The following is a 69,883-nucleotide window of genomic DNA, read 5'->3' on the forward strand; positions in this document are numbered from 1 at the left end:
CCCTTCCTTCCATATTACAGTATAAAGAAATGGCATGCCTTCAATGATTGCTCCCTGATGCGCACCAACCAAAGCTATGGGAAATGACATTTTTAACTTTTTTTTCTTCTTCCCTTCAAGCTTTTCAACAATCAGTTAAAAGGTTCCCCAAGTTCTGCCCTGGTTTTACAGCCAATGCCATGGAAGTTGGTTCTAATATTGCCCATGGAAGCGTACATCATAATCTGAGCAACAGCAAAATAGTCACTCAAACATACTGAATACTCTGCAGTGGGTAAAGTTCATAGCAGCTGTTCCAGTCCCAGAAAGACATCTGAGAGAAGTGCCATAAATAACGAAATCACATGGAGCTCCCCATTGCACAACCAACACACATCTTTCCTGAGCAGGAATTTATGCTTCACACCCTATGCTGTCAGTCAAGAGCATGTTACAAACTGTGTTTTCAGGATGATCCGGAGGATATCTTGGAAAGTAATTCAGCCCTCCTGGTGGCTGAGTCTTTTCAAAATACTCCTTCAATTCCACTACAAAAACAGACCAATGTTTCTATAATCTTGCCCAAACCAGACTCTTTCTAAGGAGCAAGCCATACATCCATGCATGCCTTTTGCATAACATGGATGTTTAGAACCAGTTCCAGCAAGTCTGACAGCCTGACAGGAACTGCAGGGAACTCCTCTTTCTCAGGCTTGGGATCTATGTAGTTCTTCAGATATGCAAATGTAAGGGTATTTTTTTAGACTCCAATTTCGGCAAATCTCTCGTTTAGGCATCCCCTTCTTTAGGATCCTTAATTAATTTTACTGTTAAATTAAAATTAAACCCAGTTCTCTTAAAACATCTAATTCCCAGGGCTCTGCAAGGGGAGAAACACTTTTCAAAGCAGTGCTTAGCTATAATTGAGAAAGAAGATACATGGCTATTTTGTAAGAATGTGATTTTTCTTTTTTTTTTTCCCCTCCTCTTTTAATTTTCTGGAGTTTTGCCACAAATTGCCTTCGAGGGCTTGGTTCAGAAATTCCAAATTCAGTTTACTGTTTTTCTCATTTAGCAATTCTGTTAATCTTGGAGTTTGAGGTTATTTTTATTAAAGTAACGCCCAGAGTTTAGATATTCCATAAAAAGATCACGAATTATTTTTATTAAAGTTAACGCCCAAAGCTGAGACATGCCTTGCAAAAAATCAAGCAAAGCACCTTCATTCTTAAAAATGGTTCTTAGCCTTTTCCTTGCAAACACGTATTTCACAGAGACAAGAGCACTGGGAAGCTTTATCAGCCCTTTTCTTATTTCAATCAGAGTTGGAAAAAAACTTATAAGGCAGGAAAAATCCTGAGCCTTTTGCTCTTAACACAGTGTGTGGGTTTTTTTTACCTCCTCCCTTCTTGCCTTCTGTTACAGAAGAAGCAGCAGCACAAATTTCCACTCCCCATGTCAGGTTTCTCATGAGACATGCTGGTGGCATCTCTGTGGCGGTCAGAATCCCTGTGGTGGCTAGAATCTGTCCCTTAGGCAGCAGGGAGTCCCCCTGACCCAGGCGATACCAATTTCTGATGGAACTTGTTAGACTACAAGAAACTTGACCTTAACTCTTATGCCACAACAGAAATGGCCTCAAAGTAAAGGATCTTACCTCCATTCTGGGGGGCGGCTGAGGCACTGAAACCTTCTGCTCTTCGGTGGCAGTTGTGTCTCGAGGACGGGATCAAGTGCTGCCTTTTTGTTTGAGCAGCTACATTAATAAACTAGGTAACATCACCCAGGTTCCTCACCGTGACTAAAGCATGGTTTAAGTGTTTGGAAGGGAAAGGGAACACCTTTTGATCCCTACTTCTGATTCGGAGCGTCAGCAAGCCTCCTCCAGACGCTAATGCTCTTTAGGCATAACATGCCAAAGGCATTGCGGAGTTAATAACACGTTTCCCAGCAAGGTGGCTTCTTCCCCATTGAACAAGTCACGTAGTGACAATTGTCAATCTCTTTAATGTAGAAATTAGGGCTGGGGCAAAATCTTTTCAATTCCTCCAAAAGACAGGTTAAGTTGCAACACAGGCACCGTTCTCCCTGCAGCGTGTGTAATTTCAGCTTGCTCAATAGCAGCGGCACTCCTGAGCTCAGGAGGACTTTAAAAGGAGCGATTATGCTCACGGAAGTAAGCTAATGAGAATCAACTACACAGGCAACACAGGGAGACATTCCAGAGCCCTGTGCTGTCACCCGGCTTTTGGCCAATGCTGCCTGATCATATATGCAAAATGCAGATTACAGAAATAGTCATCATAGGTTAGAATATTCTCAATGAATAATTTTGCACTGAGCTGAAGAAGCTCCCCCGCAAACCATCCTCAGAAGAAGGCACTCGGAACTGCTCCTGGCTTTCAGGGCTTCTACTGGCATCAGCATTACCAGTGCTGCAGCAAAGGCTTCGTCTGTGGGTCTTCTCAATGGACCAGCTAGTTTTGTAAGGGAAGTTTGAGAGCACGCATCATGCTGCTGAAATTCTTAACTCTCATGGCTAGAAGGCACCACAGCAGCTGCTACAGGCTACTCTCCCATCTGGGTTCAGCCAGCACATGTCAATTCCTACTATGCAGGCATGTAACACTGGACTAAAATTCAAAATGCTCATGGCACAAGGCAAGATGTTTACACTACAAGGCCCACAAAGTTTACAACTCCTTTATCTTCAAACAGCCACATTCATAGCTTAGAAATATTGAAGACCTTCTTGATACTTGTCACAGAATTTACAAAAGCTCTATCTGAAAAGCTTTGATCTTCTGTGCAGCACTCAGTCTCAAACCTACCTCTCCACCACTTAACAGAAGGCAATAGTTTTCACCTAAGATTATAAAGTCATGGTTGTAACTCCATCCAAAGACTGCATTTACAAAGATCTGACTGTTCAGCAGCTCCTGTGGACACAACAGTGGTCAGATCCTCAAAAACATCTACGTTACAACAGAAAGCAACTTGTTAATGCTTTTTTTGCAGTGCTTTACAGAAGAGAAATTTTAACTGCTTTGGAAGTCTTCCCTAGCATGCTTTGTGTGAGCAGGCACTACTAAATCTACATATCATAATAGGTTTTATTTTAAACAGTATTGGGTAATCCAGAAAGATTTGCCTCTGTGCAGCATTCTCAAAAATAAATGCGACTGAAGATAACTTTGGCACAATTATTTTAAAGGTCACAAGCTTTCCCCATCCAAGACATCTAATAATTCACCATGAACAAAGTTCCACAAGAGTTTGAGAATCCATTCCTCTGTATGCCTACAAGCCCCACTACTATGAATGGGCATACACACCGAAAAGCCCCCCCGATCTATTATCCCTGTCTTTGCTTTCAAGAACTAAATTTTATTATTTTTCATTACCATTGCCATCCTATCTGCCTTTGCTTTTAGGCACTGGATTTTTTACTACCACTCTTTTTTTTTATTACTACTGTTACACGTTTTCTCTACATGCAATATCATGGATTAATGGATAAGAAACACTGCAGATATCCGAGGTGAAATTTCAAAAGCTGATAGCAACTTCGGGCCCAAGGCCACACTGGTACTATAGAACTGAAATAGGAAACCCCACAACAAAAGAGGCGATAGTTTTGCTGGGACAGAACTTCAATAGCTGCACTTAAGAAAACAAACCACCACAAAGCACCACCAGTGCTCTTCGCTTATGGCTCAAGCAGCATTCATCTAACGCCCTAGCAAATGCAAAAGTATGGACTCTTGTGAAACCTTTTGCTTTTGTTGCTTCTCCTTAAAAACGCTTTGTCTCCATAAATAAGTTTGCGAGATACCTGTGCCACTACCTCAGGTCCGTGAGCAAGCTGCTCAAGATTTCTAAGCGTTTCACACTGACTCCAGTTTAGCCGAGAGAAAAAGTGTAAAATTATAGGCTACAGACAGGAACTCACGGCTGGGTTTAGTAAACTGGAAAGAAGGGGTCCAGCGAACTGTAAAGGGGTACGGTCTGACACGCTGCTTTCCTGACCAACGCGTGGCCGCGCCGGGACTGGCTGCGGAGGTCAGGGTCCCGCCGAGCGCCCCCGAAGATGCGCCACTGGGAAGGTTCCTCCCCGCGCTGCCTGTGCCCCGTGTGACCGCTCGGGTGGGCAGGGCTGGCGGGAAGGCGGGCTGAGCTCTCGGACAGCCGTGAGCCCCACGCCGGCAAAACGGCGCGCTGCCCGCGGGCTGATTCAGCCGGGCACAGGAGGCGGAGAGCCCTCCCCCGGAGGATGGCGCTGCCCGCGGGCTGATTCAGCCGGGCACAGGAGGCGGAGAGCCCTCCCCCGGAGGATGGCGAGGAAAACCCATCCAGTCCTGCGGCACGCAGCCCTGCCCCCGGGCCTCAAGCGGAGCTGGAGCCGGGGCCGGCCCCGGCCGCCCCCTCCCCTCCCGCGCTTTCTCCTCGGGCGGCCCCTTCCCGCCTCACCGCGGCCTCCTCCCGGTTCCCCTCAGCGCGGACTGGCTGGGCCCCGCTGTGACCCCACTCACCGCCTGGCGGGCGCCCTCCGCGCAGCAGCGGCGGCAACAGCAGCAGCAACAGCAGCGGCACCAGCCGGCTCAGCCCGGAGGCGGAAGCGGCGGCAGGAAGTGAGGTTGGTGCGGGATGGGGGGGAAGGGGAAGGGCCCCGCTTCCGGGAGTGGATGAGGAAGCGGAGAGAGGGTCCCTGCCGGGCGGACATCCACACCCCAGGAGCTCGGCCGGAGGTGGGTGTGTTATCGCGGGGTTATGGCGATGTGGCGCCGAGCTGAGCACGCCCACGGCCGGAGTAACGTGGGGTATCAAACTGGGAGAGGTGGCTAACGTCGCGTCAGGCTGTGCTGCCGTCCAGGTAGACCTGCACCGGCTGGAGAGACTCAGCGAAATTCAGCAAGGGCAAGTGTAGGGTCCTGCGCTTGCGGAAGAACAGCCCCATAGATCTGTGCAGGTTGGGGGCTGACCTGTTGGAGAGCAGCTCTGGCAAAACGGACCGGGGAGGATATCAGGCTGACCATGAGCCAGCAATGTACCCTTACAGCCAAGGCCAGTGGTGTCCCGGGGTGCATCAAGAAGAGTGTGGCCAGCAGGTCGAAGGAGGTCGTCCTCCTTCTCTGCCCTGGTGAGGCTTCATCTGGAGTACTGCACCCAGTTCTGGGCTCCCCAGTTCAGGAGAGACAGTTACTGGAGAATCCACTGGAGAGCCACTTAAGATGACGAGGGGACTTTCCTACGTTACCAGGAAAGGCTGAGAGACCTAGGACTGTTTAGACAGGAGGAGACTGAGGGAGGATCTCATTAATGCTGATCAATATCTTAAGCGTTCTTGTCAAGAGGATGGAGCCAGGCTCATCTCAGTGATGTCCAGTGACAGGACAACGGGCAATGGACATAAACTGGAACACTGTAAGTTCCATGTAAATATAAGGAAAAAATTCTTGAGAGTGACAGAGCAGGGGAACAGGCCACCAGGAGAAGTTGTGGAGTCTTTTATCTCTGGAGGCATTCCAAAGCTGCCTGGACATGTTCCTATGTGATTTACTCTAGGTGATCCTGTTCCGCAGGGCTGTTGGACAAGGTGATCCCCCCCAGGTCACTTCCAACTCCTACCATTCTGTGAAGGCAGCGGGAGGAAGCCAGGGACCACAGTTGAGCTGCTGGCAGTCTGAGAAGATCCCATATCCTCCAGTCTTTTTCTGGGCCACCACTGCAAAGAATAGGGCTTCCACTGGCTTTCAGCTCCAGAGAGTTACACTTCTGCTGTCCTTGGTTACCTGACCCAATCGAGCCCACTTCCAGGGGTAGATGCGCTTAGCCACCTCACTAGGGCCCAGATGATGTTTTACCATCCCTGCAGACACTGAAGTACAGATTAATTAGTCTGATAAACAAGCCTTGGTGAATAAAGCGAGGTTCCCTCATACGTGATTGGAACTGCTGTGTGGTTATACTACTGCTCCAAGACTTGATGTATTTCAGCACAGAAGTGGGTGAAAAACTTTCTGGGCATCCACTGCCAGCACTCTGTGCTCTCTTAGCATTCACCACTTGGCCTTCTCAAGACATGTGATGTTAGGAATTACAGTGTGTTACATCTTTGAGTAGTTTTCAGGATTAGATGCTTTTATTAAGAAGCAATTTTTTCAGTATTTTTCAAATTTGTGATTTACCTAGGGAAAAAAAATAACTGGGGTGTGATGTTTATGCACTTTTTTACCCACAATCCCATTCTTTAAAGCATTTTGGCTAAATCAAGCTAACCACCTTTGCTATGAACATGGTATTGGCTTTAAGTGTCTTCAAGACATGCAGTTCACAGCACTGTGTACTTCTCTGTTCTGCAAGCTGATCTAGGAACTGTTCACAGTATTGTTTATGCAAGGAACAAAATAGCTTCCAGGCAGTTAAGTACCGCCCTGCTTTCTCTAGGGTGTCATTACCAGAGAAGGTAGGAGCTGATTTCCAAGATGCTGGCAGAAAAAATAAATTAAAACACTGTTTAGAGGGTATTTCTTTACCCTCAGAGGCTTCTCTGAGCAGCTGTGCCCTGTGTTTGATACTTTCATGCTGAATATTTCAGGAGGCACCCACACTTATTTCATGGGTCTCAGAGAAAAGCTGCCAAGAACAAAGATTTTAGATAAGTCCCCTTCTTTTGCCTCTTGCCTTCAGCTATGCATGGATTAAGAGGCAGTGACAATCACTCCACACTGACTCTTGCCATCAGCACTGGAAATACATCCTGAAGTCCTACAAGTGTGGGATTCACTCCACTGAGAGCTGCACACTTTCAGTCTGTTTTGGTGGTTGCTGCTGCTGCTGCTCATACTTCCTTGCTGAAGAAAACACAAACAAAAAAGCTCCAATCAGCAGCAGTTATACCATTTATAATGTACAGGTATATATAGAGTCACAGAATTGGTTTGGTTGGAGAAAACCTTTTAAGACCAATAAGTCCAACCATTATCTAACTCTACCAAGGCTGGTGCTAAACCGTATCTCTGCTTCTTTTAAACACCTCCAGAGATGGGGATTCAACCACCTGCCTTGGGAGCCTGCTCCAGTGTTTGAGAACCCTTTCAGTCAACAAGTTTCTTCTAATACCCAACCTAAACCTACCCTGGTGCAACTTGAAGTTGTTTCCTCTCAGCCTACCACTTATTACTATGGAGAAGAGACCAACGCCCACCTCACTCCAACCTCCTTTCAGGGAGCTGTAGACAGCAGTGAGGTCTTCCCTCAGCTTCCTTTTCTCCAGGCTAAACAACCTCAGCTCTGTCAGCTGCTCCTCACCAGACCTGCTGTCCAGGCCCTTCATCAGCTTTGTTGCTCTTCTCTGGACCTGCTCTAACACCTCAATGTCTTTCTTACAGTGACAGGCCCAAAACTGAAGACAGTACTCAAGGTGTGGCCTCACCAGTGCTGAATACAGGGGGACAGACTCTTCCCTGGTCCTGCTGGTCATACTATTCCTGATAGAGGCCAGGGTGCTGGTGGCCTTCTTGGCTACCTGAGCACACACAGGCTCCTCTTCAGCCATGGTCAATCAACACCTCCAGGTCTTTCTCTGCTGGGCAGCTTTCTAGCCACTCTACCCAAAGCCTGGGGTATTCATGGGATTGTTGTGATGTGAGTGCAGGACCCAACAATCGGCCTCGTTTAATCTCATCCCACTGACCTCAGCCCATTGATCCAGCTTGTCCAAGTCACATCTGTGTGTGCATGGATACACATCTATATATCTACACATATAAATATGGTAACAATCAAGAAATAAGACTTCAGATTATAGAATGTCATGTCACAGCTTAGCCACACAAAGGGGAAGCTTCTGTCATCCTGGGGAACTGGTCCTTTAGTGTATAGCCCTGGAAAGGCTGAATAGTAGGGCCATGGCAAAATGTCATTGCATTAATGGCAGAGAACTAGGATCCTATTCAGATCCTTTAATTTTGGAAAGGAAAATAAAGACAATGGCTTCAGAAGTATTATTACAGATGGCCTGAACACTGTTACACTGTTGATCTCCCCATCACTCATCTCCTCCACAATATCCAAGCCACAAGATGACAACTACACTGACTTCAAAATTAGTATGGTTAGCAAGACAAAAGGAGATCAAAGAGTTGTGTGGCGAAACAACCATCACCAACAAGTGCCAGCAGGCATGTCTCTGTTGGAAGCACATCTTTTTTTTGTCCCTACAGAACCCAACAGCCTGGTTTAAGAATCCTTACAAGAGATCTTTACATTTAAAAGGTGGTTTCAACTCATCAAGTATTTATTACCCGTATTACCTCTGCAGGCATGCATGTATGGCAGAGGTGAAGCAAGTGCAGGTGTTTCTCTGAACTGAACCTCTGTGATATCTAGGTGACCTTGCATTAGCAGGGGGTTGGACTAGATGATCTCCAGAGGTCCCTTCCAACTCCTACCATTCTGTAATTATGGACTCTCATATTGCAGAGCATGGGGTTCTTTCCTACCTACATCCTGACTGACCTAAAGCATTAAGATGGGAGAAGCAACACTTGTTGGTACAGTAAAATTCTTATTTATTTTGAAGTTATGAAGTTGAATTACTTGTGATTCCACAAATCTATCCACACTTTGACAACATTCGGACTTTCCTAGCTCCTTTTAACTTCAACACTGGACTAGTTTTGAGAGCTAGATGAGAATCCCATTGATGGTCCCTCATTCCATACCTCCTCACACCTCAATCCTGCAGAGCCTGTGCTCACATGGTGCCTGCAGGAACCGTCCCCAGGGACCCAGAGGCCTAGGGGACCACCTCTTTCCCTTGACTTACCGATGGAGTAGATCTCCAGCTGCTGCCGCAGGCCCGGGGAAGCTCCCCCTTTCCTTTCACTTACCGATGGAGTACATCTCCAGCTGCTGCCGCAGGCGGATCTTTTTCATGCTGTCATAGAAGTTGGGCTCAGGCGGCGTCTCGGCGGCCGGGGGCAGGGTGAAGATGCGCATGATCCTTCTCTTGTTCCTGCGAGGAGGGGCGAGAGGCGGTGAGAGGCCCGGGCCGGGCCGGCTACACGTGGGGCCCGCGCTGTCGCAGTCGCAGCGCGGCGGGAGCCCTCCACCCGCCCCCGCGGCCTCCCCACACGCCCCCTATAGCCTCCCCTCACCGCCGGGCGTAGACCAGGAGGGCGAGGCTGGCCAACACCACCAGCAGGTAGACGTTGGTGGCCTCGTTCCACGCCTCGTGCACCGAGTAGTCGATGGCTCCGCTGTCACCCAGCGCCGCCGAGCCGCCACCTGCCCCCGCGGCCACGGCCGCCGCCGCCATGGGGGAGAGCGGTCGGTATGGCCGGCGCACGGCGGGAAGTGACGTCAGGCGAGCCGGAGCGGGGCGCCGCCATCTCGTGGTGGCCCTGAGGGGCAGCGGGGAGGGGACTGGGGCTGCTCTGCCCACGCCCTCACGTGTATTTTCTCTCTAGCTAAGCAGTCCTTGGGGAGAGACGCGAGGAAGTGACAGCGTCTCTGCCAGGGATGTAGACACCGGGGATGGGGGCGGTACGGGTGAGATCCCGGCATCGGCTGTCTTAGAACTCAGGAACTGTGAGACAAAATTAATGAGCAGCCTTTAAAGGACTCCTGCTGGAGTTGCACGAAATCAGGTAGGGGCTTAGTCATTTGCAGGCAAGTTTTTCCACTTACAATGTTGGTAGTCGTGTTTGAATGTTTTACAAACCGGCTGCATCTGCAGGAAGGTTTTCCCATTGGCAATAAAATGTCAATAGTGATGGAGACGTGTGTTAGAACATTACACGTACACACTGCATGTTCTCGGTGCAGCCATAACATGGCATGGTAAGGTGAAGAGCAGTATGACCGTAACAAAGAACAGAACCAAACACTTAAGCAGAAGGGACCGTGTGCTTCCCTTCTTATAAACTGCCTCTCAAAGTCAGAGGATGAAAGTCATCTCAGGCCCATAGGTCTTCCAAACCCTGCTCTGCAGAACAGAAAGTCACAGAAGCACAGAGGTAAGGGTTGGAAGGGACCTATCGAGATCATCTAGTCCAACACCCCTGCCAAATCAGGGTCACTTGGAGCAGGTTACACAGGAACACATCCAGATGGATCTTGAAACTCTCCAGAGAAGGAGGCTCCACAACCTCTCTGGGCAGCCTGGTCCAGTGCTCTGTCACCTTCATAGTAAAGGATTTTTACCATGTGCTTTAGTAAACCACCCCTGTGTTCTAGTTTGTGCCCATTGCCCCTTGTTCTGTCACTGACTGCCACCAAGAAGAGCCCAATGTTGTCCTCCCTACCTTCACTGTCACATTACCCCAACATCCGCCTGTCTCAGAGTCCTAGGACTCTTGCTGGAACTGCTTTGCAAAAATTAATGCTTGCCTCTTTTCCAGTGCCCCGATAATGAACCTGACACAGGTTCAGGAAGTTATATTAATGGACAGATTTAACTTACTGAAGTGACAGATAAATCAGATTTGGGACTGTCAGTGATAAGTGCACTGACTTCAAGTAGTTGAGCTCAAGTTAATAAATCCCAAGTAACATTCAACACAGATGCAAATCTTTGCAATAGTGCTAATGTGTAACAGTAATAATAAAGCAGCAAAAGTTCAGCCCTATATTGAAGCTGCAGTTCTTACCAAAAAGGTGTCTGTGTTTTGGCTGAAGGAAGAGCATGTAGACCATCTATGTCTCACAAAATCCAGTCTTTCCCCCAAGACAGATCATCCCCTCATGGTTTACTATGCCCTAACCCCAGCTGTCACTGCCTTGTAGGCAACGTTTAGCATGATTTGGGAGGAGAGCTGAGTGACATAGGGTTAGGCTGGATCTTAGGAAGAAGCTGTTCAGTTTGAGGGTGGCGAGACACTGGAATAGGTTGCCCAGGGAGGTTGTGGATGCCTCCTCCCTGGAGATGTTCAAGGCCAGGCTGGATGAGGTCTTGAGCAACCAAGTCAAATTGAGACATGACCCTGCCCATGGCAGGGAGGTTGGAGTAGATGATTTCTAAGGTCCTCTCCAATCTAAGCCACTCTATGATTCTATAATATGTTTAGCATGTCCTCTGTTTGGCTTATTATCATACTGAGGGGTGTCAGCTTGAATACTAAAATCACAGTTAGACAAAGGTCTTCAGTCAGACACTATAGCTTTCAAAAGCTGTTTTGAAGCTGCTTGGTTTTGTTTTAGCCTTGCTTCAGCAGTTTTAATTGAAACAGGACCATCTTACCTACACAAGACCCCTTCCTTCAGCCACTTGACAGGCTAGCTTTGCAGATCTTCATTTCTAGAGGTAACAGGAATATCTCTTACTTGTAAGCATCTCAACCTTTCTTCTGAAGTGCACTCCTTTCCCATGGTAAGTTAGGCAGTTATTCCATAGGGATACACCAGCCTTCTTGCTTTCATCAGAGGTATGAATTCAGCAGCTCTGAGAAGCTGACATGGAGTCTGAAACATCTTCAGCCACCCAGGCTGGCGCTAGCTCAGTGGCAGCAGAACTGCGGGATGTAGCTCAGCAGTGAGCTGTGGCAAGAGAAAAAGAGGTTCAGCTTGTCACGAGCTTTCACTTTTCACATAGGAACTAAATTTGACAGTGTAGGTTTTCAAAATAGAAACAGCACCTTCTGAAAGAGCTTGCCTCTTTTCTTTTTTTTTTTTTTTTTTTTAACCAAAATGGAAATTGCTGCATATTCAGATGCTGGAGCACCATGGCTTACTCCTATGCTCCATATGCTCCTGATGCCAAAAATTACAATTCTAGGGTTATGCTTTGGCAGAAAAGGTGGAGCAGAGCAAGCATTTCACTTTAGAAACTTGAAAAGTTGTCCAAACTGCATCATGAGGTTTAAATTAACTAGGCAGAGGATATTCTAACACTTCTAGCATACATACTAATTCTTCTCTCTTCTCTTCTCTTCTCTTCTCTTCTCTTCTCTTCTCTTCTCTTCTCTTCTCTTCTCTTCTCTTCTCTTCTCTTCTCTTCTCTTCTCTTCTCTTCTCTTCTCTTCTCTTCTCTCTTCTCTTCTCTTCTCTTCTCTTCTCTTCTCTTCTCTTCTCTTCTCTTCTCTTCTCTTCTCTTCTCTTCTCTTCTCTTCTCTTCTCTTCTCTTCCTCTTCTCTCTTCTCCTTTTCTTTTTTCTTTTCTTTTTTCTTTCTGCCTAATGTGGCATGTTTAAGCTACATGATAGGTTAGGTGTGCTGTCTTTTATCCTCCCCTGCATCTTTCAATCCACCTCTGGTCCTGATTCTTCCTTGTACCACATCTTCCTTTAGGTACTGGAACTATTACAGTGTAGACATTATGGATACTATTCCTCTCCCTTAGATTTGCACATAGTTGGGGGATGTGCTTATGCTGCAGTTATTTGTCTTCACACTTTTGAGGGCAATAAGGGGGGGAGGGGTGTGATTTATTTAACCTATGTCAAACATTCAGAATGAATCCTCCTGTGCCCAGGAGGTGCTCTGACTCCTTACTGAGTAGAAGTTTAGACACCTTGCTTGGATGGCACTCACTGGGCAAATGTCTGACGAGCCTGGGGAAACTGTCCTTTGGGGAGCCATTTCCTCAGTGCAAGATGTGCAAAGTCATTCTCTTTCCATGCTGTGGAAAAGGATTCATTTAAAAAGGCCTCAGGTCAGGACATAAAAAAGATATAATGCAAACAGCAGTAGGAAAAAAACCCAAAATGCTAAGGCACTGCTGTCTTGAGAAAAGTTCATTGCCCCACACGGTGTGGGAAAGAAGAGCAGAACAGCAATTAGACATAATTCTAGGTCATTAAATTGGGATGGCACCCATGCACAGAACTGTGGAAACCACAAGGAGGGAAAAAAAGAGTCTGTCACTTATGCAACATGACACAAGACAGTTAATTAAGCATGGTTTCACAGGGACTTTAAACAGTTCCTCAGTCAAGTTGAGGCTTTTTGTTTGCTTTTTTAGTGTGTTGAACTTTCCTGCTAACAGGCTTGACAAGCACTATGGAAGAGAAGTGGAAAGAATAAACATAAGTAACTTGAGTGCTCTTTATATTTCACCTCTAGGCCTCAGCTGAGATCAGGCTGTCTGCTATGAATTGTAGAAAGGTTGTGTTTAAAGTGTATCTAAAGGTGCTTTTTCTATTAACCTTGCAGCTCTGCTCTGGACAGCCAAGGAGGAGGCTGGAATGCTCCAGGATTCTGCATCCCAGCTTCCCATCCAGAGAAAACCAAGGCCTGTATCCACAAAACATGACTTCAGGTCTCAGATGTTTCACTGCAGTCTCTAGCAAGCAGGAATAGACTCTGCCTTATAGCAGGTGCCTGATTTGGATTTAAGGCTCAGATAATCCATGCACCCCCAGGCTAGAAGACAAGCAGAGGGAGATTTTATTTTTTTTTTTCACAAACATAGAATCACAGAATGGTTTGGGTCATCCCCTCATGGTTTATTATGCCCTAACCCCAGCTGTCTCTGCCTTGTGAGCACCGTTTAGCATGATCTGGGAGGAGAGTTGAGTAACATGATCCAAGGGCTGCAGCACCTCTGCTATGAGGATAGGCTGAGGGAGCTGGGGTTGTTCAGCCTGGAGAAGACTCCAGGGAGACCTTATAGCTGCCTTCCAACACCTGAAGGGATGCTACAGGAAGGCTACAGAGGGACTTTTCCTAAGGGTGTCTAGTGGCAGGACAAGGGGGAATGGTTTGAAGCTGAGGAAGAGTAGGTTTAGACTGGATCTTATGCAGAAGTTCTACAGTATGAGGGTGGTGAGACTCTGGACTGGGCTGCCCAGAGAGGTTGTGGATGTCCCCTCCTTGGGGCTGTTCAAAGCCAGGCTGGATGAGGCCTTAAGAAACCTGATATAGTTGAGAAGCATCCCTGCCCATGGCAACAGCGTTGGAGTAGATGATTTCTAAGGTCCCTTTCAACCTAAGCCAGTCTATGATTCATCTCAAAATGTGAATGCTGGAATTTTAACAGTAAGCTTGCTCTTTAGAAAGTGATGATGGCCAAAGAATCTGTGTGTGCCTCTCTATATCAATATATAATGTCTAATGGAGTGTGAGTTACCCAGAGCTAAAGAGAGTCAGAAATCGCTGAGACATAAATATCACTGAAATGTAAATGTATTTACCATTTAATACTGGATTATAGAGTGCAGAACAGAGACTGACAATTATTGGCAATCATGTGGTCAGCTCAAGTATACAGTATTTCAATTAAAATCAAACCATAAAACCCTTTTTCTGTTTTAAAAAGTACTATCTACCATATAATTTCTCTGGATGAACTCTACAAATATACATATTATATCATGCTAGAGGAACTCGAGAACCACTTTTTTCTTGTTCCCAGGGTCTCCTGACTGTTGGTAAGACGTTACAGGGGTAATGATAGAATTGGTTTGCAGCTGCAAATTCTGCCAAATATCTCACAAATTATATTTGGCAAACAGCACTGCCCCTGTTTCACCAAGATAATGATCTGATGCTTTGTTTATGTGGCACCAAAGGAAAATACTGGTTATGGGCTTGTGATAGAATTTCAGAAAGTTTGCCTGGTATTTTAAACTTCTGATCCACTTAATAGTTACCACTCTATTAAACACAGAGTAAGACATACTTTAAAAGTATCCTTTCAAAAAGAAAAAAACCCAAACTCTTAATTAAATACCTTGTGTCCTTGTTTCATAGAATCATAAAATCATGGAATTGTTTTCGTTGGAAAAGACCTCTAAGATCATCGACTCCAACCATCAGCCTAACACCACCATGGCCATTAAACCATGTCCCAAAGTGCCATGTCCACACATTTCTTGGTCACCTCCAGGGATGGTGACTCCAGCACCACCCTGGGCAGCCTGTTCCAATGTGTGACTGCTCTTGCAGTAAAGAAATTTTTCCTAATCTCCAATCTAATCCTCCCCTGGCACAATTTCAGGCCATTTCCTCTCATCATATCACCTGATACTAGAGAGAAGAGACTTATCCAAACTTCACTGCAACCTCCTTTCAGGGAGTTGTAGAGAACAATGAGGTCTCCCTTCAGGCTCCTCTTCTCCAGACTAAAAAACTCCAGTTCCCCCAGCTGCTCCTCACAGGTGTGGCTATGCATACACTGCTTTTTACATCTGATGGTGTCAAACACAGAGCTGCACAGGCTGTGTGTTGCTGTACAGGCTGCTCACCTGTGCAGGATTTAGCATTAAAGGGTTGTGTTTAGGTCTGAATCCCATGGCACACAAAGGGGAAGATGCTACATCAGCTCTGAGCCTGCAGCCAGCAGGCAGCTGGGAAAGGTAAACAGCATAAGCTTGACAATGCTGTGCTCTGAATGACTCTGAGGAGAACAAGAAAGGAGCACTGAGTCTGAACTGAATCTGGGACTCTACTCTGAGACAGGCTGTTTCCAGTCTGTGTCCTGTCATACAAACCTGCCTGGTAAGGGATACACTTTATTGACTAATCCCCTGGGAATTTTGTTTTGGCAACAGCATTAGACCAAGAGTGAAGCATACCATACCAAGAGTGAGTCCAGGTGCCCTTGACACAGTTGGCTCCCACAGCCAGGCTGTCAGCAGGCTCAGCTGGCATGTCCTAGTCTCCCTGTCTCCTCCTGCTGGCACAGCAGAGTCCCAGGGGGATTCAGACTGGGAACCAGGTGCTGTTTCTTGAGTTGGGGAGATGATATGCTGCTCTGGTTCTTCACCTGGCTGGTCAGATGAAGTGGGCAGGACATGTTGTGGGACTCTGGCAGGGATGGCAGAGGAGGCATGACCCAAAAGGGAAGGGCAAGGTGGTGCAGATCACTGACCTCCACAAAACAATTATCCTGGCAAAGGTCCAGACACACGGTCTTCATCTTGGGTGATGGCAGCAAACAAAAGCCTTGGGACCTCTGAGACCATGACACTGACAACCTAGGGTGGCTTGGGGAACCTCCTCTGAAGTTTTCTGAAAATGAGCACCATTAGCAGTCCCTCTTGTGTGGCCTGCATCTTTGTGCAGCTTCTTTGGCTGCATTTTTGGAATGGAGGAACAGGGATGCAATAGGAAACCTGGCAATAATGATCCCAGGAGAAGCATCTTTTGTAAGAAAGGACAGCGAATGTGGGGCCCTATTTGAGCTTGAGGTAAGAACCAGAGGCTGTTGTTGAGAAAGCTGGGGCAGTGGTCTTGGCAGGAGAGACCCTGTCCACTGGTCTAGAGCTGGCTGGGGATGAGGAGAGAGGGGTTGCAAGCTTCCAGTTGTGAACAGGTCTCTTTCTGCCCTTCTTTGTTTGGTGTTCACCAGAAACATACAAGAGCTGCTTGTACAGAGGCAGTGAAGCCCCTGAATGTTTATCCAAGGCTGCCATTGGTGGTGGAAACTGGAATGCTCAGCAGAAAGAAGGGAGGCAACTGCATGTAGGGCTGCCCTGCTTCCTCACTTTAAGTGGAAAAAAAGTTGGAAATGGGAGAAGGAAAGGATTCATGCAAAGTGGACATTGTGGAACGGGCTAGTAGGAAAGAACAGAAAGATGGAGAGGGTACATACGCCTCTGATTTTGCTGAAAGACTGGGAGGAGGTGACACTTAACCTTGATTGAGGTTGCACCAATTTGAGATGAAAGAGACAGTGCACAATCACCCTGAGCAAGTTATAGGGGAGTGTGTCGGTGTGAGCTGAAATTCCCCCCCCCCCCACCAACAATAACCAGGCTAGCCCAGTCTGGAAGCAAATGAAAAGCTGTATTTACAAAGCAGAATCTACAATCTATGATGAAATGTAATGAGTATGTACAAATATACAAAATTCACAACGTTTACAAATATATACAATCAACAGAAAAGCACAACCGATCTCCCTTTGCTTCCCCCCAAGGGGACCCTCCCAAAGGGGCCTCTCTCTCCCAGGAGCTTCCCCCCCAGACCCCCCTGGACAGAGAAGCAGAGTTAGTTAAGCAGAAAGTTGTTAACTTAGCTGCCAAGGTCAGTACGTGTTATCTTCAGCCAGAAGAGAAGAAGAAGAAAACAGCAGCCAGACAGCCCAGCAACTGCCCCCACTGCAGAATGTGCAGAATGCCTACTTTGTTTTGGGTAATAGTTCTTAAACATTTCTATCTATCCAATGGAAGTGTTTAGAACAATCAGTATTTTGCTTTCTTACACCCAATAGTGACTTATTTACACTCTTTCTCTGTTCTGAACTTTGCAAGGAAAAATTAAAAAGACAGTTTCAAACCATCACAGGGAGGTAGCTTCTTCAGCTGGCATGTGTGACCCTTCTGATAGCCCCAGCTTCCATGTTACTACAGACTTGCTAATGCAAGCACAGAGAGATCTTAAAGGGGTTTATGGACATTCCCTAGCAAAATTCTGGCTTCAAGGCCAGATCCTGGCTATGTTTGGGCATGAGAGCCTGCAACTGCTAGTAACTAGTGCTCAGCTGTCCTTCCTGCTGTCATCTAGTGTTTCCTCGTGGACAGAAGCCCCCCCCAAGAAACAAGCTCCAAACTGATGGGCTCAGAACAAGCATCATTTATTCCTGCTGAAATACAACAGATGGACAACACACAGGCTGAAGGAGAGGGAACAGGGGAGAGACTCAGTGCTCAGGGTGAATGTTCAGAGGCACCTAACAATATTTGTAACAACATATATAACTTTTCCTAACAATATTTGTAACTATTCCACCCAGGAACAGAGAGAGACATCTCCATGGCAAGATAATCCAAGCAGAAGCTTTTCTTAACCAAGAGAGACTAGCAGGAGAAGCTTGGCAGGTTCTCGTCTGGCCTTGCTACTCACAGAAAACACATGGTATGTTTACTTCTTGGCCATCGGATGCTGATTTTTCCTTCAAGTATCTATGATGGCTAACAAGAGGCTATTGCTGGGGACAAAAGATTTGACTCATGGCTTTGAAGAGCTGTAAGAGAATGGTTTTCCGTGTGCAGCACATCCTGGATTTATGCTGGAACTGCAGAACCCTAACCCTATTAATCATAGAATCATAGAATGGTTTGGGTGGGAAGGGACGTTAAAGATCATCTAGTTCCAACCCGCCACTATGGGCAGGGACACCTGCCACTACAGCAGGTTGCTCAATGCCTCATCCAATCTGGCCTTGAACACCTCCAGGGAGGGGGCATCCACAGCCTCCCGGGGCAACATGTTCCAGTGTCTCGCCACCCTCACTAGAAAAACTTTTTTCCTAATACCCAGTCTAAATCTGCCCTCCTCCAGACATTCCCCATTAATAACTCAAGAGTTCACAGGCTGGGTGGTACAATGACAACAGAGATTGCATTCTTTCTCCCCAGGCCTCTTACGGTGTTTTAAGTCAATGTCCAAAACAGCCACATATCATTGTGCTGGAGGCCCTGGCTTTGGCACTTTGCTTCCTGACAACCTGAGCAGGAAAGCTGCCAGGAAGGACTGCACAAGTGAGAAATGGCAAAAAATAGCTAATTTAAGAAAACAGACCGCCCAGAAGGAAACGAAAGCCATAATGGGCAGCTTTTCAAGGGCTGCTGGTACTGTGTGAAATCAGGGGTAGGAACTGAGTCACTTGCAGGAAAGTTTTCCCATTTATAATGTTGGCAGCAATGTTTCAACATTATACAAACTGGCTGCATGTTCTCAGTGCAGCCATAACACAACTTGTTTGGCTGAAGGACAGTATCAGCACACCAAGGGACAGAACCAGACCCTTCAGCAGGAGGGAGTGTGTGCTTCCCTGCGTATAGACCACCTCTCAAGTCAAAACATGAAAGTTGTCTCAGGCCCTGAGGTCTGCAGAACAGAAAGTCACAGCATCGCAGAATGGTAGGGGTTAGAAAGGACCTCTGGTGATCATCTAGTCAAACCCTCCTGCTAACACAGGTTCACCTAGATCAGGTGGCACAGGATTGCAATGTCCAAGCAAGTTTTGAATGTCCCCAGAGAAGGAGACTCCACAACCTCTCTGGGCAGCCTGCTCTAGTACTTCACCACCCTCACAGGAAATACTTTTCCATATGTTAAGTGAAACCTCCTGTGTTCTAGTTTGTGCCCATTGCTGCTTGTCCTTGCACTGGCCACCACTGAGAAGAATCCAACCCCATCCTCTTGACCCTCACCCTTTAGATATTGGTCAGCATTGAGAAGATACCCTCTGTCTTCTTTTCTCCAGGATAAAGAACCCTAGGTCTCCTAGCCTCTCCTGATAAAAGAGATGCTCCAGTCCCCTCATCAGCTCTGTGGCCCTCCGTGGACTATCTCCAGCAGGTCCCAGTCTCTTGAACAGGAGAGCCCAGAACTGAACACAATACTCAGGGGTGGCCTCACCAGGGCAGAGCAGATGGGAAGAACTTCCCTTGACCTGCTAGTCACAGTTTTCTTAATGCACCCCACAATATTGTTGGCCTTCTTGGCAACATGAGCACATGGCTGGCTCATGCTGAACTTCTTGTCCACCAGAACTCCAAGGCCCCTTCTACACAGAGCTGCTTCCCAGCAGATCAACCCCAGGTGCACAGTGGTAGAGTCCATGCATCTCATTCATACTACTCCTGCAGTGGCCACATGCTTGCTGGTGTGGGCTACAGGGCTCTCAGAGCAATGGCCACATGGTTTCAGAACCAAACTCTCCCCCATCTAGGAGCCAGAGACTGGCTCTGGCATCAGGGTTCACCAAAATCTGAAGTGGACCTAGGTACTGCTTTCTGAGCAACCACTACTTTTACTGCACGGGGAAGTGAGTGAGGGCTTTGTGGATGAGATGTGGGCCAATGCCACAAGAACCACCACAAAATTTGGGGAGGGCACACCATGTTCTCTGCTCTCCAGTCCTCTGCCAATCAGTTTTAAGTTGGCTGATTTTTTTTAGCAACTCTTTTTATGTAATTTTTTGAAGAGAGTTTTGTGTAAATGTTGTAAAAATTTATTTCTGAAGGAACAAATTTTATTCTGGACTCACACAGCTTCATTTCTCTTGCTACTCCTTTTCCAATAATAGATTTTGACCAACCAATGGGAAGCTTGCAAAGCTCCAGCACTGGGCAGACATTGTTTTTTAAAATCAAAAGTTAAAATCCAAAGGTTGTTCTTCTCTTTTTTGTCTGGGGACAGAGATGTTGCCCTTTTGCAAACTAAATAAACAGGGAAGACATCAACTGCCATGTTTGTCTGATGATTCACTATAACATTTCCCTAGTGCCAGGCAGGGCTGCCTCCCGAATAAGCAGAGTCAAAACTTTCCTGTAGGTATCCAAGACCTCCTGGGCAGAAGGCCTTTCAGCTGGGTCCTTCTTCTTACATGCTGCATGGATGTCAAACAAATGCAGCCGCACAATGTCACTTCCTTCAACGTGGCCCAAGAAAAAATTGGTGACATCAGGGATTTTCCAGATGTCTGTTTTCTCATCATAGGGAGGCATGAGGTCATCCTCAAATGGCACCTCTTCTCCATAGGGCCAATGCTGCTCAGGAGCCACAAACTCACCCTGGAGCTCCCGGTGACCACACTTCACCAGACTGCCAGCACTCCTGTTCACCAGAGGCAAAGCGTCCAAATCATTCACCAGGATGTGAAAGTCACTCGTTAGGAGATACTGAGAGAGGACCTTATCCAAGTCATTTGAGTCACACATCACGAAGGTGCCCAGGGGGCTGCTGTGCAGGTACCGAATGACACTCACATAGTCCATAGCAAGCATCAGCCTGCGGTGCCAGGTGTTCATGGCCTTGTACTTGGGGATGTGGAGAGTCTCATTCAGGCCCCTCAGTGAGCCTAGAGGATGGTATTCAGTGAGGATTGTGAACTGCTGCTCACAGTAGCCAAGCAGACGGACAACATACTTGCTTTGAAGTGCTTTCAGCATCTTCAGTCCATGGAGAAAGTCCTCCTTCAGCTCTGAGTTGGTAAGCTGTGAAAGGACCACTTTGTTTTCCTTCCACTCAGAAAGGAAGACCTGAGAACACATAAGAGACACATAAGATTCATGGAGGAAGAGTCTTCTTAGGCCATCTGCTACCATCAGCTGCTGACCTCCAAGTGACTGCTTAGTCACAGCTGCAAATTACATGTACCAGGCACAGACAAACCCTTAGGTAAGCCTGGTACCTGTCACAGCAAGCTCCTACCAACCTACACGATTTGGAATGGGCAATGCCAATGAATTGAAATATTTCATGCCACCCAACCAGGCTGTCTTACTCTGGCACAACTGCACCACACCCCACAAGCACTTCACTGATCTCTGTCATTGTGCTCCTGTTGCTGGACGTTGTTCAGTGTCAGGGAGGAAGCCCAGGCCTCCAGTCACTCCCTTCCCACCTGTTCTGTGCACCTTATTAGCAGCCATATGCCCCGTGGTGTCTACAGCTGCTTCAAGGACACCATGGGCATTAACTAGCCATCAAACAGTGAGAGCTCTTTATCCACAGGAGAGGAAAAACCAGACTCACCTTTTTCACGGCACCTTCACCAACACACTTGAGTTTCCTGACTTCCCTATTTATGGCTTCACAGGAGAGCCACGGGGAACAATTCTTCACCGTTCCCAATTTGAAATACCCGAAAGGGCAGAGGCCAGGGTCTGCTTCGGCATGTCCGGATGCGATGTAAAACTTGTTGAGGTACAGGTAGAGAAAGGTATTGAGGAGGAGGAGGGCCGCAAGGAGTAAGGCTAAGGAGGTGGATGACATCTCCCTGGGAGGAAACTCCCTCCTAACGAAGGGCGGTTTCTTCTCCATGGCCGTGCCCTTTGCATTCTCCGTGAAAGACAGAGGCTAAGCAGGACCCTCTTACCAGCCCGGGGATGAGCGCCTGCGGAGCTTTTTTACTGCAGGCTACACACAGCTGTCTCGCAGCCCCTGCAGCCCTGAGCCTACAGCCTAGGAGAAAGGCCACGCGTAGCAGCAGGACATATCCCCAGCGGCTCCAAGCTCCACGCTCGCGTCGCTGGTCATCCCCCTAGTTTTCCAAACAAAAGGGCCCAGGCTGCCGGCCGCCCCGTTCGAGGACGCTTTTTCCTGCAGCACACAGCGGCGGCAGGCCCGGGAGGGCGGAGAGGGAAGGCTCGGGCGCGCTGGGCGGTGATGGCGGCGGCACCGCCCCAGGGCGGAGCGCAAGATGGCGGCGGCCGCAGCCGGGCTTGTGGCGGCCGTGGCCGTGGCGCTGGGCGGGATGCTGATGGCACCCGGCCTTACGCAGCCGCACGGGGAGGGCCTGCCGGAGGAGATTGAGCCCGAACCCCGGTCCCGAGAGGGGATAGCGGCGGAGCGGCGTCCCCCGGGGCGGATGGACCAGGCCCTGCTGCTCGTCCTCAACGAGCTGCCAGAGCAGGGCCTGCGCCTCGCCACCCTTTCCGGCTCCTGCCACCAGGTGAGCGGAGGGAGCCGCGGCGGGTTGTGCTCTGTCTGTGTCACCCACTCCCCGGCCTCCGCTTTTTGGCAGCCCTGCTTCAGCCCTTGGTAGGGCTGCTTGGCTTCTCCGGCATCTCCCCGTGCTCCATTAGGCTGCTTTGGTTTTACCGTTCAGCGACACTCCAGCCCCTGGGCATCTTCCCTTGCCTTATCCTTTGCCACCATGCAAAGGAGGAGTCCCTTTCACTGGCCCGCGGCACTGATGAGCTCCCTTTGTCCTCTTCTCCCACAGTGCTTATATCAGTTCCTGGCTTTTGTCCCGCCAAGCAACGGGAGCCTGCGAGCACCGGGCACGGTGTTGGTGGTGGTTGATACCCAGCATCCGCTCACCCTGCAGCTCAACGGCTCTGGGGGTGACACAGAGCTCTGCAAGTAGGTGGCCCAGCCCCAGGGAACACCTGGATAGCTCTACCCTATATTTTACGATTTTTTCCTCCTTGAAGTCATGCAGCTGTCTGTTGCCTGCACTTTCATCCTGACTGTTCAGACCCCGAGTTTGGCCTTCCCCTGGCTGTGGTAGCCGTGGCACACGTTGTAATTGTGCTGGAAGCAGGGGCCACAATGGGGTATGTGGAGCCAGCATGTACAAGCACCTGGTTGCTCCTTCAGAGAGCCTCTAGTTCAAGAGGACAGGGCATGTAGGAGGCAGTGCATGAGTAGTAAAGCCTCTGTGTTGGGCTAGGGGAGGGTGATGCTGGGCAAAGTCACAGCCAGGCAGCTTCTTGCTGGATGCCGCTGGTCAGCCAGGTTTTTGGCTTGCCTTTCCTACAAGCATCGAGGCTTGCAGCCCCTCAGATGTAGTTGTGGGACATGCCTGTGGCAGGGATGGCTTATAATTTCCTTTATCCTTTGCAGGCTTCAGTATCATTTTGGGGAGTTTGGCAATTATTCCCTTGTGGTAAAGACCCTAAGTACAAGCACCAAAACTGTTTCTTGTGACCTAGTCATCAATGAACGCCCTATCAACAGCTACCTCCGTATGTAATGCTCTGTTTCCCTCTCTCATTCTGCAACATGCATGTCTCCCAACAGAACCAACTTCCTAAAAAGCCCATGCAGCCACTCATGCTGTGCTGAACATGAGGTTTGCTCCTCTCTCAGCATCTTGATTCCTTGATTTATACACCTGTCTTGAGGCCCTGACCCCGATCAGACCTCTTTACATGAGATACTGTATCACCACATTTTGCCCAGAAAAAACAGTGTGTATGTGTCTGGAGGGAGATATCCTCATAGTTCCTGTTTCCTTGCATGTTTATATCTGCACCTGGAATCCTCCCTCTTCCTCCTTCTGTCTCGCTTTTCTCACAAAACGGGAAACAATTCATACAGGATCTAGATTTTTCTTTGCTGTTGCACTTTGAAACCTCACATCTTGCTTTTTTGTTCTTCTCTTTTCCAGGGCTGTTTCAAACTCTCCTCTATGTCTCTTCCATTCTTTTCTTGCTTTTTGTTTTTCTCTTTTCCAGGGCTGTTTCAAACTCTCCTCTATGTCTCTTCGATTCTTTTCTTTAAAGTTGCTTTTCAGTCCTTCCACTTTTCCAGCTGTAAAGACAAATTCTCCATGTTTGCAAATTTGGTGCATTACCCCCTCCCCTGTCTTCATGTTGAGGGTGTTTCTAAATCTCTAGTTTCTTCTCCAGAACATCTAGCACATCAACTCCTCTCACCGTTGGCTTGTGATGCAGTCTAATTTTACTTTGCCTTTTTTATGCTGAGATATGAAGTCACTGAGCTACACTTTGAAACTAGCCTGCTTTCATTTTGGGGTTTTGTTGTGGGATTTTTTTCCTCTGGGACTCAGGCTGGGGATACATGCTGCATGGAGAAGGTGGTGTGATCATGGGTGGGTTGGGCTTTTTGTCATGCTCGTGTCAAGCTTGGCTAAGCTCCCAGGCTGGTGGATGGTTTTGTTACATGGTTTATTGAGTTGTGTTCTCTTTCCTGTAGCTATTCTTTTTGCTTTCCTGGTTTACATGGGACTCTTTGCTGTCCTGATTGTCAGCCACCTTTCTATGAAGTAAGTGAACAGTGTTGTGCTAACTCCTCACACATCAAATGAGGCTGCCAGCTGAACACCATAGGTCACGGTGTGGTAGTGCTTCAGAGCCCCACTGTAGCCCTGCTGGCAGATCAGGTCCTGTTATCAGGTTGCCCTGTGCAAGATAAACTGTGTCCATATGATAAGCAATCCAGGGTGATACAATTTCATGGAATCACAGAATGTCAGGTTGGAAGAGACCCCAAGGATCATCTGGTCGAACCTTTCTAGGTAATAGGAGAGTGGAAATGAGCTGGCCCAGCACCCTGTCAAGCTGAGTCTTAAAACTGACTGATGTATGGGAATCCACTACCTGCCCTGGGAGACAATTCTGATGTCTGACTGTTCTCTTGCTGAAACATTTTCTTCTGGAGTGCAATCAGAATCTCCCCAGGATTAACATGTCCCCATCACCCCTTGTCTTTTCCATGGGACTCCTTGTGAAAAATGGAGTCTCCATCCTCTTGGGAGCCACCCTTGATGTACTAATTTCCCTTGAGGGATGTCTTGCAGCTTTTTTAGCTGGTGTGTAGAGTGGTTACTGCAGAGCAGCTGATGCCCACTGTTAGCTCACACACACCCTGCCTCACCTCCACATGACCTCTTCCTAGGTCTAGCCCCAGATCAGCAGCACCTAAGCACATGTAGCAGGTACAGCCTTCCATCCTGGGCACTGAGTGACGTGAGTCACCTCAGCCTGGAAACGACCTTGAATAAAGCCCCCAAACCTGAGCTTGTGGCAGTATAATCCCATAGCTGGGCTTCCTTGAGGGGCCAGGCACTGTCTGAGTCTCAGTATCACATATGTGAGCTGAGGAAACGGATGCCGGGGCTGTCCCAGCTTTGGATTTATGCTGCTAAATAGTTGACATTAAGATGAAATTGGTGTAATGTACTTCTGGTCTTGTTTTGTGTTTTAAACTTCATATTTTTCAGAATTAATCCAGTCAGAAACTGGGTTTACAAGACACTGAACCCCAGGGAAACTGATCGTCTGATTAATTCTGTGAGTGACCACTTTCTGTAAGCTCTTCTGTACTGTCTTCACTTCTGAAGAACACACACTATCCAAACAGTTGGGGACTCATTTATTACTGATCATCCTCCTCTTGTGCTTGTTCTCCTTGGCAAAGGGGAGGGGAGGGAAGGGAAGCCAGTTTCAAGTCTGCTTCCAGCACAGTAGAAATTCTAGCAGGACTTAAGATTTTTCTAGCAGTTCTGGAGCTGGCATTGCTGTGTGAGCCATGTTTTGTACTAGAGTACAGATAGATTATCACAGCCTGGGATTCACATCTAGGAGGTCCAAACTTGTCTAGAATTAAAAGTATGATTCTATGATTCTATTGGGAGCAGAGCTCTGCAGCAGTTCTTATAGCTGCTTATCTCCGTAGCTGTGTCTTTGTACTTCTTTATACTGTTGCTTCTTTAAACTGTTCTTTATGCTTTGTACTGTTCTATATGCTTCTTTATAGTGGTGCTGGGGCCGATCAGAGTGGTTTGGGGAATATGATTGGGAAGAAGCCACTCCTGCATTTAAAATTATTCATTTACTGCTGGTTTAGTGCTCTGAAGGGTCTGTGGTGTTAGTCAGGTGCTGATGGGATGGATCCTGTTTGAGAGCCAGCAACTGGATCTGCTCAGCTCTGTTTGAAAGCAGCACTCACAGTGATGGCAAGTCCATGGCTGACTTGGACTGGACCCAACTCTGACAAGTCTCAAACGCAGGCTCTTCTCCCTGCATTCTTGTGTCCACCCTGGAGCACCTGCAGATATCACTGCGATATAGCAGAGCCATGAGGGAGTTAGAAGTAGCAAGCGGGGAAACAAAAGGAAGAGTAAGATGGGCAGAGCAAGCACAAACACAGTGTGTGAAAGTTTGCTGCTTGCTGGCCTCTGCTCTGAGGTCAGCTGGTGCAGCTGCTGACCGTCCCTCCCGTCTCTGGTTTGTTCCCAAAGGAGCTGGGCTCCCCGAACGCAGCGGACTCCGCTAGCAGCGATCCCAGCCGGCCTGTGTGGAGCGCGGCCCCGCGCCAGCGCCTGCGCTCCCTGGACACCTTCCGAGGGTGAGCAGAAGAACCGCGCTCAAAAGCAGCACTTCCCAGGGGATCCAGGCCGTTCCAATGGCTCCTTCAGAGCATATGGAAGTATATAGCAGATGGGTGGTTTGAGGGGGGGATGTTTTACTTGGAAGATAATCAAGGCTTTAATCCTTGGATTTTTCCAAAACACTTTGCAGCTGATCCAGTCTGATATTAAAGTTGTTGCAGAGGGTGGAAAAGCATATGTTCAGTGCAGAAACACTATGTGAAGGAAGCTTACTTTGGTTCACTGCCACCCTGCTTCCTGCTTGGGAAAGCTGGAAACCTTGTACAGAATCACAGAATTTTGGGGGTTGGAAAGGACCTCCAGAAAAGATTGGGTTCAACCCCCCTGCCAAATCAGGATCACCTAGGGCAGGCCACACAGGAACGCATCCAGATTGGCTTTGAAAGCCTTCATAGAAGGGGACTCCACAGCCTCTCTGGGCAGCCTGTTCCAGTGCTCCAGCACCCTCACAGTAAAGAAGTTTTTTTCTCATGTTGAGGTGGAACTTCCTATGTTCTAATTTGTATCCATCATTCCTTGTCCTATTACTGGGTACCACTGAAAAAAGCCTGCCCCCTTCCTCTTGACACCCACCCCTCTATAGACATTGATAAGATCCCCTCTCAGCCTTCTCCACACTGAACAGTCCCAGTTCTCTCAATCTTTCTTAGTAGAGGTGTTTCAAGTCCCTTAATCATGCTCGTAGCTCTTCTTGGACTCTCTCTAGTAGATCCCTGTCTGTCTTGAATTGGGGAGCCCAGAACTGGATACAGTATTCCAGGTGTGGTCTCACCAGGACAGAGTAGAAGGGGAGGAGAACCTCCCTAGACCTGCTGGACACACTTTATATGCCAGATCTCACAGTTAGAAATGTTGTAACAGAACTGTGTGTTCATATACATGTGGTTCATTGCCATGTTATACTTTGTGTGGGTTTTTTTGTTGTTGTCTTTTTAGGCTCTCTCTTGTAATTATGGTGTTTGTTAACTATGGAGGAGGAAAATACTGGTTCTTCAAACATGAGAGCTGGAATGGTAAAGTACAATTGAGACAATTAATCTGGGTTTTAATGGCAGCAGTATCTAGATGTGCTCAGCACTGCAGCGAGCTGTTGCTCCCCTGAGGACTGGGACACTGCCAGGTAGCCTCAGCAGGGTATCTGGCCTGTTAGGTTAGTGGGCAAAGCAGTGTATAGTTCTGCTGGTCACACAGTGATGGGGTGGCTTCAGATCACAGTCTGCATTTCTGACACTGGTTCAGGACTTCTGCTTTTCAGTGGTTTTTAATGACCACAGCCAAGCTGATGGTGCTCCATGTTGCATAAACCTAACACCTTGATTGGCAAGCTGATGGGGAAGGTCATAGAGTCATAGAATGGCTTAGGTTGGAAGGGATCTTAGAGGTCATCTACTCCAGCCTCCCCACCATGGACAGGGATGCATCGTGCTGCCCTGGTGGAGATCCCATCCCTGGAGTCTTTCCTGAGACACAGCAGTGAGGCCTGCCCCTGTTTTTGCAGAATGGTGCAAGCAGTGGGGCAAGATGGTTAGCTCTTAGTTAAGTTTTGCCTACAACATGTTCTAGATTTTGGGGTAGCAAATAATTGCAGCCTGCAGTTCCTCTGGAAGCTCAAGGATGATGTTGAAACGCAGGGAGGGTTTGAGGTCAGTAATGTGTTCCTTGGTATTTCTCTGTAGGATTAACAGTGGCAGATCTGGTGTTTCCATGGTAAGTCTCACTGAATAGTTCTGTATCAACTGATTCTCTGTGTTAAGGGTTGCAAGGGGGAGATTGTGTGCACCTTTTCCTCCACGTGGAAAGGTATTTGGAGGGGTGAATTTGTGTTACACTGTCTATAGGAATGTGCCCCTCCAGATAACAGCATCATTCATATGAAGTAGTAGAAGAGCTCAGTGCTTTTGGCTGCTCCACATCCTCCTTCCTCCCCACACACAGTGCCAATGGGAGGCCCAGTGTTACACTGCCAGTGGAGGTGCAGTATCCCTGAGGAGCTCTTTGCCACTCTACCATGTTGAAGGTGGTCTGGCAGGCAAGATTCAAAGCTTGAGTGATGTGTATCTAGAGATAGCCAAGGGAATTTTGGATTAGGATAATCTCTATATAACCAGAGGAAGGTATTACGGGGAAGCAATTATCCCACCTGCCCCTAGCATGCCTCTCCAAAATGGTTGTAGCTGCCCTTGGAGATGGGAGCTGGACTTTGACTCTGAACCTGATCTAGAGGGGAGGAGGAGGTCAGTTCTGCACTTGAATTGTAGATTTGCAGTTTGTGTTTTACTGCTTCGCAGATGCTGATTTAATTTTGGGGAACGGAATTTCTCTGGTGGCATGTGTATTGCTGCCAAAAGACCAGAAAGCAATTGCTTCCCTGAACTTTACTGCCTTCATTGACCACTGAAAGAGGTGGAAGGGTCCTGTAGGACAAGCTTGGTTGTCTGGCGATTCCTGGCAATCAGAGGAAATAAAGTTGTCCAGTTTCACTCAGCAGATGCTTTTCTGTTGGGCCAGTGCAGGGTATTCTGTGAACTTGAGTGTCTGCTGTCACGCAGGTGTGTGACAAGATGTGTCAGCTCCATTTTCCATCTTCTCTGCTCTCCAGGTTTGTATTCATCATGGGGACATCAATATCATTGTCACTGAGCTCCATGCTGAGGTGGGGAAGGTCCAAGCAGAAAGTGCTTGGGAAGATCGTCTGGAGGAGTTTTCTGCTAATCCTGCTGGGAATCATAGTTGTGAATCCCAATTACTGCCTGGGACCATGTGAGTGGGCCTTGCTCTCTTGTATTTCTGCAACTGTTGCTCCTGCCTGCTTGGCTGGGCTGTTGAGAGACCAGTGTCAGCCTTACTGTACTGACCAGAGTGTGGGGGCAGTTTGATGGTGTCCTGTAGGGTGGTGGTCAGTTCTGCACTGGCCCAGTTCTCTGTTTGACCCCTGTGCTGACCAGCTTATTGTTTAAGTGGTGACTCTCCCAGGGATATGGTTTAAGGAAAATGAGGTGGCAGTGTCCCTTGTACCTGCAGGTGCAGTGGCTCTCAGCTCTCCCTGGAGAAGGGTGGCTTTTGTATTTCCAGGGGAGCCCACGTCTGTTCCTCTTCCCCATTGCTTACATATGTTCCAGTGTCCTGGGATAATCTGCGGATTCCTGGGGTGCTCCAGAGGCTGGGATTCACATACCTGGTGGTTGCTGCTCTTGAACTCCTGTTTACAAAACCTGGGGCTGAGAGTGGGACCTTGGTGAGTTATGTGGGGAGATGAGAAGTGATACTGGAATAGGCTTTGGGAACTTTGCTCTTGTTGGGGCTCAAAGAGTACGTAAGAAGCAGTGAGAAAACGTACAGGATTTTACCTGATGTGTAGTGCAGTCTGACCTGGCAAAAATCTGGGGCAGCAGGCACCCCTCCAGTGTCCCAGCCTGTGTTTTATCACAGCTAGCTTTGCTGTATTGGAGGATTTCAGCCATCTGTGGAGATGGTAATTAGAAGCAGGCATTCCCAGGCACTTTTGATGACTTTGCACCACCATGGGACCCCAGGGACAGGCATCTCAGTGCTGGGTCCTGTGGCCTGTGTTTTGTCTGGTTAATTCTGGCAGAGTTTTTTCACAGCAGGGGAAAGTAATACTGCTTCTTGGCCTTTCTGGAGTCTGTTTTCCCTAAAGGCTTTTGTTCTACTCATGAATCAAAATGCCTTTTGACATTTTCCAAAGTAAAAAGCATTGTGGGCTTTTGTTTTGTTTCTCCCCTACCCCTCACCTCCCCACCCAACCCCGTAACAAAGTGTCTGGAAACTATTTGTGAAGACGGAAGGTCTGTTGGTAGAATCCACTTTGGTAATGACAACAGCTCCCTCTTCTATCTGGGGGACTGCCTGCCAGGAAGTACAGGATGTCCCCAAGGGTATGATTTTCACTTGCCAGCTAACACCTTCCCTCCCTCCCTCCATCTCATGCAGGAGACACCTTGTCCTGCTCTGCAGGATATTCTTCCCTATTGGCCTCAGTGGATTTGCATTCTGACCTTAGAAGTGATATGGCTCTGCCTGACCTTTCTGCTACCCGTGCCAGGTTGTCCCAGGTAAGACTGTGCACTCAGTTCCTTCCTGTGGGGAATCAGATTGTTTTTCTTCTGCTGAGTAGAATACACATTTTATCAGCCACAGGGAAAGAATAAAGAAGACAGCTTTTAGGTCAGCAAGGTTATGGTAAGCATTCATCATGGGAAAAAAAAATTCTTCAGTGCTAAAGCACTAAGTATTGTAAAGTTGACACCATTGATTCTTTCTATCTGAAGAGGATTGAAGTCTCCCTGTGGTTTGTGTACAGCAATACCTGATCATTGCAATGTCACCCCTTTGCCCCTTTTGAAGGGTTAGCACATGCAGAGCAGCTGGAGCAGCCAGGGCTGAACTAAAACACTGTGTTAGGCTCCTGACACTGCCTGTCCCCTCATGACCCAGCTCATGGCATTGTGATGATCAAAAACAGGGTGGCCACCAGCCAGCTCTCTTGTAGTGCCTGCGATTCACTGTCTGCCTTTGGCCAGGGAAAACTTTTAATGTGCTGGGCCATTGGACCAGTTACCATTCAGGTGGAGCATACCAACACGTTGTGCCATAAGCTGTTGGCTTCTCTCCTAGGGGCTATCTTGGTCCTGGGGGCATTGGAGACTTTGGAAACTACCCCAACTGCACTGGGGGAGCAGCTGGTTACATTGATCGTTTGCTCCTTGGGGAAAAGCACATATACCAGCATCCCTCTGCAAGTGTAAGTAGCTGTTGGGTTGCAGTATGAGGCTGCAGGTGAGCACTGAACAGAGCTGTCAGGAGGGGCTTGGGAATGACACACAGGGCTGGCAGAGAAAGGAGACTGGATGCTCAGGTGCCCTCTAAAAACTGTTTTCTCTCTTAAGGTGATTTACCAAACAACGATGCCATATGATCCTGAAGGGATCCTGGGAACCATAAATAGCATTTTTATGGCATTTCTGGGACTGCAGGTACCTCTTTCCTTCATGGCTGTGTGCTGTAACAGGAAGATTCAAGGGAATCTTGTGAGAAGCAGCTTAGGTTTCTTTAATTAAATGGTTCAAACATAACTTTTTCTAGAAAAATGCTGTCAGACTGACTTAGCCTGAGGTGAGTGTCAGAGAAGTGGAATCTAACCTGGCAGTTGCTTGCATTAGACAAACCCAGATTTTGTCATTTCTCACAAGGGATGGACACAAGAAGTGTGCAAAATATCCACCTGGAAACTTTGTTTGTTTTAAGGTTGGGCTTAAAACATTAATGCAAGCCAACTGTATCGAGGTTCAACAAGGCCACTTGGGTCACAACAACCCCATACAATGCTTACAGGCTTGAGGCAGAGTGGTTGGAAAGCTGCCCAGGAGAGAAAGACCCAGGAGTGTTGATGAACAGCTGGGTGAAGATGAGGCATTGTGTGCCCAGGTAGCCAAGAAGGCCAACAGCATCTTGGCCTGGATCAGGAATAGTGTGGCCATCAGGACGAGGGCAGTGATTGTCCTCCTGTACTCAGCACTTGGGAGGCCACACCTTGAGTCCTGGGTTCAAGGTTTGGGGCCTTCACTACAATGAAGACATTGAGGTGTTGGAGTGGGTGCAGAGAAGGGCAGCAAGGCTGGTGAAAACTCTGGAGAACAGGTCTGGTGATGAGCAGCTGAAGGAATTTGGGTTGTTTAGTCTGGAGAAGAGGAGGCTGAGGGGAGACCTTCTTGCTTCTCATTCCCATTGTAAGCCTTTCAGCCACTTAGCTGACATAAATCCTACACATCATCTCTGTCTTAGCAGAGGTAGCTGGTGTATATATACCTGGCTTTGACATGCAGTTCCATTTACAGGCACTGATGCTTTTACTTCTATTATTCTTTTGATACTAGGCAGGAAAAATTCTCTTGTTCTACAGAGACCAGCACAAACAAATTCTGTGTCGCTTTGTCATATGGAGCATAGTGATGGTAAGTCAAGACAGTTGTGTAGCTACTTACAACACAGGGACTTCTGTGCAGTGCAAACTTCTGAAACGTGGTGTTGTGCTTGTATGAACTTCAGCAACTTCCTCTTGCAGGGAATGATTTCTGCTATCTTGACAAAATGTTCTAAAGAAGAAGGTTTTGTTCCCATAAACAAGAACTTATGGTAAGCAGAGATACAACTTCTAGTATGCCTTGTAAAGTGCTATTTTACCTTGGGGAATCATAGGATGGTTTGGGTTGGAAAGAACCTCAAAGATCATCTAGTTCTAACCTCCCTCCCATGCACAGGGCACCTTCCACTAGATCAGCTTGCTCACAGTCCTGTCCAGCCTGGTCTTGAACTCCTTCAGGGAGGGACATCCACAGCCTCCCTGGGCAACCTGTTCCAGTGTCTCACCACTCTCACTGGAAAGAATTTCTTCCTAATCTCCAGTCTAAATCTGCCCTCCTCAAGCTTCAATTCATTGCCCCTCATCCTATCAGCCCTTGTAAAAAGTCCCTCCCCAGCTTTCTTGTAGGCTCCCTTCAGGCTGCAATAAGGTCTCTCCAGAGCCTCCTTTTTCATATTGAGATCTGTCTGCACTGCATAGATCTTTACCTGATCTTTCTGATGACAATGTGTGTAGGTCAATATCCTATGTGACAACCACCAGCTGTTTTGCCTTCATCCTCTTATCACTGATGTATTACCTTGTGGATGTCAAGAGGCTGTGGTCAGGAGCTCCATTTTTCTATCCAGGTCAGTAAAATGACAGCAGGAAATTTATTCCTTCCACTTCTTTCTGCACTGAGATTATTTCTTCATGCTTTCTGTGCTTCTAAAATACTTGGGATTTAGAATGAGGTAAGATGATGGATGGCAAAATTATTCACTTGAGCTGAATCTTTGCAAAGAACCCTCAGGACACTTGAGCCCTATTTAGGAGAGAGGGACTGTCAGTTCTCTAAGTGAGGGCTGGAAGCTGCTATTGCCCAATGACCGTTCTCATTCTGGTCTCCAGTTAAGGTCACAGGGAACAGCTGCCTAGTACCAAGAGAAACACCACAGCTGGCTCATAGCTGGTTTTAGGAAGGACTGCTGAGATTTGAGTAAGCTAATGGGAAACTCAAAGGCTTGTCCACAGAATAAAACCACTTCTGAAGATGTAGAAGATGGAGTCCCCTGGGTAGCTGTGTAGGTTCTGTCTCTGTGGTTTTAGATAAGCCTGTCTCCCAAAGTATCCCACTGAGGTTTTAACCACACTGGGCTCTTGACAAACATCTAAGTATGGAATGCAAACCCACAGCAGAGGGAAGCTTTTCAGCAGCTTTGGTGTCTGGTGTCTGGACAGGAAGATGGGTAGGGTGACAGCATGCTATTGTATCTCATACCAGAAATCCCAGAGCTTTGAAGGGTGGTCAGGGTTTGTTTGTAAAGGCAATAGATCTGACCACATAGGCTGGCTCTTGGCCACCATGAAGACAATAACTGTGATTATTCTCCTTGTCAGTGAAATGGCAGGATGCTGATTAGGTTGGATTTTCAGTTGGGCACAGGGGTTGTCTGTAGTTCAATAAACATTCTGGGGGAGAGCACCCCTCAGCCTGTATGTGAGAATGTGTGTGTGTGTAGCACTTTTGAGCAGGTGACACTAACTGCTGTGATGAGCTGTTGCCACTGTTTCTCAAGCCTGGCATGCCTCTGCCTGCTCACTCTGAAACAAGCTCCTTTGGAGGCTGCCTGGGGCAGTGGTGGAATCCCCATCCCTGGAGGGCATGTGGTGCTAAGGGATATGGTTGAGTAGTGACCTGGCAGTGCTGGGTTAATTGTTGGACTCTTACGATCTTAAAGGTCTTTTCCAGCCAAAACAATGCTGTGATTCTGTGACTTGTGCTTCCTTTCAGGAATGAACTCAATCCTGGTCTACATCGGACACGAAGTGTTTGAAAACTATTTCCCTTTTAAGTGGAAGATGCAAGACACTCAATCCCACGCAGAGCATCTGACTCAAAACCTCACTGCAACAACTCTCTGGGTCATAATATCATACTTACTTTACAGGAGAAGGATATTCTGGAAGATCTAAGAGAGACAGGCAGGATGTAGAGGGCCTAGATGCTGATGGGGAAAGTTCATTAGGTGGATTAGCCTGGAATATTGCCCCTCGTGCTAGGCTGCGACTAAAAAGGGATACCAGTTCAAGTTTACAGTGCCATGGAAGTAAAGGGACAGTATTTTCTTATTTAGTAAAAAGCCTCCTACTCTGCTGCAGCTGCTGTTTTCTGAATTCTGTAAATATTTCACTGATCTCCCTCCTTCCTGTAGACAAACTGAGCATACTGGACCAGTTAGGCAGTCAAAGATGGCCTGGTGGTGCTTACAGAAGGGACTGCAAGGGACTGTTGGAGTCACACTGTGGTAACAGTGGTTGTATCTAACAAGGTGCCTCCTAACTGGGTGGCTTGGGGTCTGTATATACCCTCAGCATTTCCTGCCTGCCTGTGCCACTCTGGCCACTGGCACACATTTAACTCTGCCCTCTTCTTGACTCAGGAGCACTGGCAGCATCCTCAGCCCTGTGCTTGAGTTGGCAGTGCAGGGACTGACTGGAAGAGCTCAGGGCCACCACTGTGCTATAGTGTGCTGTGGAAAGCGGTGACTCAACTCATCATTCTTCATTGTGTTCTTCCACTTTGGTCTTGGATCAAAACCTTAGGGTTAGGATCCTGCTGCCAAAGATCTCTTCTCTTGGCTTATTAACCAGCACGTTGCTGCTAGAGGTTTAACAGCCCCTCTATGCAGGCTCTGGGCCTTTGAGTGACATTCCTCCAACACGGAGGAGGTGTGAGTTTCACTCTGCAAGTGCAGAAAGGCCAGTCCCTATTGACTTTGTGTCATCACCAAAGTTCCAGCAAAGCAATCCTCTTCAGAAATGGAGTTCAGAAATGGAGCTGAATCTGAAAACCAGCACTACAGGCAGAATTCAGACAAAAGGGAAGAGATAGCAGACCAATTCCCTGTACGATGATAGTTTCTGGAACTTGGGAAACTCACTCATGCTGCAAGTTCCAAACTAGTGCTAATAAAAAGCCTGAAGTACCCTGCTATGTTCTCTGTGTGTGTGTGTAAAGTTAGAAAGAAGTACAACAGACACCTTAGTACAATGCTATGGGGAAAAAAAACAACAACAACAACAAAGAGGATATCACAGAATCACAGAAACATTCAGGTTGGAAAAGACCCTCAGGATCACCATGTCCAACCCAACAGCCCTACTGCACAAGGTTGACCCCTAAACCATATCCCCAAGCACCACATCCAAATGACTCTTGAACACATTCAGGGTTGGTGATTCAGCCATCTCCCCGGGCACCCCACTCTTTCTCTGGAAAAGTTTTTCCTAGTGCTCAGATTAAACCTACCCCGTCACAGCTTGAGGCCATTCCCTCTTGTTCTATTACCTGTGAGATGAGACCAGCACCAGCCTCTCCACAGTGTCCTTTCAGGTAGCTGTAGACAGCAATGAGGTCTCCCCTCAGCCTCCTCTTTTTCAAACTAAACAGCCCCAGCTCCCTCAGTTGCTCTTCATAAGATTTATTCTCCAGGCCCTTCAGCAGCTTTGTTGCCTTCCTCTGCACTCACTCCAGTACCTCAACATCTCTCCTGTATTGAGGTGCCCAAAACTGGACACAATACTCAAGGTGTGGCCTTACCAGAGCTGAGTACAAGGGGACAATCACCTCCATACTCCTGCTGGACACAGCGTTTCTGATACAAGCCAGGATGCCATTGGCTTTCTTGGCCACCTGGGCACACCGCTTGCTCATGTTCAGTTGCATGTCAATTAGAACCCCCAGGTCCCTTTCTGCCAGAGAGCTTTCCAGCCACACTTCCCCAAGCCTGTAGCATTGCTTGGGGGGGTTGTGACCAAGGTGCAGGACCTGGCAGTTGGCCTTGTTGAAGCTCATCCCATTAACGTTGGCCCATTGACCCAATCTATCCAAGTCCCTCTGTAGAGCCTCCCTACCTTTATGCAGAACAACACTGCCACCTAACTTGGTGTCATCTGCAAACTTACTGATGATACACTCTATGCCTTCATCAAGATCATCAACAAAGATGTTAAACTGATGTGGTCCCAACACAGCCCTGAGGAACACCACTTGTGACAGGTTGCCAGCTGGATTTAACTCCATTGAACACCACTCTTCAGGCCTGTTGCCCAGCCAGTGCTTTATTCAGCAGAGCCTGTGATCATCCAAGCCCCGAGCAGCCAGTTTGTCCACGAGAATTCTGTGGGGAACAGTGTCAAAGGATTTTCGAAAGTCTAGGTAGACAATATGCACAGCAAGAGGACATGAGAGGAGACTTCTTAAACAAAGGTTTATTTATAAAGTTTGATCTATCCACATAAGAAAACTAAGTGGAGAACAAACACTGAGTAGTGTTTGTGTATGGCGGAGCCTGTAACTCACAGGGAACTTGGCTCTCCGGACAAGTGGTTTTTCACTGCCAGGCTGCTGTCCATACGCTCCAGAGCCTTTCCCTCTCTCTGTCATCATGATCTCCTGCACCATGATCCAGTCCATTCAAGCAAGGGTCTGAAGCAGCAGTATTTTCTCATTAATGCAGAACCTATGCAAGACCACCATGAGATTTTCCCCACAGCGCGAGACCTGGCGCTCCATGGCCAGGCGGAAATCTTCCTTCACTCCCTTCGTTATGCCCCGGGTAACTGTGTGGTGCCTTAAGCCATGAAGGAGAGACAGACAGACAAAATCAAATCATGGTTATCTGGTGCACTGCAGTCATTTTAAAGGCGCTGCATGGCACTTACTGTACAGCTACTGCCCAGACCTGAATTTATAGAAGGAGAGCCAAATAGGCTGTGCTGTGCTAACTTTTAAAATTCATGGCTTTAGTAGCTCACAAGTCCTTCACGAGTTCCATGCAAGTCTGTACTCTTGCTGCCTGGATTATGACTGTTGCACAGGGAAAAATGTTGCTGTTCTGGCTGACAGGAAAATCTTCTCTTAAACCAGCATGTAAAGAGTTCTCCTTGCTTAGGGAGAGGAATTTTTTTCTGTCTACCTTTGCTGCCCAGGCCACTTCCTCCTTGTAATCACTTTCAGAAATGGTTGGGAGAAGGGGGCAGATGGCTGCCATCATAAAGAGCAGAGAGTATCTTGTACCAGGAGGAAAGTGCAGGAAGGAGCTAGATAATCCTGTGGGCACTGATAATGCAGTGACACTTCACAGGCCACCACAAAGCCCAAGTCAAGCCAGGCTGTGAGTGTGCATCATCTGAAGCCAGCTCTGGAGGAGACAGTAGGCACCAGGCAGGGATCACATTTACCCTGAGGAGAAGTTCAGGACTTGTTCTCAAACAGAACAATTGTCCAGCTACTGAGCAAGATCAAGTGATGCTGGCTGGGGAAACTCTGGGGAGAGTGCCCTGGTTAAAAGCTATTTCTGTGAGCAGTTCTTTGTCCTCACGCTGGCCTGCAGCACTTGATACCTAACTCATGTCCTTACAACAATGCTCTGCAGCACCCAAGCACTGCACTGTACTTGGACTGGCCCAGCACTGGGTAAGTAAGATCAAGACTTTGTCACAATCTACCTACAAGCCCTGCTTGGGAAGGGAAGCATAAGATAGGCCCTGAAATGAGAGCCCTAGGACTACCAACAGAGCAGCCATATATTAAATTAGAGAGAAAACCATAGTGCTAGCTTTGAGACAAGTCCTGAGTCACAGGTAAGAAGGGAAGAGGTACACTGAAACCAGAAGGCCCACTGCAAGAAAGGAAAAAATAAAGGGTGATGGCATCTGTGCCAATCCAGAGATGCTGGAAATGAGAAGGAAAAGTCTGGGAATGACCCTTACCAACAATACCACCCCACCTTCACCTAAATCAGCATTTGAGAAGAGACTTCTCTGCCAGAACAGCAGAGACCTCTGAACGCATGGCAAAGGCAAAGAAGAGCCCAGCTTGGAGACAACAGGGCAGTTCACTAATGAGGTTGTCTGAGTGAAGCAAAACTGCACTGAAAACACTCCAGCATATTCCAAGGCTGTGGGACAAGCTCTGCTTTCCACCTTCACTGGCTTAAACACAGCTGGCAGCTGGGTGCTATGGTCAGCTACAACCTCAAGGAGAACAGGCCCCCTACAGCTACTGAGCAAGCCAGCAGTGCTTCTGAGGATGTGCAACAGCTACAAAACAGAATTCAAACAACTTAAAGGAAGAAAAGTAGCTCAAACAGAGCCAGAAACCAGTATCTTGAAAAGGAAGGGTTATACTCTTGCTCATACATGACTGACCATGGGTATCATTTGGGGGACATTTCTAGTTTTGTTTCAAGTCAACAACGATTATTAAATTGAAAGGACATGGATACTGGCAACTTATGGGCAAAAGAAAAATAGATGTTACAGCAGAACAACATGGTTTGCCAGGCAATGTAGGCACAAATGGAATAAAATAAAATAAAACAGATAAATATTGAGTAACAAATTGCTGAAAACCATGGGCAGTAAAACACGTTGACAAAACACAGCACACTATGAGCGGGGTTGTTCCACTTGGTACCTGTCAGCAGTCTGTATGCTGGGCTGTAGCACAGGTATGAATTCCTGCTGCAGCAACCCCATGGGAGGGCTAGAAGTCCTTTAAAAAACAGCAAATAGCAGCATTCAAACACCCACACACCAACTCCCCTCTCTGGTGCAAAACACCTCCAGAAAAAGGAGACACAAGGAACTTAAGGGGAGATCACACAGCAGTACGACCACCAAGCAGCCCAAGGGGTGCAGGGCCCTACCAGCATCAAACATGCAAACATCCCCAGAGTTCAGTGCAAGGCTGTTCTGCGCCTCTGGTCTTAAAATACACACACACGGGCTTGGACAGTTACACGGAGAGAAGGGACAGCAGGAGGTGCAAAACCGCCAGCTCAGTTGTACTGTGATGAACTGCTGTAGCTCTTCCCAGGAAGCGTGTCAGTGGGAGAAGACTGAACCAGAAGAGCACTGCAGATACCACAGCTTCCCTGCAGAGCTGGCAAGAGCATATCAGCCAACAAGGAGAGCCCACAGCTTGGGGGTGAGGGGTTTGCTGCTGAGCCCAAGCCGAGCATGCACAGCAGGTATGGGCCAAGTTGAGTACATGACAGTGTTTGTTACAGGTTGCCCAAGTATCTTCCCATTGGCCCACAGATGGCCTTTTTCACCTTTTCAAACTCAAAGTGCATGCAGAAATGGCTGCTAGAGGATGACACAATGTCAGAGCATGAATGCCTGCTCAGAGCAACCTCCTTATAAGCAGGGCCACATCAACTAGCCACCAAAATGTGTCTCAGCTGACAAGACAGTCTTCTCAGTGACGTCCTTATCTCTGTGTGCTGTCTACAACACAAGACAATAAACTCACACGTCCAGCCTAGAGTAAATCCAATGTCCCACCTAAGGAGAAATGAGACATTTGGTATATGGAGAACAAGTCTAGTTTCTTAACCTAAGGCTCTCAAAGCGCCACCTAAATCTTATCAGGCATTGCTCACCCCCAGAGATGCTAAAGAAGGAGCAGAGAACCAAGACCTGTGCTTACATACCTAGAATATCAAGTTAGGTGCCTGCCTTTAGATCTCACAGGTGGCCACTTTGGTTAATATCTATAACTGCTTAAATGAATATGGATGGAGAGCTATGCTTATCAAAGGCAAATAAAGATGGGACACTTTAGTAGTACAGAAAATACAATACAGCTACAACAGGTTGAAATAAAATATTCACGAGAATTATTCACTCAAATGAGATAATTTTTTGAGCTCTTGGCATTGATGAGTCCATTACTTGCAAAAACAGACACAGAGAACAGAAAATACAAAAGGAACAGCAAGAAGCTGTTGGTCCCAGAGTGGCAGATGTCTGTGAAAGGGATTCTGTGAAACTGTGTCTTCATTACTGTCTGTAAGATCTGCAGTCTGAACTGAATACAGCCACAATCCAAATTAAATCACACCTTCAAGATACTTTGTCTCACTTCCAACCAGTTGAGCTTTCCCCGGCTCTGTCCCCAGGGGAAGATGTGATAGGAATGTGAGTGGAGGCAGGACACTCAACAGCTTTCACATAAAGTCTAGGCCAAGGTTAGAGTAATTAGAGTCAAATTTATCAAAAAGAGGCGTGCAGTGTTAATCAGTCATTTGTTGCATCTTGTTCTTTTCCTCTACCCTCACCAGCTAGCATTGCCACCTTTGACTTGTATAATCCGTACAACTATGAAACCTGGCAGAGTGAAAATCACTTTGTAATAGAATTCAGAAGCCTTGTAGACACTGCCAACAGCATCACTTGTCTCTATCACCAGTTAAGAGAAACCATGGATCTCAGTATTGCACAGTGAATACAATAAGCTGTTTGGATACTCTGCAGGACCTGATCAGAAGTCTACAGGCTACCAAGATTTTGCTTCAGCTTTTCAAAAACCACATTGCAAATTGCTTTCCTGCCTTCAGAAAAATGAATATTATTTCCTATCCTTTATAAGGGACTAAGGAGAACTAGTGGAAGAAGAATGTAGAATTCACCTGGGGAGAAAATGCCATTTAAGGCCCCAGAATAAGCTGTCCTCATCAAAAGCATGTAATGTCTGTACTACATTTCCCATCAATGAAGGTGCAGGATGGCTATGGGCATTTGTGCTGAGGAAAGAGGAGCTTTGTCTCCGGGCTGCTGTGGCAAACTCAGCACAGTGTTTCTGTGCATGACTGAACACTCTCTGTGCTGCCTCTGCTAATTATGGGGATGATACAACCAGACACAAGCCAACTGGGAGGATACAACTAGAATTGGTGATAGTTTTGAAAAATGAAAGCCAGTCTGAAGATCTTGAGCCTATCAACCACTGTTCCAGGAAACAGGCAGGCATGTGCAGGCATTCTTTATCTAAAACCCAAACTGGAGCAGGCTGCGAACTAACCAGTGCTGCTGAGCTCACTACTGCTGGGTAACACCATTCCTGACAGCCCCAGCTAGCTCAGCTAAAAGAGTATCCAGGGTACCAGAGGAATAGATGTCATCCCCACTTAGTGGACTATGCCCTGATTCTTCCTCCCATCAGCTCTCTGATGAAGTGGTTCCACATTCCAAACACACAGAAGACACTGTGCACAGCTTCTCCAGCTGGACAGGATATTTGACCATTTTGGCTCAATAAGCACAGAGAAATGGATCTCCCTTTTCCAAGTGTTTCCATCATTCGGGGAACATAGAAGGTCAAGAGAAGGGCAAAGAGATTTCTGTCTTGCTAGAAGCGCTGCTCGTGACTGGTGGGGTCAGAACAGTAACAGCACCATGACAAAGAAGCAGCACTGAAATGCTGCAACTGACCTGAGATAGCAGCTAGCAAGGAACAGGGGTAGTCTTCAGTGCTAAGCCCTCTTGCTAACAAAGCTTCATACTTAACACCATACCTAGCAGACCATACTCCTGAGTTTTGTTTTCAGACAGCTGGTTACAAGCAGCAAGATAGAGCAAGGGTAAGAGTTCGGCAATCTAGAGCTTAAAAAAGAGAGTTCTGTGTCACATCATTGAACATTTATATTGCTTTAATTATCCCTAGCATCTTATTTTTGTGTTGCTTATGTAGAACTCCGGAAAATCTAATTACTGGTCCAAATTTGAATCCAGTTGTTAGGCTCCTGCTTTTTATAACTTTAGTCCATTTTTAGGTAGTGAATAGCCAGAATACACTGACCCAAACCAGAACTGAACAGACTTTATTAGTCCCACAGTATAAAGCAAAATACCACAATTTCTAACAAAACTGTCAGGATATTCCAAAACATTCTGCCACTAAAACCCTGCACCAACTACTTGTTCAGTCTTGAATCAAAACTAAGAACACCCAGGTAGTTAATCCAAATTATTAATTTCCTCCAGCTTCTTGTAGTAAGCTAAACAAAGTTCCTTCAGTACACAGCAAGAGATGACCTGCTAGTTCTGGCAGAGGGTATTAGAGTTCACCTGTACTGTAATTTAATTTATGAGGTACACCTAAGTTCCTCATCATTCAGTGGGCTTTCGTAGCTTTGTTTACAACAAGCAGTGCTTTCTGTTCAGTAAAATTATTAAACACACCTTACACTCACATCTAATTATTGAAAGAATTCCTGGAGAGTGTGTCTGGTGGAAAGCACAGTGCTGTCATCACTTTTATGTTACAGACTCATAGAAGCATAGCATACTTTGCGTTGGAAGGGACCTTTGAGATCATCAAGTTCCAACCCCCTGACACAAGTAGGGACACCTTCCTCTAAGGCTGCTCAAGGCCCTATCCAACCTGGCCTTCAACATTTCTAGGGATGAGGCCTGGAGGTTGCTCTGGTCAACCTGTACCAGTGCCTCACCACCCTTACAGTGAAGAAACAGAATCATGGAATGAATATGAATCATTCTAAAGCAAATGCCACACTAAAAATAAAGTTCTGTACAAGTAGGAGTTTAAAGTTGAAGAACCTCCAAAATGTGTTCACAGATCAGCAGGAGAGTCAGAAAAAGAAACTCACAACCCTGTTTGAACTCCTTAACCAACTCCTTAAAGACATGACAAACTTCGTATCCAGAAGGTTACATGAAAGCAAAGACAAACAGAACATACTCCCTTTTTTTTTTCTCAAAGAAAACAGTAAATGTTTTTTTATCCTTACTTGATCAACATTGCTTGATTTGGCAGCAGTTCCAGATGAATTTTCCCTCCTTCTTGTGTTCTTAAATAAGCAAATTCCTCCAACATATCAATATCTGAAGAAAATGTTAAAGATTTGAGATGGGTAAAAAAATGATAGAGAACATTCCTTCTTATCCCTCCCATGTGAAGCCACATTGCTGAGCAGCAACATGAACTGCTATTGAAGTATCTCATTCTTCAAAGTGATATAGATCACAGCATGTCTTCCTGATCCTCCACAAATACATAAGGAATGGCTTTTTAAAGCATGAAATACACACATCACTCAATTTTTTTTTTCTTTCTTCACAAGTACAGTCAGACAAAGGTAAAGAAAGCTCATCTCTCCAGATTTCCTGGTTGTTTTACTTCCTTTCCTCCACTCAGTGCACACTGAGGCTGGGACTGAAGGAAATGCCACCACAGTGGCACATATCACCCATTTTAGTTTTCTGGTTTGGGTCCCATATTGAGCTTTCCTCCTCCCCTTCCTCCCCCCATCCCCCCTTTGTTTTTTTTCCCCTTCCTTTAAAACCAGAGGTTTTTAAAGTTGTCTGAGATAAAGAGTTAGACCCTTTGCTTCCTGGGAACCATGGTTAGATGTCTGTACACTGTGTGTACACTGACCAAAGAGCAGTCAGCTATCTGATTACAGGAATCAGACATGCTTTGCACAAAGTCTGACATAGCTCAGCATCTTATGTGCCCCAAAAATCTGACCCATACAAAGCATTTTATAAACAACAGCCAAAAAAAAAATCACTCAACTCTTTGAAGTACAGGCATTGCTTGACCATTTTAGTTAAGATACATATCTCATGGCATATACCTTGTATTAATGCCCTGCATATTCATAGATTCACAGAATGGTTGGGTTGGAAGAGACCTTAAAGCTTATCTAGTTCCAACTCTCCTGGCATTGGCAGGGACACCTTCCACTAGACCAGGCTGCTCAAAGCCTCATCCAAGCTGGCCTTGAACACCTCCAGGGAGGGAGCATCCATGACCTCCCTGAGCTAGCTTACTGCAAAGACTGCCAACACAGCCAAAGGTGCCTTTTTCCTGAGTGCAGGTGCAACTGCAGTGTCAAGTATACTCTCAAATGCCAGAAGAGGTGACAAGAGGCTTACTTTTAGTCTGTTGTGCACTGCCAGTTATAACAAGAGGCTTGCACAGTATGGAAGTAAACAGAGAGTATGATGGACAGAGAAAGCTGCTGCTGAAACAATCTAACAGCTTTTCCAACACCCCAACAGATTTGAATGTGAAAGACATGCTTGTTAGAAAAAGGATACTTGTGACATAGTTGAAAAAATTCTCATACTGGAAATTTCCTTGTTGGCAGATTTTGTTGATGGCTTTCAGGAACAAGTTCTCACCCCTTGGCCACTCATGCTGAAGCAGAACAACTACATGGCCCAGAGCCATATCATCTCTGTTATCTGTGAAAGCTCTGAGCTTCAAGGAAAGAAAATGATATTGAGACAATCAGGGAACACATATTGATTTTATAAATACAGGGGATTCGTCCCACCTACCCCTCTGCAAATATGCTCCTAAAGTACTTCTTTTTTATTTCATTATGCACTAATACATACACATAAAAGAGATTGTGTTTCCATCCAAAATACCAAATTCTCTCCACTGGCCTGTAAAGGAAGTCTGAATACAGACAAAAATAGTGTGAGATTAGTTCTCTCTCTTCTACCCAAACCGAAAATGAATACTAAAGGAGAACAAACCCTCCTCCATCAACACTTTCTCCCCTCTCCAAAAGTGACCCTCCACAAGCCCATTTAGGTGAAGAGCACTCGAGGCCCAGCTCTTCACACCCAGTCACACCACTGAGACAAGGCCACACAGTTTCAAGACCCAGAGATATATACTAGGCCTTAGAGACTGGCGAGAATTTGACTAGAGCTTACCTTGAAACAAGCTAACAACAGGTGAAGGCAGTAAGGCATGATGGCTTTGCTGGTACAAGGCCAAAGCTTCAAATCAGACCCTGCAACAGAACAGTTTGTCATACACTTCTTATTAGCGGTCTGATGACCATGAGAACGGAGCAAAACAAATCTACAATTGTCAAATCTCAGGTAGAGAGGAAAACTTAGAAGGTAAATGACAAATTACTCAAAATATGAAGTTGCATATATTAAAATTTCTTCTTCATTTCTCCTTTCCTGTGGTAAGACTTTGTCACCAATATATTTTAATAGATACCCACAGGAAAACCACCCACCAAAAAAGAGGGGATAAAGAACTTCCTCCCTTTTCATAATACAAGAAGAGAAGAATTATATACTCAGCTGAATTGTGTGAACTTAAACTCAGCTGACACTGAGTTTAGGGTAGCAGCAACTCCATACCTTTCCTAAATTTAGACTTGACTTTAGGTTGCTCCTCTTGCACTTTACCTCCTTCTTGTATTGGAAGCAATATACAGCACATGAGGTCAAGAACTTTTTCACAGGTTTGCTATAAAAGAAAGACATGATAATGCTAAGTCTAAATTACAGTTCTTAAAATTCAGCTATGTTAATTATGACTAAAAATTTCAGACAAAAGAAAAAAAGAAGGCACCCCCCAAAAAAAAAAAACAACCAAAAAACCAACCAACTAACTAACTAAACAAACAAAACAACAACAAAAAAGAAACAAAAACCCCCAAACAAAGAAGAAAAAACCCAGTCACAAAATTCTCTGCTAGAACTTGAGTGGATTTAATGAGTAACTTAGTTTGGCTGCACAAAAAGATGTAGCTGTGATTAAGCAATCTCTCAGAGCCTCTCAGAGTCCTGTTAATTGTGAAAATATATGTCTTGACATTCTTCATTGCAGGAGTGTAAGATCAATACAACTGCAATCAAAAACTATTTTCATTTGAAGGATCAAGCTTTCAAAGGAATTCTTAGAATAGCTTTTAAAACTTGTTCTGTCTGTAGTAAAAATAGAAAAGGAAAATGGCAATCTGACAGCATGACAGAACTGCAGGGAATTCTTGATGCTATTTCCTAGAGACAGTAAGAAGTCTGCATGATGCATTATTACGTTTCCAATGAAATAGTAAGCTGGAAGGGACAAAACAACTTGTCCAGTAGTACTAGGATGAGGGTAGGTCTTCAGAGGCCCAGCCTTTAGTCAGTGCTGACATTTACTGACCTCAGACCATCAGGCACTCCTGCAATACTGAAAATGTGCATGGCAAAGGTAAAGAAAGATAGAATCACATAATCACTTTGGTTGGGGAAGAACTTTAAGATTATTGTGTCCAACCATTTTCTAACTCTGCCAAGTCTGGTGCTAACATGGCCCTCAGCACCACATCTCTGCCTCTTTGAAACACCTCCAGGGATGGGGTTCAGCTACCTCCCTGGGGAGCCTCTTCCAGTCTCCTGTAAGTTTCTTCTCATCTCCAATCTAAACCTCTCCTGGTGCAACTGGAGGCCATTTCCTTTCCTCCTATCACTTGTTACCAGGGAGACCAACACGGACCTCCTTTAGACAGCAAGAAGGTTTCCCCTAAGCTTCCTTTTCTCCAGGCCAAACAACCCCAGTTCCCTCAGCTGTTCCTCACCAGACCTGTTCTCCAGGCCCTTCAGCAGTTTCATTACCCTTCTTTGGACATGCTCTAGCACCTCAATGTCTTCCTTGTCATAAGGGCCCAAAACAAAACCCAGGACTCAAGGTATGGCCTCCCCAGGGGACAATCCCTTCTCTGGTCCTTCTGGCGACACTACTGCTGATATAGGCCAGGATGCTGTTTGCCTTATTGGCCACCTGGGCACACAGTGGCTCATGTTCAACTGGCTGTTGATCAACACCTCCAAGTCCTTTCTCTGCTGAGAACTTTCCAGCCACTGGAGCATTCACAGAAGTCATCGCAAAAAGTCTGGAGGTCAGGCCAGACAGTATTGTTCTGCAGTCTCTTATACTGACAGTTGATAATTATTTATTTGCCAAGATGATCACAGAAATTTCTTTTCTATAAACTTTTTCTTTTCCTTGATACACAAAGCCTATACCTAGGAATTTTTCCTCAATATTTAAAAGTTTCAGTAAAGTCAAGGAATTTAAATTCAAGGTTACATTTACAGATACCTCAAACACTTGTAATTATGGAAGAACTATAACTAAACCCCCAAAATCATGACTATGTAAGAGAGATGCTAATGGTCAGCAAGTTCATGTGCCAGGAATCATAGAATGGGTTGGGTAGGAAGGGACCTCCAAAGGTTATCTAGTCCAAGCCCCCTGAACTGAGCAGGAACATCCTCCACTAGATCAGGTTGCTTAGAGTCTTGTCAAGCCTGACCCCTGAGTATCTCCAGGGATGGTAAGTTCACCTCTTCCTCCTGTGAAGTGTGGATTTTTCAGCAGACCTTGGCTGATGTTGAAAGCAGGGAAAAACGTGAAGTAAGAAGACAAACAGGAACCACAGAGGATGAATGAGTAGCAGTGTGTGGAACTCTGTACCTACCCGATATTCTCCAAGGGCAAAGTGGCAGGTTGCTAACTGGATTAGTGCTCTCTGATTTTCCAGTGATCCTTGCCCTGTAATCTGCTGTGGAGAATGAGAGCCCTGAAGAGCTGCCAAGTGATGTAGGCTGCTAATTGCTTTTTTGTACTGCCCCTTTAATAAAAAGGAGATATAAGCAGACAATTTTAGGGTTTTCTGTATAGAACAGGTAGAAAAACAGAAATAAAAATTCTCTCACAGAAAGCTTTCCGAACAGACTGCATCCAACTCAGAGGGCTTCAAAACTATAATCTATCAGAAGACCCCCCCCAGTGATGTGCTGTGTAAAAGAGCACGGACTGATCATTCACAAGGCAGTCAGAAGACAAATTCTACCTTAAAAACCCTGCTTTAAAAATCACGTTTATAACTGAAACATATAATCATGCTCCTCAAGTTACTCATTACTTTATTTAGATGAATCAAGTATGAAAGAGCTCTTGTTGAGGCACAAGTACAGGCAAAAATAAAAGATCTCCAGAGGGAAAAATATAAAAGAACAAGTTTTGTTCTCTAGGTGGTATTTGGAAAAAGTGCAGTCAGCCCCATTTCTGAGAAGAATTATACATTTTAACTGAGACTTGTTAAAAGCTTCTGCTGTTTGAGAAGTCCTCTCTCTCTGTTCCAATATAACGCACTGGCACACGAGCAATGTGCACTTTTATTCCATAACACTACTATCTACTTCTCAAAATGCCAACGAAGAGGTCTTTTCTATATGCCAAAACTAGGTGGACAGCTCTTGGGACAGGAAAATCTTATGCAGAGTATCCTGCTGCTTGTAAGAATGGTATGATCCCATCCCCATAATGGTCTTGCTTTAAAGGATAAAAGCAGCAGACACTTAGAGCAGTCCAACTGGCTGTTCAGAACAGCTATTAACTAGGAGAAGGAGCGACATAATGGCACCACTTTTACTAGCCTTGTCTGTATTTTTTTACCTGGTAGATGATCATGTCTGTAAGAAAGATTCTTAACCAAAGCCAGGTGTCTGTCTTCCATGACAAACAAATTCTGGTGAACTCTGCATGGTCAGAGAAGAAAAAGAAAAATGAAGCATTTCACAGCTTTAGGTTAAAAATCAATTATATATCAAAAAATATTTGAATTGAAACATTTTTAAAAAAAAAATCACCCAATACTAAGAGTGTGAAATCTCTCACATATAGGTCCCCCTCTTCCTATACAATTGTATTTTGTTTATGCTTCTCTTTACTGCATCCAACAAATCTAAACGTAGCTAGGTGGTACTGTTTGCCTGCTTTTTAGCAGAGAAGTTTACTGTGAAAATGATCACAAAGGTACTATCAGAAAGGGAGAGCCCAAGCAAAGACAGATCCTCTTGAGCATAAGCTAAAGCAGTACATCCTCACCCAGTATTATCAGCACTACTGATAACCAACTGCTCCTCCAGTAAAAGCTGCTTCCAGCAGAAATGGGAATGAATAAACAAAGATGCTTACTCTTCACTATTATTAAGTTCAGAAACTCAAAAACCGGTGAAGCTTCTTATTGGAACTTAGATCAAAAATACTCAAGACCCAAAGTGAAATCAATTTTAAGGATTCACAATGACTGGAATTCTATTTTAACAATAGTAAAATGCAATGCAAAGCAATGAAGCCTAAAAGCAACTCTGCTTGTAGTTACCTTTGTCAAGTGATTCCAGAGAGTAGAGCAGCTCCCAGCTCTCTCTTGCCAGTTTAAAGCTCTCTAATACTTCGACAGAGTTTGCAAGATCTGCCTTGTTCACTGTAATGTGGCGACTTCGTGCCTTCCCAGAAGGATCCTCATCATCTGAGCTCTGCTTAAGAGTCAGCATAAGAAGATTCACTTAATTGATCTTTGAGGTCTCTTCCAGCCTTCTTGATTCTAATTTACACTTATTTCAAAACACTCTGAAGTTCCATTGGATGCAAGAAAACAATTTTGTACTACAGATGCCAAGGTCCTAGTTCAAGTGTTTTTGCTTGTAATGTTAGAACAAGGTGTTTTGCTACCCAGAAAGTCAGTGGGTTTTGACTGCTAAAGAAAGATGTACTCACAGTTCCAATCATGAAGAGCCAGCTGGTTGGGAGGTTTAGCTGTAGAACATCTGACTGCTCTGGCTGCCATTCTTAACAGTTTCTGCAGTCTCTGCTGAGCTCTCTTAAGTTAAAGTATTCACATCAGCACACACCTGTCCACAGTAACCTCTATAAACATTCCTTTATTCTCACTGCCTTTAGCCAAAAGAGTCCGTTTGCAATTCATGGTCACAAACAGCTATTCTAGGGTAGCTCTGAAAATGTGTGTGACATCTGTTTCAAAACCACCTAAATTCTAGTACCAAAGCATCCTTGTTATGAATGAAAAAGGCCAGAAAAGTTACCATTGTTTTTTCTCTTCCTTCTGCAAGTTTCCTCTTTTTGTGTACATGTTTGCTGCGATCAGTATCTGTATCACCATAGATGTTGGTCACATCCTCCAGAAGAACCAGTGGGGTTTGGTTTGGAGCATTGGGACCTGGATTTAAAGATAAATTAATTCAACATTGCTCTGAACTGCTGAGAAAGGTTTCATGTCTACACCAAGCTGGTTTTGTTTTCTAGAGAAAACAATACTACAGAAAACAATCTGAAATTAATTCACTCAAGTTGCATAGACTATGTGGGTAAAGCCATGGTCTTCTCTAAGCAGCCTTACAGTAAAGGTCAGAATGCATTACCAGATGTCACAAGAGTTTGCTTGAGAGCTTCAAGATATCTTTGAATCCTTTCCTTACAGAGCAGGCAGCAGATAGGCTCAGGCAGCAGGTGTTCTCTCACCCAGCGCTATTTGCTTTTATACAACTATTCAACAGGTGAACAGAGCAAAAAAGCTCTGTAGATAACAGCCATTAACACAGCAAAGCACAGCAACATTGCCAAAACATTCTCAAGAGAAACCAAAGCAATATGCTGACAGGCACTGAAGTGACTGTATTTTATCACAATATTCCCCTAGTATGATAACTTGGTGCCAGCACTGCCCCCACTGACTTCAGTGTACACAACTAAACCATTAATCAAGTGCCAGAGTCCATCGTCACTCTCCAAAGCCTCTGAAGAAGCCTCATTTCGAAGCATAGAAGATACAATTTCTGCTTCCTTTGGCATCACAAAACACCCAGTGGAATCTGGTACCTGTTATTTCAGACCTCAGTGCTTAAGTTTCACTAAATATAAAACAGGAAAAACACTTCTTCGTCCCCAACAGCATTAATACATGGCCACTACTGAGAAAGCTTTTCCTCTGAGAACATTTTCTCCTTTAGCACAACTAAGTTGTACATAGGTGTTTACAAAGCTCAAGAAAGAGAAATACAAAGGAAAGGAGAAATCCATTAATGTTTTGCCTTTTTGTAATCTCCACCAGACAAGCCAGCATTGAGGACAAGTATTTTCAGTACATGCATTTCTTCTATTTGCAGAAAGGTAAAAAGTGAAAGCCTACTTCTTAACTGCAAAGAACTCAGTTGAGAGCTTAGTATAAAGACAATCCATTTCATCTCCTGACAAAAAAACCCAACCCCATAACAAGCTTTTGCCATCTACTCAAAAATGATGTGTAAGGAGTCCATTACAACAGAAGTTAACATTGCAAGAAAACTACCAAGCTAGCTTGAATAACACTATCTCCTTTGACTAGGTTCAAACTAAACATCTCCACTGAAACAGCCCTTGCACTAAGGCTGCAACACATTGAAATCACCTCTCCCTGCACTATCATGCATTCTACCATGTCAGAATCTAACCTGCGTTAACTGCAAACAAAGCCAGGTCATGATGTAGAAAAGCAGTGTCTGTGAGAAACAGATATGAAAGTACCACAGCTGGGATGCTGGAAGAGTTTTATCACTACAATCTCAAGAGCTGCCTCCACCTAACACCTCAGAAGAATTTTTTTTTCACCATACTGATTTGAGTACTAGTTCAGTGCTTTGCTTTCAAACAAAACATTCTCCTCTCAGTAGCAGGCAAGTGCACTGCAGCCTTCATTCTGAAACCTCCAATCCTATATCAAAACAAACCCTAACCTCACCCTTGGCTTGAGCTGTAAACCTCCTTACACCACTGAAATTTACACAGCTATACAAATAGCAATGTTGCATTTTCCTGTCCAACTGAGCTCTAGAATCTAAAGCATAACATAGTTTTTAATCAATTTCTAGCACAGTGTTATAAATATTCAAATATAAATATAAACATAAAGCATGAGTCCAAACAGAAACTCCTGCCAAGCCTGCAGGTGTGAATTGCCTCATTCATTTCTCAAGTCTCCAGCAAAGCTGATATGAAGTGGAAGAGAAATGCACTGAAAAGTTTCCTCTCAAGCGGTTTCTTGCAAGTCCACACAGGTGAGAATAAAGCCACAGAGCAAAGCTCAGAGCTACTGGATTAAAGAGAAGACCGGTGTGTGTGTGTGTCCCCTACACTTCTGAAATATGTTAAGATTCTACATTTCTACAGCAAGCATTCCACAGAGAAGGAGGAAAAGAAACCTTACAATAGAAGGAATATAAAAGGCACTGAACATCACTGGACTACAAGTGCGGAGTCCTACACCTGTGGAAGTATAACACCAGGCACCAGTATAGACTAGGGGTCATCCTGCTGGAAAGCAGCTCCATGGAGAACGACCTTGGAATCCCAGTGGACTGCAAGTTATCCATGGAACATTAACGTGCCCTTGTGGCCAAGGCAAATGGTATCCAATAGTCTCTTCCAACTCCTAATATTCTGTGATTCTGTGACTTTAACACTAAAGCAGAAATGAGTAATTAAATTTGAAATATTTTCCTGATGTCAGGAAATGAGAGAGGGTATCAGAAATACTGCACTGAAGGGACTGCACTCTGCTTTCTCAGTTACCAATCTTTTTGTCATGGTTCAGTCTCAAAACATGAGCTTTAACATATTCAATGTACAACTTTCGAAGAACTTTTTCATTGTTTCTTTACTTCCTTCCTCAACTCAGAATTGAGCACAGCTCTGCACAGCTAACTCTCTGTCCCACCATAACTCTTCTTTCCTCCAGATAGAACAAAAACCAAAATAAATTAATTCCTGTATTTGTTGAAGTGACTATGTGTTCTTTGCACACAAGTTGTCATTTCATTTATCTTTCATTTATCTACTGGCACTGATCACCCAGCTTTCTATGAAGCTTTTTAAACCCTATCATTTGTACTGAGTGCTTCCTTACTCAAATGAGCATTTGCTCCACAAATGAACACAACACACAGAATTAAAATTGCCATTTTAGCATGAATCAGTAATTGTAATGTTACTAAGTACTAATTACCTATGGTGACAACAGTTATTATCACAAGGAATTGCCTAAGCAGGGGATGCACGCTATTATGAGTTGAAAATTCCTCTTTGTGATGCTGCTTATTAATTTATTAATTATTCTCTAAACAAATTGGTGCTTAAAGAACTTCCCTCAGCTCTGGGCCACCCTTGAAAAGTCCAGTCTATTCCTGAAGAAGCAATCTAAGGTGTCCATGCAATCTGATGCTCCAAATGCAGATCTGAGTGGGTAGCAAAAGCAGCACAGATAACACTCCTATTTTAAATGCTCAATTTACAAATGAATTACAAATCAGGATTAATTTGCTTAAGGACTGAACTCAAACTATATATTAAAAAAAAAGCCTAATTGGAAGCTTGTGAATTTCAGAAAATGTCTTTTAGACATTAGGAGGAAGTTCGGCATTGTGAGGGTGGTGAGGCACTGGAACAGGTTGCCCAGAGAAGTTGTAGAGGCTCCAAACCTGGAAGTGTTCAAAGACAGGCTGGACGGGGCCTTGAGCAAGCTGGTCTAGTAGGAGATGTCCCTGTACATGGCAGGGGGATTGGAACTCGATGATCTTTAAGGTCCCTTCCAACCCAAACCACTCTATGATACCATGAAAATACTTCCCTATTCAGTTTTTATTTGACTTATTATTAATTTGTTCTGTATTCCTAACAACAACTTAAAAAAAAAAAAATCTCTCTTCCAATTTTGCAGAAGCTTTTTGTACAGCCTTTGACTGCAGAAGCCAGGAAAATGTCAGCTTCAAAGAAACAGATCCAGAGGAGAAAATGACACAAACATGATGCTGGTGGAAAAGCATTGAACATCCCTAGGGATGTTTCTCCTAACATCTGGTCTGTTGCTTTTCTCTTTGCTAGATAACCAAGGGCTGCTGGTTATGGTTGGAACCATGATGCTAAGTTAGATGGACCTTTGGTTTGATCCACTCCAGCAGCTGTCACGAACTACTTCTGCTGGTAAGACTAATGGCTTGGGAGACTCTTACAGAAGACCCATGGCACATCATAAAATGATAGCTGCAAAAGACTGAGAAAAGATCTTTCACACACTGACAAGGAAATCACAAAGAACTCTTTACAAAAGTTGAAACATTGGAAACTAACCTTGGAAAAGGGATGGCTGGATATTGCTGACGTACTGGAATGCATTTTTAAAGAATACCAACATTGTGGAATACACTACTTGATTCTTATATTTAGCATGTGCATCACTATCAAAGTTACTGATGTACCTGCAGAGGTCTTTCATTCGATGCAAAATATCACCAAAACTTCTGAGGAGGAGAGAAAAAAGAATTAAAGATGTTATACAGATTCCAGAACTAAAGGGATGCATAATGAATACAAGAAGTGGAGGTTGGGAATGCACACCAATGAAACTTCACTAAACATTTACCACATGTCCCTCTGCTGAGGGACCTAGAGAAGGACACCTCACAGTACTCTTACACATGACTTTCATCCACAAAGATTTGGTTTAGAGACTAATTTGAAAGTGCTTCCTGGATCCACCTTTTTGCTTTACAATGTACAGTCTTAGAAAGAAAGCTGCATTGAATTTACACAAAATGTTCTTAGGGTGAAATCCTTTTTCAACCCATCTCCTTAAGAATAAGACAAATTCTCCTAGAGAGAAAAAAACCAACCAACCAAACAAACAAACAAAAAACCACAACAAAAAAACAACCAGAAAAGTACACATTTCTCACCTTCTTCCCTTATCCATTTGCCATTCACACCTCATTCCCACCACAGACAAGATTTTAAACAGCCTCTCCCAAGGGTCTGTAATCTGGGATGATTTCTCTGTAAGACCATCTATTACATATTTTTGAGAGCTGCGCTTGCTTGGAGACATAATATCAGAGGAATCTTGGGAGCCTAGGAAAAACCAGCACAACATATACCAGCAAGAAATCAAACCAGCTGATTTATTTTCAAGCAGAAGACATGTATAAATGTACATCAGAGCTTTCAGGGGCAACCATTCTTTACTGAGACAGGTGATAGGGAGCAGTAAGGACTTCTGCCTCCTCGTACAAGAGAGCTGATAAGACTGGATAAGGACGTCTTGGACATTTTGTCCTACCTCTCAGTACATCTATTGAAGCATCATGATTAAGTAGTTGAAGCATCGTGAGGTTTGGTGCCAAAGAACTAAGAAACCATAAATACTATTAGTCCCTCTCTATGGGATACATTAGGATGAGTGGAAATGGTCCCAAGTTGCATCAGGGGAGATTTAGGTTGGATAAGAGAAGAAACTTGTTGACTGAAAGGCTTCTCAAAGACTGGAACAAGCTCCCCAGGGAGGTGGTTGAATCCCCATCCCTGGAGGTGTTTCAAAGAGGCAAGGAAGGTACTGAGGGCTGTGGTTTAGCACTAGACTTGACAGAGTTAGATAATGGTTGGACACAACGATGTTAAAGGTCTTCTCCAGCCAAAACAATTCTGTGATTACATAAAGGTAATGAATTTATTTATGGGCATCACCTCAGTAATACTAACATATATTCTAAGAAAGGTTAATGTAAAAATATTCTTACCTTGATATTGGCTTTCAGTCTGTGCAGATCTAGTGACATAGTTAATATAAAACTCTGCTGCTTTATTCAGATATTTATATAACAAGCTGGCAGGAAGTCGAACATCTGGGTTGTTAATTATGAGAGGAAGAACATCACAAACTAAAATAGAAAACAAACCAAAAGTCTTTATGGTTGGTGGGGGCTTTTGGTTCTATTTGTCTGAATTTTCTCAACCTAAGCCTACATCTCTGGCTGACCACACACCACAAAGGATCACAAAGATACTCACCTGAGTGACTGCAGCACCAGTTTGTGCTCTACAGTCAGCCTGGACTAACGTGGCCCAAGCCTTTTCTGCATAAAGCAGTTTTCTAATCTTAGCATTCTACACTCAGAACCTTACCACACTTGTCTACTTGTCTAAAAACTTGTCTACTAAAACAAGGACATTTTCTTACCAAATAATTTTCTAAAACAATTCACTGGAGATTCTTGGTCTTCAATACTTTCAGCATCTAATAAGGTTTCTCCAAGGCCTACCTGTGTAAGAAGAGGTGACAATCAAACACTGGACCTGTGGCTTTAGAACATTTTTGAACTGTGAGTCAAAGGAATTGAACAATAACTCAGTGGATACATGACTAACAACTCATTATATGACAACTGCATGTGCTAATCTTTAAATATAGTTAAACTCTCTCTATTGTGAAAAGCAATGCCAGAAGATAGCAAAGCAAGACCAAGAGTGACTGCACCTGCATCTGTGTGTAGTAAAGATGTACACAGAGAGGTGAAAGCAATGGAGGTACCAGGCCTTAATGCTGCAGCTCATCACCTCAGATGTGCATTCTGCCTGACGCTAGTACAAGCTACAACATGCTACTGCAAGTCACTTTAAGAACTAACAGGTTTTTGAGTATTTAAGCTATTTCTAAATTCTCCTTAAACCATTCTTCAATAAATCAGGTAATTTAAAAAAAATCTCCAGCTTTAGTTTCTTAAGTTAAAGCAAACCATGACGCTTGTTACAATCCAGTCATAACCTCTGCTCCAAATGAGAGTTCAGACAAAAAGTTGAAACAACGTTCTTTATCTTAGACTACAATCACAGAACAGTGAAGGCTGGAAGGTACTTCAGGAGATCATCTGCTCCAGTCCGCCTGTCAAAGCAGGTTCACCTAGCTCAAGTGGCACAGAAATGCATCCTGGCAAGTTTTCAAAGCCTCCAGAAAAGGAGACTCCACAACCTCCCTGGGCAGCCTGGTCAAGGAAAGAAGTTTCTCCCTCTATTTAGGTGAAAACTCCTCTGTTCTAGGTTGTACAATGAAACATGAACAAAAAGAGTCACCCTCACTAGGCAAACACATTCCAGCATCATCTCAGAACACCAATATCCTGAATAGTTACTAAGTTACTGTGAGCTTCTCTTACCCCGTGTTGCACCACAGTCTCTGGGAAACGTCGCAGTAGCAGCAGCAGCATTTCTGCCCTTTCTAACGTATTAAAGCACTGCTCTGTGGCTTTCAGGAGCATCTCACACTGCACCCGACCGGGAAGGGTTTCAAATAATCCTTAAAAAAACCAAAAATTAAAATGTTTTACTTGCTATGTCTGAATTATAAAGTGTAAAAGTCTAATCAACATCATCTTGTCATGCAGAGTGAAAGAGATTGCTTTATACTTCTTTCTCCTTTTAATATCTATGCCTTGAAAAAAATAGTTGTCTCTTTCAGAGAAGACCACACGACTGTTTATCAGTGTTTATTTGGGTGCACAGAACTTGAATTAACAAGTAAGACTGCTAATGAATGAAACACTGACACTTCTAATATAGATTTGATATTTTAACATCTTTTTTCTAGAACATTCTTTTTTTATTACTTTTCTCTTCTACAATCAATACTTTCATTATTAAAAAGTAGGTTTTGCAATTTAGACTTCCAATGAGACTCCAAAAAGAAACCAACATATTCTCCTTGTAGGTTTTATGTATTCTCTCTGAAAATTAAAGGCACCTCATGGAAAGGAAAATGTTTCCCCATTCGGAATAGCCTGCACCCAGAGTTACACACTGCTTGTCTGAACCACATATTCAAACAGCAGATTGTAATTTGTCAGGTGTAAATTCTACTTTTCAGAACTGCCTCTGGTTGCCAGCAGTGAATGCCAAGCGCTTCTGGTCACTGTTCATTTTCATGATCACAGAATAAACCCAGCTGGTAGAGACCTCAAAGATCATCCAGCCCAACCTTTGACCCAGCACTGAAGGGTCAACACCGAACCATGTTCCTAAGCACCAGATGCACACAGTGCTTGCACACCTCCATGGATGGTGACTCCACCAGTGCCCTGAACAGACCATTTCAGTGTTTGAAAACCCTTTCAGTGAAGCACTTCCTACCATCCAGCTGAAACCTACTCTGGTGCTACTTCAAACCATTTTTCTCTAGTCCTGTCACTTGCCACCAAGGAGAACAGGCTGCCCCCTCCTTGCTCCAACCTCCCTTCAGGTAGCTGTGGAGAGCAATGAGGTCGCCCCTCAGCCTCCTCTTCTCCGGACTGAACAACCCCAGCTCCCTCAGCCCCTTTTCATAGGCCATCTGCTCCAGGCCCTTCACAAGCCTCACTGCTCTTTTCTGGACCCACTCCAGCACCTCAGTGTTCTTCTGGTAGTGAGGGGCCCGGAATTGAACACAAGACTCAAGGTGTGACCTCACCAGTGCTAAGTACAGGGGGATGATCACCTCCCTGTTCCTGCTGGCAACCATGTTTTTAATACAAGCCAGGATGCCATGGGCTTTCTTGGCTACCTGCGCACACTGCTGACTCATGTTCAGTCAACTGTCAACTCTCACTTCACATGTACAAATTCTCCCCATTTTTATGATCATTCTTTGTTATCTGCAATCAGTGGGATGATGATTCCTGAGTCCCATTCCACTTATGCCCTATGTAATGTCTTTTCTAAGTGTTTATTTTTCTGGTAGGCTTAAGTGCGCTCACACAAGAGACAAAGCAGTGGGAATCAGCTTCTCAGGGCCCTTTGTGTTTCATAAGCCTAACACACTGAAAAGTATCTAAGGCTGAACTGAGAATAAAAATCTGCAGGCCACAAGCAAAGACTGACATTTACTTGCCACACTAGGCACATAACCAGAGGGTTTATCTTTAGATTCCTTCAGGACTCTCCCCGTTCACCAGATAGAATCCTCACCTCTTAAAAACTGTGTCTGCTTGTCCTGTGAGTCATTCCTTAGTGCTGATGTAATAACACTGATCTCTCTCCATACAGCAGGTTGGTCTGGAAAATTCACAAACCTGTAACAAAGTTTGAGGCAAGGAATGCACAGTGATCTCAAAATCTGTTTCCGAGATAAGACCTTTCTATGAAAGAACATTCAAAATAAAACCTATTTACTGCATATTTTTAATGAGCAAGATCTTTTCTGCTTAATCTATCCACATGGATTTCCACAAATACTCACATTACGGTTTAGGGAACTTTTGACCTTTCTGGAAATAAGCACCTGGCAAAAGTGTTGGGCTGCAGTTCTGATTACTTACATGTCATAGAGCAGCCTGCCTGCAGACGCTGTCCTTTCAGCATTCCTCTCAATAGTGTACATCTCATACTGCAAGAGGGAAGAACAGAACATTAGCTTTCTTTAAAGACATTTATGAAAAAGAACAGTCCTTCTGCATCAAAAACTGTCCCCAGTTTGCCACAGCAATCTGAACAACGGAAAATTAAAGGATGGCAACATTTGCTGTACAAATTAGGAGCTGAGATTTGACTAATTCCAAATTAAAATAGACATAAACTTTGGTATGACAACGTTAAGCACTCTAATATTAAAATATTGACTTTTGTTTTCCAGAAATAAATTTAGAATTTAAAGACTTTTTTGAGCAAGGTTTGTTTCGTCAAATGCAATGTACAACCTCAAGCTGACACAAAAGCCATGGGTATGACAGATACTTTAAATCTCTACTAGAAACAGATGTCTTCCTTTTAACAGCAAACCCAAATGTTTCATAAGGTGCAAACACAAGAAGCAGAATGGCATCTTCCCCTCAGTTAATAAAACACCTCTTTCATAAGGCACTGATAGGAGTGGATTTTCTTGCAGTGAAGCACAAGCAGCAGTTACAGGTTTGACACTTTATTTTCAAGCACTGGATACCCCAGCAAGGGGCTGGGCACCTGTGGTACTACCACCAGCTCTCTGTTACCCAACAGCCACCCTGTGTATTCAGGGAGGTGAACAAAACGTGGCAAAAGAAGTTTGCAAAAGAGTGTTGGGCTGCAGGACATGGCTGCTGTGCTGGACTACTCTGGGGATGCTGGGCCAGGCCTCTGGCTGAATGCTAGGCTCGGGCGGCCGTGTCTGGCAGCTGCCATAGATACTAGGCCAGACCTCTGTCTAGGTCGGGAGGCTGTGTCTGACACCTGCCACGGGTGCTGGGCATGGCTGCTGCCAGCAGCCGCCCTGCTGCGCACCCTGCGGCTGGGTCCCAGGGCAGCCGCCACGGCGAGTAAAAGCCGCCACGACGAGTGAAAAGCCGCCACGGCGTCGCCGCCGTCACCACGGCAACCGGCCACCCTGCCCCTCCGCTCCCATTCCGTCAGGCGAGCGCCAGCCGCAAGGCCGTGTGGGACAGCGGCGCTCCACGCCTTTACCTTGCGCCTGGCGTTTACCTGTATGTTAAAGTCGGTGGGATAGAGGCTCCGCGCCGTGATGAGCCAGGCTTTGGCCGCCCACAGGTCCCCCGGCACCAGCTCTCGGGCCCGCTTCACTAGGAACTCGCAATCCCCCTGCGCCGACATCTTCGCTGTCGGCCCCCGTTGCGCGCATGCGCCTCGCTGCTCCGAGGCGATCCCGCTCACTCCTCCGCCCCGCCCAGGGCGGCCGCCATTTTGGAAGTGTCCAGAAGAGCTCTTGGCTTTTGACAGCGCCTCCTGCTGGTGGGGCGGCTCCGCTGGTGCTCTGTCTCCCTTCCGCCGCTGCTCTCAGTCCCGTATGTGGCTTTTCCGTGGCGGCCTCAAAAGAACGGTCGTTTACCCGGAGTGCAAAAGCCGAGTTGCATATACATATACACCAGACATATGTATGTGTATATATGTATACATGTATGTATGTATATATACACACACACGTATATATGTATACACACATACATACACACACACACATATAGAGATATATATATAGTGAAGAGAGGCTGAGATCCCTTGGGCTGTTTAGTGTTGAGAAGACTGAGAGGGGATCTCATCAGTGTGTATAAATGTCGGAGGCGTGGGTGTCAAGTGGAGGGGGCCAAGCTCTTTTTGGTGGTGCACACTAATAAGACAAGAAACAATGGGTTCAAATGTGAACATAGAAGATTTCACCTCAACATGAGGAGAAACTTCTTTGAAGTGAGGGTGACGGAGCACTGGAACAGGATCCCCAGAGAGGTTGTGAAGTCTCCTCCTGTTGAGACTTTCAAAACCCACCTGGACACATCACTACCCCAAGTGATCCTGCTTCGGCAGAGGGTTGGACCTGATGATCTCTGGAGGTCACTTCCAGCCTCCAATGTGATATATACATACATACACATATATGTGTATATGTATATATACATACACACACACATATATGTATGTATGCACATGCACGCACCAGAGCAGAGGCATTTTTATCTCAGGTTTGCACAAAGGTGGGAGCTGGGTGATATTTCACATAGCTAGCTTGACTTAATTACAAAGTTTTGCACATTTATGCAAGTCTGAATAACATACTCCTCCTACCTATGCATATTTATTGTCATTCTACTTCTTGACTGGTTTACAGCTTCTTTGCCCTCCTTTAAAATATCTACAAAATGAATAGCACATGGGGTGGTCTTGTAGGCAAGGGGCTTCTCAGCTCAGGGCAGGATAGTGTTCAGTATTATGATGATATGTTAATGAATAAAGTTAACTCATTAGAAACATACCTTGCAGCAGTTTTATATCTTCAGGGTTTGCTGATTAAAGTTTCTTCTGTTGACAACTTCTTATTTCTTTAGGTCACGATGTCCTTGCTGTCTTACGGCCTTTTGTTTTACTTTGATGGGAATTTCCAGCACAAGCCAAGCATCATCAATCTCAGGGCTCCTCTTCAAGGCTATAATCCCTAGCAAGGCAGGCATTGCTTATTCAAAGTAACCAGCTTTAAGCCATAAAGCCCCTGATCGATGGTCTTCTTTAGAAGACCAATGCACTATGTTTGACGCTGACTTAAACCGTGTCTCTGTAACAGATTCACAGGTTGCATTGGGTTGGAAGGGACCACAAAGGTTATCTTGTCCAACCCCCCTGCAGTCAGCAGGGACACCTCCAGCTAGATCAGGCTGCCCAGGGTTGCATCAAGTCTGATTGTGAATTTCTCCAGGGGCAGAGCCTCAGCCACATCCCTAGGCAACCTGTTCCAGTATTTTACCACTCTCATTGTGAAGAACTTCATCATAATGTCCAACCTACTACCCTGCTCCAGTTTAAAACCACTGTCCCTAGGCATTTACTCAAACAGTTTCACTTAAACAGCAATCTGGGCTGGAGCTAGTGAGGAACAGGAAGCCTGAAGACCAGGGGGTGCAGGTACTTTAAAGGTGGCGGTAGACTGAGGGGGACTTGTGGAGCAGGAAGTTTTGGAGTTAGGAGGACTTGTATAGGCAGGGAGGACTACAGATTTCCTGTAGCCCAGGAAGGCAATATTTTGGGCTCCCACAACTTGTGACTGACTATAGGGACTTTGGGGAGCAAAAGTTAAAAGGGCTCTTCAGTCATTAGCAGTCACTATGATAGCTGGTAGGAGACTTGCCAAAGTGCTGTCAGGAAACCTGTATTCTGGCCCTGTGAGGATGTCATGGGTATGATGACATCACTTAGAGGCAAGTGAGCTAAAGTCCCTGATGTTGGTTGCAGTGGAGTGCTGCCTTCCTGAAGGTGGTGTTGCTGCAAAGCAAAGTCTGCTTAAAAAGTCCAAGGCCATAAGGCTACAATCCCATCTCATGCATCTCAAAAGTTCCTTTCCTTTCTGTTACTTACCTAAAATGTCCATTTCTCTATTTTCCCTTTGTCACTTTCCAAGTAGGGTGGTCCTTTCTGATGTAGCAGTAGACCTTACAGACTTTGCACTTGGGAACTTCTAGTGATCAGATCCATACATCTCCATCCAGTTAGCAAATAGTTTTAACAGAGTCTTAACCTCTGTTCTAAGTAAGGGGCAAGGTCTCTGTTTCCCTGCTGAGGTAAGTGGTGTATGTTTGCCTTTGTCAGTTATTGCACAAGACCCACAGATACCTCTCATTATTCTGGTGCAGTTGAAAATATGTTCTGACAGTGCCAGGCTGTCACAGGTTTTCAGCTGTAGAGTCCCTGTGTGGGCTGGGAATGTGGCTTCTCAACTCCTCTTCTCTGTGCTATTGGGAATTCCTCCTATGCCAAAACCACCAGCAGCTTTATGTGAGGAACTTCCTGCAATGGGAATCTTCCTTTGGTTTCGCTCTGTGGCCACAGTGTTGGGCTGTGCTTGTGGAAGAGATGGTGTGTGGAAATTGGCAGACCTTAGCAAGAGGTGTACTTGCAAAGGTTCTGCCCTCTGAGGGAGAGGGCTGAGTCCAGACTGACTTTTAACTGTCATTTTTCCATGCCCTGTTTTGATTTTCTGCTGCTGTACTAACTTTGTAATCATAGAATTGTTTAGGTTAGAAAAGACCTTTACCATCATCAAGTCCAACTTATATCTGCGTATCATTAAAATTCTATTAAATGGCTATTTACTCAGGAAGCTACATCAGAAATGTGTTATATCTGCTATTTTCTTTCTTCCAGTAGCCCAGTGATGACACAGAACCATTACCACATAAATTTGCTGGTAACCTACCACACAGTGCTTACAACACTAACAGAAGAAATGGAAATGTACAGGTCTCCAGCAACCATAAAGCAAAAGTTGTGTCACATTCTCTAAAGAGCCATGGAACACAGACAGGTACATCACACACAATTTATGTTTGGCCAGCTAAGTTCAGAAAGGGGTTAAATTCATCACATCTGTTCTAACAGGCTGAGTCTGACCAGAGTCAGTGAATGTGCATTGCCAGCCACCAGAAGGTTAAGATCACTTTAAACAAAGGACACTAGCTCTGCAAGTGTGCTGTCTGTTTAGACCAGAGGTAGAAAGAACTCTTTTCATCCATCTGTTAAAAGAGTGTTTTCTTCAGCTGACTTTTTCTTGTGTGAAGTATAATTCCTCACAGTCTGTTATCTAATTTCTAATGTGGATTAAACTGCCAAAGCATATTCACATTCTGCAACATATCCTGAAGGGCATGGACACCACATCAGGGATCCATGACAAATGAAGGCAATAACTCTTGCCCAAGAGCCTCATTGAAGGCAGGTGACCCTATGTATTCTTGCCCATGAGAGTGATGAGTCATTGGAAGAGGATGCCCAGCGGAGCTGTGGAGGCTCCCAGGTGTTCAAAGCCAAGCTGGATGGGTCCTTGAGCAAGCTGGTCTAGTAGGAGGTGTGGCAGGGGAGTTGGAACTGGGTGATTTTTAAGGTCCCTTCCAACCCAAAGTACTCTATGATGCTGTAAGAGTGCAACAGATGTCTATGGGTTGCTTTTGAAGAGGAATGGATGTGTGAGAAGTCTCCTGAAAAATTTCTGGTGCAGAATCATTCCTGACACCAGCTTGGCAGGGACCTGGCAGTTTTTGGGCCAGTTACACAAGGTGTCCTAAAAGCAAGATGTAGCTCTGTAGGCACCTGTTTGCCAGTCTACTCAGCCCTTCCAGGCAAGGAGAAGATGAGGGTCTTAGTTTCTCATCAAGTAAACAGTGTATTTTAACACGAGGCAAGAAGTCTGGAGGGAGCATAGGTGAAGGTAGGAACCACATGAGCAGTGTTCAGGCTTGGAAGAGTTTGCTGACAAACCTAGCAGAGGACTTATATTAAGGGTGCCCCAGCCCTGGACTCAGCAAGCAAAACTGTTTGGTCTGTGATAAATCTCATAGATACAGGACAGGCAGAATCAGAAGAACTGCAGAGGACTGGGGCAAGTGATGCCAGTGAGAGAATGGAAAACATCACTTCTGGTTTATTTGTGGATGAGGAGAAGGATTTGGAGAAAGATCCTCCAAACACTGTGGGTCTGGAGAATATGGGTACTGAGTCTCTATCAGGTGAAACAGGAGTAGTATTCAAAGGTGTTGAGAGCATAAAATCTAGGTTTTAGCTGAGCAGGTCAATGTGCTCTATTTAGAGCTGTTATTGTACTAAACCTAAACTGGCACTGCATACTCATGTCCCATCCCAGGAGTCAAGCCTGTAGGTAGTGGTTACATCGAGGTCTGAAGCTTCCTCTCCATCTAAAGTAGCTTTTCTGAGTTCTTGCACGGGTTGTGCTGTTTTGATATTCACAGTGCAGGGCATGCTGAAGGTCTCAAATTAGTTGTCTGGTTTTAACAAGCCAACTAGAAGTGCAGACAACCTCCTTCCTGCAGGAACTCAGGACCCAGCTGAAGCGCCTACATGAGCCTTGTTTGTCAGGAAGAAGCTTTGTAACCTTCTGTAGCAGGAAACAGACAGTGTTGACCTCAAGGCAAAGTTTAGTAATCTGATGCTGTGAAGGTTGATATTTCCCTGGGAAGATTGTCCCATTTCTTGAGGAAGACCTCTGGGTAAGAGAGATAAAGCACTTGGGGTGGATTCAGGCGGCACTGGGACAGAGATGTTGCGGATATTGGTTGTAGCCTAGCAAGTTGTTTCTGTGCCACAGCTGAGGGACACCATTAGGGCAGCTGTGAGACTCCATTAGGGCAGCTGTGACTCTAGCCAGTACAGAGAGCATTCGGGAGGCATTAGGCTGGCACTGAACAGTAGCGAGGGCTTTGAATGTCATTCTCCACCTTCTAAATTTCAGACAGCATCCGTTCCATGCTGGCTTTCTGAACGTGGTCCCCTAGGCTGTTACAGGACTGCTGTATGAACAACAAATGCTAGGGGAAGGTAAGCTGGGGTTTTGGGGTGGTATAAAGCAGGCTGTGATATGGAGGTGCAAAGGTTAGGATGTGTGCTGTGATGCATGGTGTGAGTCTGACTTGCCAGCTGTTCCTTAGGCTTGGGGACTGGCAGCTGCTATCTGACATGGGTGACAAGGAAGCTACTGTCTTTTCTAAAGCTTTGCATATATGCTGAAAAGATCTGAAAAGGATCAGTCTCCTTAGTATCTTATGAATGAGGCCCTGGAGAAGAGACTCTATGGTCTACACAAAATCATGCAGAACATTTTGTTGTTTTGTGGATTTTTTTACTAATTCTGTGGAGAGCAACTTTTACTGAGCAACTTTATCAAGAGCAACTTCTACTGACATGTCTGGGCTGCCCATCACTGAGAATTTGAGGCTGAGACCAAATGTTTTACTTGTTGATTAGATTTGAAGGAGAGTAGATTGGACATCTGGGTAACAGATCAGAAGGAAAACCAAAAGGAGATTGGGAATTCCAGAGTGGGACATCATGAGATGTGTGGCATCCAACACAGGCTTCCCCACAGAGTACTTATCTGTTAGTGACCTCATATGTCAGTACAAATGTGTATGCCAGGTCTGATGAAACATGGTTTAGCACCAGACATGGCAGAGTTAGACAATGGTTGAACTCTATGGTCTTAAAGGTCTTTTTCATCTGAAATGATTCTGTGGAGATGTTTGGCTCTGGGGTTGTCTATGGTCTTCACAGATGAATTTAAAAATCTGGCTTCAAAACACTAGAGTTGGCCACATTTCTGTAACAGCCTAAGGCAGCTTTTAATAATTGACCTAATTTTCACAGAATCATAAAATAATGTAGGTTGAAAGGGACCCCAGGAGATCATCTGGTCCAGCCACCTGCTCAAAGTGCAAATAACTGTTCTTTTATGGCTCTAAGATAAACCAAAAATCAATTTCAAGCAAAGAACAAACAGATTTCCTTCAGCCTGCAATTTGACAGTGAAGTGGTGGGGAGTCAGTGCTTATAGGGGGAAATGTTTAGGTAGTTTCACGAGCAGCTTAACTTTTAGGTCAAGGAAAGTAAGCCAAAAATTGTAATTATCTTCCACACAGCAGGGACAGAATTGTTAATCACTGTTACTCTCATACAGCCAAAGCTACAGTCATAGGACACCAGTGACACTGCAGTGCACTGAACATGGTGAGCTGGCTGCTGTGGTGAGAGCATAATAGAGCAGCATACTGTTTGGTGGGCTTTGCATTCAGTTTACTGGGCAAAAATCTTAGAAAATATCATATTGCACTTGTAAATTGGGTGTATTTTATCCAGAAACTTACCCTGCCATTTATAAAGCACTTTTTTTTTTTTTTTAGAGAGAAAAATTAGTTTTTACCTGGAAGGATTTGAAGAAAAGCAGTTAAAGAAATATTTTTTTCCGCTATACAACTTCTCTTAGTAGAGAAAGAACACAGATAGGGAGAATTTATCTCCTGGATGTATCTCCTTTCCTCCTGCTGTCTTCCTATGTATTCAGGCTCATAATGTTCCTGTGGTAACTCTGCAAGCTGCAGAAATGGAAAAGAAATTCTAAATTAACCACCTGCATATGTTTGTCCCCACTTTTAATCCTGCAGTCAGATTGAAAAAATGTGCTCCACACTTTACGCATCTCCTTTTTTCATTCCTCTCTCATACCAGTGCCATTCTTCTTCCTTGCAGGTTCTTTCTGCACACATCTCACAAGTGTGCAATGCCTTGTCACTTGGAGTGGCCCTCATCTCAAAAGTGTTAATGCCTGCAACCTTCTCCAGAGAAAGCCATCACAGGCTGCCTTTGTAGGCAATGAAGCCTGTACTCAGCAGTGGCAACGCCACACCTCGAGTCCTGGGTTCAGTTTTGGGGCTTTCACTACAAGAAAGACATTGAGATGCTGTAGCAGGTCCAAAAAAGGACAACAAAACTGGGGAAGGGTCTGGAAAACAGGTCTGGTGAAAAGCAGCTAAGGCACCTGTGGTTGTTTAGCTTGGAGAAGAGTGAGGTGAAGGGTTTGTCTCTTCTCCCCAGTAATAAGTGATAGGATGAGAGGGAATGGCCTCAAGTTGCACCAGGGGAGGTTTAGGTTGGAAAGGGTTCTCAAAGACTAGAACAGGCTCCCCAGGGAGGTGGTTGAATCCTCATCCCTGGAGGTGTTTAAAAGACACAGAGATGCTGAGGGACATGGTTTAGTATCAGCCTTGTTTGGACTCAATGATCCTAGAGGTCTTTTCCAGCTGAAATGATTCTGTGATTCTATGGTTCTATTCTAAGCCTAGGAAGCAGTTCAGCTGATCAGATATGAGTTGGAGCAGGCTGAACTGTGCTCTGAATGCCTTTACATAGGTCTCTGTCACTTATAAAAGGGATGCAGGGAAGTCTCCTCAGCTGCAGAAATCTGTGTAGTAATTGCCTGTGTGTGGTGATGAGTGAGGCTGTTTCCATGTGTAACCAGGTTGCTTCCACTGTTCCCAAGAAATGCACTTCTTCAGCCTCTGAAGATGTCTTCCCTCATTCCCAGGAGGGACAGTTAACTCATCCCTTATAGCAGCAGCCTTTGGTGGCTCTCCAAGCTCTCTGCTCTGAACACAAAGCTGGGCAGCAGCATGTGACTACTGATTTCCTTTCATCAGTGAGAGCTACTTGGACTACAGCATCCCAAGGGAATTGCGTTAGAGGTTTCCTCCGTAAGTGCTTTCAGAATTGCTTTCCAGCAGCACTCTGAGTGGTCTAAGCAGAGAGGAGAGGTTTAGCAGGCAGGCAGGCAGCAGCAGCAGCGCTCTGCTCTTCAGCCCAGGCAGCGATCGCTGATTGGGATCTGCCTGCCTTTGCCCCGGGAGCAGGCATCTCTGGTAGGTGACTGCAGGTATGTCTATGTGTGGAATTACCCTCAGCCTGGGCAGCAAAACCAGTTGAACAGCATGTTGAGAGGAACTGTCCTTAACAGAGATCGCCCCTTGAAGGAGCACAGCTCCTATAAGAGGAGCGGGGCTGTCTCCAGCCAGCCCTGGGAGACGATGCTGAGAGCATATTGAAAAGCTGTCTCCAGCCAAAGCCTGCCAGTTTAACAACTCTGTTCACTGTTCCTATTGCACAGTGGGCTCTTTGACGCAACAGAAAGAGCTGCCTTTGCTGCCTTTTCTTTTTTTTTTGCTTCCTCTTAAATCCGCCTGGCCAATTTAAAGCTTGTGGATATTTCTTTCCCCCCTTGGGGAACGCGTATGTGAGGTTTTTTCTTTTTTAACATTTCATTCCATTAAACTTTTTTTTTTTTTCTTCTTATTTTTTTCTTGTTTGCTGTTAGAAAATGCTGGAGCTGAAGACAAGGCTTTCATTGCAGGTCAGTGTATGAACTCTTGACCATTTAATGTTTGAGTGTAGCTTTAGCAAGTGCTGTAGTTTGGGAGGAAAAAAAAGCAAGTTAACAAGGTTGTACCATATGAGCCCATGTCTGCCTACTGCTGGAATAGGAATCTTTTCAGTGGCTGAATTCTGCACAGATGGATTTACCACCTTTCTTTTGCAGTCAAATGTACCAAATTAATACTTGATTGAGAACTGAGGTAACATCACAGTTTTATCTGTATTCTTTAACTTCTGAATTTGTCTACTCCCTCAAAACACGATAAACCTTACTGTGAATTTTAAGTCTAAAGTTTTTGCCTTTTTATTTTGCACAGGTTGTAATTTTAGTTTGTGAGGACTGTCTTGTTTCGCAATGACTATCTTTTTATTTTGCAAGGATTGTCTTTTTTAATTCAATTTTTTTTCCTCCCCCCCCTCCCCCCCCCCTTCTTTTCAGCACACTGTACTGGGAAGCACGTTACTTCTGGGCACGTGCTGTCTGCAGGGAAGATAGTTATTTGCTTCTTGGATTGCTATCAAGGGAACTAAGAAAGGATGTAGACATGTTGTTAATGTCTCTCTTCAAGCTGTATTTGAGGTAAGGCAATCTTCTTTCCCCGTCTTTGAAATTAGAATATGAAGTAGATGCAGTATTGCTTCATTTATAGCTACTAAGATCATCCTGTGCCTATTTATTTTTTTGTCTTGATAGAATGTGAATGTCTTTGTCACAAAGCTGTTCCTTATCTGTGTGACACTTCATATCCTGTGTTTTTCTTTCTGCCACACATCTGCATGCTTCTATTAGCTTGTGTACCCTAGATCAATGAGAGATCATTTTGGTGATTGCTTCAGGTTTTCTCCTT

At 45.4% G+C, this 69,883-nt stretch overlaps 4 protein-coding genes across 10 annotated transcripts; 1 reads left to right on the forward strand and 3 right to left on the reverse strand.

Moving 5' to 3' along the window:
* Positions 1-6,112: 6,112 nt before the first annotated feature.
* Positions 6,113-9,301, reverse strand: SMIM19 (small integral membrane protein 19). Its single transcript, XM_054383041.1, has 3 exons — positions 9,141-9,301; positions 8,874-8,998; positions 6,113-6,833 (listed from the first exon to the last, which is right to left on the reverse strand). The coding sequence occupies exons 1-3, from the start codon at positions 9,299-9,301 to the stop codon at positions 6,763-6,765; spliced, it is 357 nt and encodes a 118-aa protein (XP_054239016.1). The 3' UTR covers positions 6,113-6,762.
* A 10,818-nt stretch (positions 9,302-20,119) lies between these two features.
* Positions 20,120-21,698, reverse strand: POMK (protein O-mannose kinase). The gene is made up of 2 exons (XM_054383205.1): positions 21,411-21,698; positions 20,120-20,914 (listed from the first exon to the last, which is right to left on the reverse strand). Exons 1-2 carry the CDS (start codon positions 21,696-21,698, stop codon positions 20,141-20,143), a joined length of 1,062 nt encoding a protein of 353 aa, XP_054239180.1. The 3' UTR covers positions 20,120-20,140.
* Positions 21,699-22,077: 379 nt separating this feature from the next.
* Positions 22,078-34,651, forward strand: HGSNAT (heparan-alpha-glucosaminide N-acetyltransferase). Its single transcript, XM_054382969.1, has 17 exons — positions 22,078-22,329; positions 22,603-22,742; positions 23,226-23,347; positions 24,321-24,390; positions 25,348-25,417; positions 26,368-26,474; positions 27,454-27,530; positions 28,194-28,224; positions 29,117-29,277; positions 29,637-29,752; positions 30,469-30,590; positions 31,153-31,279; positions 31,425-31,511; positions 32,412-32,489; positions 32,600-32,670; positions 33,134-33,246; positions 34,392-34,651. Exons 1-17 carry the CDS (start codon positions 22,078-22,080, stop codon positions 34,571-34,573), a joined length of 1,926 nt encoding a protein of 641 aa, XP_054238944.1. The 3' UTR covers positions 34,574-34,651.
* Positions 34,652-36,939: 2,288 nt separating this feature from the next.
* On the reverse strand, positions 36,940-60,437 carry INTS10 (integrator complex subunit 10). 7 transcript variants are annotated; one of them, XM_054382832.1, is made up of 18 exons: positions 60,309-60,437; positions 59,174-59,241; positions 58,824-58,927; positions 57,041-57,180; positions 56,068-56,149; positions 55,628-55,768; positions 54,854-54,962; positions 54,186-54,355; positions 50,111-50,244; positions 49,390-49,543; positions 48,681-48,763; positions 47,701-47,853; positions 45,590-45,698; positions 45,146-45,225; positions 44,516-44,678; positions 43,201-43,294; positions 39,081-39,158; positions 36,940-37,233 (listed from the first exon to the last, which is right to left on the reverse strand). In XM_054382832.1, exons 1-18 carry the CDS (start codon positions 60,435-60,437, stop codon positions 37,077-37,079), a joined length of 2,148 nt encoding a protein of 715 aa, XP_054238807.1. In that variant the 3' UTR covers positions 36,940-37,076. The 7 variants fall into 7 exon arrangements, with proteins under 7 accessions (XP_054238807.1, XP_054238803.1, XP_054238805.1 ...); XM_054382828.1 differs by having other exon boundaries at positions 54,186-54,352; positions 54,791-54,962; XM_054382830.1 differs by having other exon boundaries at positions 49,390-49,546; positions 54,186-54,352; positions 54,791-54,962.
* Between the last annotated feature and the right edge of the window lie 9,446 nt (positions 60,438-69,883).

Source organism: Indicator indicator, chromosome 8, assembly GCF_027791375.1.
Source record: "Indicator indicator isolate 239-I01 chromosome 8, UM_Iind_1.1, whole genome shotgun sequence".
Classification (NCBI taxonomy): domain Eukaryota; kingdom Metazoa; phylum Chordata; class Aves; order Piciformes; family Indicatoridae; genus Indicator; species Indicator indicator.

Bases quoted from the DNA above. Each gene is read 5' to 3' on its own strand.
- SMIM19 (XM_054383041.1), bottom strand. From the start codon at position 9,301: ATGGCGGCGGCGGCCGTGGCCGCGGGGGCAGGTGGCGGCTCGGCGGCG. The intron at 8,999-9,140 runs GTGAGGGGAGGC...CCCTCCTCGCAG, and splicing joins CTCCTGGTCTACGCCCGGCG to GAACAAGAGAAGGATCATGC. The intron at 6,834-8,873 runs GTAAGTGAAAGG...TGTTTTCTTCAG, and splicing joins GCTGGAGATGTACTCCATCG to CAAGGAAGTATGAGCAGCAG.
- POMK (XM_054383205.1), bottom strand. From the start codon at position 21,698: ATGGAGAAGAAACCGCCCTTCGTTAGGAGGGAGTTTCCTCCCAGGGAG. The intron at 20,915-21,410 runs GTGAGTCTGGTT...ATGTGTTCTCAG, and splicing joins GTGAAGGTGCCGTGAAAAAG to GTCTTCCTTTCTGAGTGGAA.
- HGSNAT (XM_054382969.1), top strand. From the start codon at position 22,078: ATGGCGGCGGCCGCAGCCGGGCTTGTGGCGGCCGTGGCCGTGGCGCTG. The intron at 27,531-28,193 runs GTAAAGTACAAT...ATTTCTCTGTAG, and splicing joins CAAACATGAGAGCTGGAATG to GATTAACAGTGGCAGATCTG. The intron at 31,512-32,411 runs GTACCTCTTTCC...TTTTGATACTAG, and splicing joins TGGCATTTCTGGGACTGCAG to GCAGGAAAAATTCTCTTGTT.
- INTS10 (XM_054382827.1), bottom strand. From the start codon at position 60,437: ATGTCGGCGCAGGGGGATTGCGAGTTCCTAGTGAAGCGGGCCCGAGAG. The intron at 57,181-58,823 runs GTGAGGATTCTA...GGTTTTTTTAAG, and splicing joins GCAGACACAGTTTTTAAGAG to GATTATTTGAAACCCTTCCC. The intron at 50,245-54,185 runs GTTAGTTTCCAA...CTTTAAATCCAG, and splicing joins CCAGCCATCCCTTTTCCAAG to GTCCCAATGCTCCAAACCAA.